This window comes from Indicator indicator, chromosome 20, assembly GCF_027791375.1.
Source record: "Indicator indicator isolate 239-I01 chromosome 20, UM_Iind_1.1, whole genome shotgun sequence".
NCBI classification, from domain to species: domain Eukaryota; kingdom Metazoa; phylum Chordata; class Aves; order Piciformes; family Indicatoridae; genus Indicator; species Indicator indicator.
The window spans coordinates 19,494,450-19,565,837 of record NC_072029.1 but is presented as its reverse complement, the minus strand read 5'-3'; the positions used below and the strand labels follow the sequence as shown (position 1 = coordinate 19,565,837).

At 46.9% G+C, this 71,388-nt stretch overlaps 1 protein-coding gene across 2 annotated transcripts; it reads right to left on the bottom strand.

Moving 5' to 3' along the window:
• Positions 1 to 32,502: 32,502 nt before the first annotated feature.
• Positions 32,503 to 70,818, bottom strand: ST8SIA6 (ST8 alpha-N-acetyl-neuraminide alpha-2,8-sialyltransferase 6). Of its 2 annotated transcripts, XM_054390133.1 has the most exons (8): positions 70,724 to 70,818; positions 70,424 to 70,519; positions 63,626 to 63,724; positions 57,271 to 57,357; positions 43,059 to 43,203; positions 38,422 to 38,534; positions 36,192 to 36,284; positions 32,503 to 32,971 (listed from the first exon to the last, which is right to left on the bottom strand). In XM_054390133.1, exons 1-8 carry the CDS (start codon positions 70,816 to 70,818, stop codon positions 32,503 to 32,505), a joined length of 1,197 nt encoding a protein of 398 aa, XP_054246108.1. The 2 variants fall into 2 exon arrangements, with proteins under 2 accessions (XP_054246108.1, XP_054246109.1); XM_054390134.1 differs by lacking the exons at positions 63,626 to 63,724; positions 70,424 to 70,519; positions 70,724 to 70,818 and adding an exon at positions 59,192 to 59,232.
• Between the last annotated feature and the right edge of the window lie 570 nt (positions 70,819 to 71,388).

The following is a 71,388-nucleotide window of genomic DNA, read 5'->3' as shown; positions in this document are numbered from 1 at the left end:
GCCCCTGGGAACAACATGTAGCTAATGCATTTCTGCTGCCAGCCACTTTGACTGCTTTATTCTACAGCAAATATTCACCTCACCCTTCCCTTCCCTTCCCTTCCCTTCCCTTCCCTTCCCTTCCCTTCCCTTCCCTTCCCTTCCCTTCCCTTCCCTTCCCTTCCCTTCCCTTCCCTTCCCTTCCCTTCCCTTCCCTTCCCTTCCCTTCCCTTCCCTTCCCTTCCCTTCCCTTCCCTTCCCTTCCCTTCCCAAACCTTCCCTTCCCAAACCTTCCCTTCCCTTCCCAAACCTTCCCGTCCCAAACCTTCCCTTCCCAAACCTTCCCTTCCCAAACCTTCCCAAACCTTCCCAAACCTTCCCAAACCTTCCCAAACCTTCCCAAACCTTCCCTTCCCAAACCTTCCCCTCCCTTTCTTTCCTCTCCCCTCCCCGCCTTTTCCTCCCTCTCTCTAACATCTCTGCACACTGCTTTCCCTCACAGAGTGCTCATGTCTCCAGCCCAGCCCTTGCCTTCTCTCTTTCCTCTCCCTGAGGGCTCCTTTCAGCTCCCACAGCTGCAAGTGACCCTGCTGCTGTCACTGCTGTTGCTGATGCCATTCTGTGCTTGGTGAACACTGGCATTTTTTTTAAAATGCACAGGGGAAACAGCTGCAAGACTGCTCTGAGGTGCTGGAAGCTTGGTCTCCATGTGAGATCAAAAGAACATAGGATGAGGCCTGACAGAGTGGAAGGCCACCCAGGAGCAGTGGTGGGAATGTAGTGGCATCGTTGTCCTGCAGACTGCAGGGTGCCACCTCGCGGCACCGAGCTGTGCCACAGACTGGTGTCTGGGCACCTCATGCAAAGCCAAGAAAGCACCCAAGCAACCGAGACGTTCAGAAAACTGCTTACAAGAAACTGCCCATCCTAGTCTGGTGTAAAACCTCCCAACCCGGGTCTGAAACCTCCCAGAAGGGGTCACATTCTAACCTGGGGTCACATCCTAGCCTGGCGTGAAGCCTCCCAAGCAGGGTCTGGACCTATCTCATCAGGCCAGGCAGGTGCCCAGTGCTGCCTGTGCTTGGAGCACTCACAGGGCTCATGCTCCAAGTCCTATTTGCAGGTAAATGTGTTACAAGACACTCCAGGACCAGTCTGTCCTCCTATTATTCAGTCAAAGCATAACCTGTAGACTCTCAACCACCTTTAGCATCCATAGTGTGTGAAGAAACATGGGGCTGCTGCCCCTACCATAGGGCCATTGGTGGCAGCCATCAAAGCCCCATGTTACGTGAAGACTGCATCCTGCTAGGACACACCTGGTGCTGAGGGGCTCCTGCTCCTGACCAGGGATTGCTTATGCCAGATGGTGGAAGAGGAGGTACCTAGGGGTTATAAATTGCCACATTTGGAGAGAGTGATCAGCAGAGTGGCTGGGTAAAGAACCTCACCGTCATGGCAGGTAACTATCAGAGATTTCAATTGCAAATTGAATCCCACAGCGGGAGGGAAAACAGGATACTACTGAAAACTGCCAAGACATTTCCATACAATAAACTGCTCAAAGAGAGATTTGGGTGAGTGCAGTCACACCTACAGAATTAGGAAGTGTCAAAAATAAAATTGCATCTTCAGTCTTCATTTGGTCCCTTTGTGCTCATGCATAATGCTTCAGATCTCAGGGGCAAGTTCATTGCCCTTGTCTCACTCAGCGCTCATATCCAGCAGCATCTCAGCAATCAGCACCACCTCCTGCTAAAGCATTCTCAACCCTCCTGTGTCTGTTATCCCTCTGATTATTTATCTGCTCTGAATTTTCAGCTTCCTCTGGGGTACCCACGGCTGTTCTCCAGGGTTTTTGCAAGGCCCGTATCAGCTGTGTGTCACCAGCCCTGCTCCACGCAGGCAGCACAGCAGAGGCTCGGGAGGGGAGGCCAACCCCAGGGGTCCGGTGTGGGGCTGGTTAGCAGCGTGCTCCTGTACAGCACTTAGCGCGGCTTCAGGCCAGAGCTCAGCTCCAGGTCTCCCACAACGAAGCTCCTCCAGGGGTGTCGATGCAGTTAAATTCCGAGCGTCGGCCAGGAAAGCTCCAGCAGAAGCAGGAAGACAACCTGGTTCTCCAGCACGGTGCACACACAGGACTGCTCTCTCCAGCACCTTGCACTCCACAGGTCCCTCCCTCGGTAGCAGTGCTTTGGCTAACAGGCCACTCATCGCCGGGCCGAGGACATTTCTCAGCCCACGAAGTGGCCAAGGTCTGGCTGCTCAACGGGCTTGGGTTTGCTGAGCGCTTGGGCCAAGGGAAGCGCCCCCCGCAGCCGAGGCGGTGGCAGCCGCCCACACCCCGCAGCTCGCTGCGGGCCGCGGCTCTCAGCCGTGTGCCGCAGCTGTCTCCCTGCGGCGGGCCCCGCGAACTGCAAGGGCAGCACAGCTGCGGCGCTGCGCTCCGCGGGACCCCTGCGCTCCGCGGGACCCCTGCGCACAGCATGGCCGCAAAGCCGTGGAGGGCCGCAGCTCTCCAGGATTGCTTCGCAGTTACCTTCTGCTGCCGGCTGGCATCCGGAAGCCAAGGAAGATGCCTTAGAGCTGGCAGACAGCAAACAGGACCACACTTGGGGTGGAGAAGGGCGGTGGAGTGAGCTCAGCCAGCAGCCAAGCACCCACACAGCCACTTGCTGACTTCTGCCACCCCCACCGGGCAGGGGAGAGAACACAAAAAACAGAAGTGAGAAAAGTTGTGTGTGGAAATAAAGGCAGTTTACTAGGGCAGGAAACGAGGAGGCTGAGGAGAGACCTCATCACTCTCTTCAAGTCCCCTAGGTTGTGGAGAGGTTGGTGCTGGTCTCTTCTCACAGGTAATTAGTGACAGAACAAGAGGGAATGGCCTCAAGCTGCAGCAGGGCAGGGTTAGACTGGACAGTAGGAAACATTTGTTCTCAGCAAGAGTGGGCAGACGTTGGCACAGGGGCTGCTGCCAGCACAGGAACCAGCTGAGGGTCAGCTGGCTGCATGTCTGTGAGCTGGGTGGAGGCTGTCCACGGGGCCTGAGAAGGACTCACATTTTGAAGTCCATCTTTTTCAGATTGAAGCAGGGTTTTAAGCCCAACTCTCCCAACATAGAATCATTCTGGTTGAAAAAGGCCTTTAAGATCATCCAGCCCAACCATTCTCTAACTCTGCCAAGGCTGGGACTAACCCATGTCCCTCAGCACCACATCTCTGCCTCTGTGAAACACCTCCAGGGATGGGGATTCAGCCACCTCCCCCGGGAGCCTGTTCCAGCACTTGGGATCCCTTTAACATAAGACACTCTATATAGATTTTATGGATGTCCGAGAGATGTACCTGCTAGGAAAACTGCCCTTTTACATCACCATCTTTTGATACACGGCAAAGTGAGCAATGCTAGGTGGCTTTGCTGGCTGGAGCACTCCAGATACAGACCAAGTTTCCATCCCCATCCCCATCTAATGTTTAAATGCTGCAAAAATGCCTTGGCTCCCACCTACTGTAAACTAATGCAATCACATTTCTAAAGCTGGTCTTGCAACTTGGGAATGGTAACTGCAGACATACTTCGGCTCCAGCAGGCCTTCTTTAATGGTGCTTGCGGGAGTGCATGGCAGTTTTGCTTCCCCAGCTGGCTGGCTGTGAAAGGGTGTGCCTGCACCAAACACATCACAAAACACTTTCTCAGACTTTATGCTAAAAATCCTGGACTGTGGTCTAGGAGGGGTCTGAAGTGGTGAATTTCTGTCTTTGTAGCATCTTTTTCTATCTGGCCAAATCCTGTTCCAGTGTTCAGTTACTCTCAAAAAGAAGTTGTTTAATATATTAAAGCAGAGTTTCTTTTATTTCAGTTGATGCCCACTGCCTCTAGAGCTGTTACTGGATACCACTGAGGAGAGCCTGCCTCTCTCTTCTATGCTCCCCCCATCAGGTGTTTCTACACAGTGACAGAATTCCCTGAACCTTCTCTTCCCCAGGCTGAAGAGTCCCATCTCCCTTGGCCTCCGCAGGAGGTGTTCACTCTCTTCATGGCCCCTGGGTTGGCTTGTCCAGTACATCCATTTCTCTCGTGTACTGGGGAGTTCAGAGCTAGACACAGCACTGCAGAGGAGGTCTCCTCAAAGCTGAGCAGAGGGGAAGGATCACTTCCTCCAGGAAACTTAGCTTCATTGTATTGAAGTACACTAACTGGTCATGGAAAGGATCCCTAGAAAGTGGTGACCTGGCAGATGGGAGGGTAAGTAATGGCCACATCCCCACAGCATATGAATGGCCATCAGACCAGTGACCCACCTGTCTCCAGCAGTGCTTGCTGAAGGAAAAAGCATAAGAACCAGGGCCCCAGTCCTTGCAGTAGCCTTGGTTTTCAGGCACACAGAAATCTGGGGGCTTTTTGAGCCAGTGGTGTTATCCAGATCATTGATGAAATCATTTGACCTGATTTGAATCCTTTTCTATTTTAGCTTCTGGCAGCCTGTATTTCATCATTTGACAGTGCACCAGGGAAAATGTTCTTTTAATTATTTTATCCTCACTGTGATCATTTTGTTGACTTTCCAGTAGTTCTTGTGTTATGAAACACAGTAAAATAGTCATTCTGCATTCACCCCTTCCATGCTGCCCCTCAACTGACAGCTTTCTCTAGCAGCTTACCTCCAGTATTTCTGCATGTTTCTAGCATTTATAGTGTCTTCTCATCAAGAAGCCACCCTGTAACCCCAATAGTCCTCATCACTCTCCTTCTTATTTTAGTCCCGCTTGAATCTATTTAAAACAAAGTGACTAAGACAAGAATCAGTCTTCAAGCCATGTAGATTGGAGCCACACTGAGTGACATAATGGGAACTCCTGTTTTGTGCTGTTACCTTCAAAGTAAATCAGAACATCCCATTTGTTTCTTTGATCTCTGCTCAGCACTGAGCCTGGTGTTTTCAGCAAGTTATCCAAAGTGACTCCAAGATCTATTTCCTAAGGACTAAGGGCTACAAGTTATTTTTCCCCTTGTTTTGTCATCATTGATATTAAATTTTCAACCCATTTGATCACCCACTCACCCAGGACTGTGATGTGCTACTGCAGCTTTGGGCTCCACACTAATGCTGATTGCCCTTCATGGTGTGTCCCATCTGAAAATGTCAGCCTACAAGTCACCCCTTGCTGGGCCACTGAGAAATGCACTGAGGGGTGAGCTCCAGTGTGTACACCCTCATGGGCTTCCAACAGCAGACAAGCCTCCAGGCTCCAAGTGTGACTGTTCCTGAGAGGAACAGCCTGCTTCTGGGTGCTCAGGCATCACATGCTGGGATGATCCTTTGACTCAGGAGACTACAGAGCAATCAGCCTTACCTCCATCCCTGCAGAGGTGATGGAGCAGCTCCTTCTAGAGGTCATCTCAAAGCACATGGAAGAATGATCGCCACAGGGCCCATCCAAACTCTAATGTTCTGTGATTCTGTGATTGTCTCATGATGTTCAACAGGACCAAGTGCATGGTCCTCAACCTGGGTGGGGACAACCCCAATATCAATCCAGGCTGGGGATGAAGGGCTGGAAAGCAGTCCTGTGGAGAAGGACTTGGAGCTACCAGTTGGTGCAAAGCTGGAGATGATCCAGCACCAAGCACTGCCAGGCCAGCCCCAGCCCTATCCTGGGCTGATCCCCAGTAGTGTGAGCAGGCAAGGAGGGAATTTTGCCCCTCTGCTGTGCTCTGCTGGGACCTCCTCTGCAGTGCTGGGGCAGCTCTGGAGTCCTCAGCACAGCACAGATAGGGACCTCCTATGAAGTTTTTCAACAAGGCAGTAGCAGTTCTCAATTTCCTGTAGTATCTCAAGAAGTCTTTTTGTGGCTTATCAGCATTTTCAATCTTTTAGATTCCACTTTTGTGGTAGTACTGAGGGGTTTTTGGCTTTGTGGGTTTGGGTTTTCTTAATGGCTGTCTGCATTTGGAAGAAAGTTCTCTTTTAAAGTTCAGCTTGATTGACATGGACTTCCAGGTCATTTTTCTTTCCTGGCTTGATTTTGAATTTTAGTACATCCACTCTTCTCTACTAACCTCTTCCCTTTCTACACAGGCTATAAATTATTCCTTAGCATTTCTCTCCCTTAACCCGTAATTATCTAGCTGCCTTCTCCTTTAGCTACTGGTGTTTCTATGGAGCTAGTTGAACTTGGAGCAATTACTTTGAACTTCATGGCATCTTTTCAGACATGGAGAGCAGCTTTCAAACAAAAGCTAAAGCATTTTCTCCCCAGCTTCATTACACAGGCTAATAAAACACAGGGCTCCTGTCCTCAAGTCTTGACTTATGCTGCCATCAGATGACAGCACACAGGCTGGCAGGGCAGGGCCTCATCATCCAGAGCACATCCCACCTGCCCCAGCCAGGGTAGGACAATGTGGGATGAGGCCTGGGGCAGACCCAGGGCATCAGGTCACCTCCATGGGGAAGGAGGTGCTTGATGTAAAGGTTGGTTGCTTTGAACAAGTAGAAGAGGCCTCTAACAGACAGCTAAAGGTAGCCTCATGTCCTCTGTCTCTGGTCCTTATGGTGGGCTTTAACCACACCAGTACCTGCTGGAGGGAGAACACAGCCTTGGAAGCTCCTGCAGAGCATCAAGGACAGCTTCCTAACTCAGGTGACAGAGGAGGCAGCAAGCAGAGGTGCTGTGTCAGATCCCACACATAAACAAGGAAAGCCTCAATGGGGATGTGCAAGTCAAAGGTCACTGCTCTGCTTGCAGTGACCAAGAGATGGTGGAGTTCAGGATTCTGAGAGGGGAGAGACTGGGAGAAACTAAGATCTCAAGCCTGGCCTTTAGGAAAGCAGGCTTTGGCCTCTTTCTGCTTGAAAGAGTCGCATGGGATAGGACCCTAACGGGAAGAGGGGTTCAAGAAAGCTGATAATCCATGATCCCAAAGAGCAGGAATTCAATCAGAAATGACAGGAGGTCTCTCTGGATTAGCAAGGAGTTTCTGGCAAATCTCAGACAGAAAAATGAACTGTACAGCAGGGGGAATCAGGGCAAGTAACCTGTGAGAAATAGAGAGGCACTGACTGAGCACACAGGCATGGTTAGGAAAGAACAAAAGCCACCATGAGCTGTGTCTGGCAAGTCCCGAGCAAAACAGTGAGCATCACAGGCTCCTCACAATGTGTCCTGTATCATCAGGGTCCAGCTGGAGCCAGCACTTTGGGGGATGTTGACACTGGGTAAGGAATTCTGTGGGTAACACCCTGCATGGACATTCTGCAGGGCTGGAGCTGTTAAGGGGCTGAGCCAGCAGCAGCCTAAGCAGAGGTAGCAGAAGCGCCACAGGCCCCAGAAAAGAGGTGTTGGTGTAGGCCTGGGAATAAAAAGGTTGGGAAACTCCTGTTTAATGCATGAGACAAAGCAAGAGGCTGGGCTGGCCTTCTGCCTTTGTTCAGCCTCCTTCCGGTGCACACAAGGCAATTTCTAACAGAGGATTTGCTTTTCATCTCTCCAATATTATTTGTGCTCATCCAGCAAGTCCTTCCCCAATGCACCACCTATCACCAGGGACCTGCTCCACACTCCAAATGTTTTTTTCATGTAATAAACACTTGACATTTAGAAAAATTGCTTCTAAATTTACCCAGTGCAGAGCTCACAGATTTAGAGCACCCTCAAGTGCCATACACATAAATAAGTATTCTCATTTCTTAGTTTTGCAAGTGTGTTTGGGCTTCTTGGAGATGGGTGGTTACCCCAGGAGGGAAAAAACAGCCCTGGTTTAAATTAAACAATAAGAAAGTGGAGGCTGATTAAAACTGTTCATTTCTCTCCTTGTTCTTTTGATTTGTTTCCTATCTTTGTTTTGTAAATTCTATCATGGTGCTACACAGCCAAACTGCCCAGTTGTGCTTTGTGTCATGACCAAGCTGTGAAATAGCAGCAAGTGGTGAACTGACTGCAGTTTCTAGGCAGAGGGAAAGCTGTTTTCTGCAGTTCAGGCACAGTCTCCATCATACAGAACACAGAAAAGAGCTCAGGATGAACTCTATTTCCCCCCATCACACACTACTGGGAGAGGACCAAGCACTGCTCTCCCCATTTTGAAGACTGGTAAATGCTTGGCCCTAGAGAAATCAAGGGACTGCTCTGTACTCTCACCACATGGAGAGTAAAAGATCTGTATGGAGGCAGCCTTCCCTCCCAACTGCAAAGTCTGGCCATCTCCAGGTGTGTGGCAATCAGCAAGATAAGATTCCTGATGATCACAACTTGGTCAGCAACTGTTCTGTCCCAAAAGACCTGTGGATGGTGCTTCTGCTGAGGCTGGAGTACTGCTGCAGTTATTGATGCCATGCAAGGATACAACCTTAACCACCCTGATGGCCTTTTCCTTTACTCCAACTGCCAAACCCCTAAATCTCTGTTCAAGCTGGCTCCCTGCAGTCATGACAGCACAGAATCACAGAATGTTGGGGATTGGAAGGGACCTCCAGAGATCATCAAGTCCAGCCCCGCTGCCAAAGCAGCATCACCCAGAGCAGGTCACACAGGAACACACCCAGACAGGTTTTCAAAGTCTTCAGAAGGGACTCCACAACCTCTCTGGGCAGCCTGCTCCAGGGCTCCAGCACCCTCACACCAATGAACTTTCTCCTCATGTTGACTGAAACCCCCTGAGTTCCAGCTTGTGTCCATTGTTCCTTGTCCTATCCCTGAGCACCACTGAGCAGAGCCTGGCACCTTCGTCCTGACACCTACCCCTCAGACATTAATAGACATTGATCAGATCCCCTCTCAGCCTTCTCTTTGGCAGACTAAACAGCCCCAGGACTCTCAGCCTTTTCATAGCAGAGGTGCTTCAGTCTCCTCATCATCCTGGTAGCTCTCTGTTGGACTCCAGCAGATCTCTGTCTCTCTTGAACTGGGGTACAGTAGTGGATGGGATAAAAGGCTCATTCCCAGTAGTCCACTGAGCACAGAGGAAGGCAGTATCAGCCCAGATGGCTAGCCTGGGCTATCTCTTCAGCCCAGGCTGAGCTTTAGTGGCCAAAAGCACAAAGGATCAGGGATCCTCAGAGATGTGCTCAGAGCCCTCAAGCCAAGGGCCTTCAGCTCAGGGACTGCCTGTGTTTTCCCATGAAGTCCATGAGTCAGCAGCAGTGATTACCATTATGATTTTTGTTTTGGACCAGATATGCCAGAACATTGCTTCTTGACCAAGTCAGCACTTCAGTGAAGCTAAAGTTTGTTGCTTTTTCTAAGGCTGCCCAGTCAGGCTTCATGACATCCTCACCTTCATGCTGTATTACCCTCAGCTGGCTGTTTCGTACCTCTGGGTTTTGTTTCTCTCAGAGGAGAAGCCCTCGGCTCCCAAAGCCCCTCAGGCCCACAGTCACTTTATGTCTTGCTAATGAATTTAGCCAGGTGAAGCAGTGACAGTCCCTAAGGGGAAGCAGTTTTCCTGGCACTGCTAGGCTGCTGAACTGAGCTAGAGCCAAAGTGCAGCAGGATTGAAGTGCTTTGACTGTGTCTACACAGGGTTGCACACCAGCTTGAGTACACAGACCCAATGCTGATTTCAACACTGAACACCTGCTAAAGAGCTTTTCCATCCTCAGCAGCTTCTTGTGACTGTGAAAATTGTTTTAGACATCAAAGAAATTAAATTCACTATGATACAGGTTCTTTCAGAGAACCCTCTCTGAATTGACAGGGATCTGCTGGAGAAGGTCCAGCAGAGGACTACGAGGATGATTAGGGGACTGGAGCACTGCCTGATGAGGAGAGGCTGAGGGACTTGGGGCTGTTTAGTCTGGAAAATAAAAGACTTAGAGGGGATTTAATAAATGTTTATAAATATCTGAGGGCTGGGGGGTCAGGAGGGAGGGGACAGGCTCTGCTCACATGCACCCTGGGACAGGAAAAGGGGCGATGGATGGAAACTCCAGCACAGCAGGTTCCACCTCAACATGAGGAGGAACTTCTTTACTGTAAGGGTTGCAGAGCACTGGAACAGGCTCCCCAGAGAGGTTGTGAAATCTCCTTCTCTGGAGCCTTTCAGTGCCTGTCTGGATGTATTCCTCTGTGACCTGAGCTAGATTGTATGGTCCTGCTCTGGAAGGGGGCTGGACTCGATGATCTTTTTGGGTCCCTTCCAACCCCTGACATCCTGTGATCTTCTCCAGCCTGCCCTCGTGGTGCTACCTGTTAGTGATGTTACACAGCTGGCTCCTTACCTATGACTGCCCTGCTCACCAAGCAGAAAGTCACAGGTGTGATGATTAGGCTGCAGACAAGACTTTGTGTGAATAAGGTAGATGGGAGCTCAGTCTGGGCTTGTACCTGCCCCTCAGCAGCACTCCAGTCCCTTGGGGTGGAGCATTGCCCAGCCAGTCACCCTGCACTCTCTTACCAGCTAGGGAATTTCACACCCAAGCCTAAATACCTGAACCAGCCAGGTGATTCATCCCCCACTTATCTCCACAGGCCATAAAGGAAACCTACAGTGAAGACTTTGAACTGCTGAGAGACAGCTGCACTCAGTTGCATGGAGACCACCTTTGGTGTTCAAGTGCATTTACTTCAACTCACTGCTAGACTACGCAGCACCAAACTCTGCACTGGGCCACATTCCCTCCTCTTCGTTTTCGTCTCCCCTGGTCTGAGGTCACTTTGCAGTGATCTTCCATCTCAGCTGATCTCTTGCTGTCTGACTCTTGAAATTAGTATCAGCAAATCATTCAACTCCTGCAGAGCACATAAAACTCAATCAGTATAATTACTCCATGTCATACTTCAGTTGTCACTTCACTGCAAGATGAACTTGAAAAGTGCTCCAAGTTAATGTTCTTGGAGTTTCTATTTTAGACTCTTCTGAAAGATGCTAAATATATTCAGGAAAAGAAATTTCATCCTAGAAATTACTATCTGTATTACAGCAGTGAATATAGCCAGGCAAGTCCAGAGATGTGTGATTAAGGCACTGCTCAAAAACTTTTCAGTGTAGCCAGAGAAAGGGTAGGACAGGAGTGACAGGACTGGAGTGTAGCTGTTTATGATGGAGAAACTTCCCTGACTGTGAAGTGGCATCCTGTGCTCATGGACCATGGGGCTTAGCCTACAAGTCACCCTACCTTGAACAGGACATTGTGGTTGGCAAGATGAATCTCAGGCTGTTTCCTTCTGCCGCCTCACTCAGCTTCATGGCAAGGTGAGATGCCCAAGGGCATCATCAGGCCTGTGCGACAGCTTCTAGGTCTGCCTCCCACTCTGCTCCATCCAGTGCCTCAACGTTGTAAAAGGAAGTTGGTTTACATGGCTCTGTGAAAGGAAGCTGTTTTACACCAACCTTTGACTGGTGCTATGTATCCAGTGTTGGGGTACTGTAAACTCCCATTTTTAGTTTGCTCTCTCTGCCACTTTATAATCTCACCCTCTCCTCATTCCTTCACAGCATTTCTCCATACATGAGCATCTCCAGGGTATACTGCATTTTGTGTCTTCTACTCCAGTGCCTTGGAGAACATCCTTGTCTTCTGTGGATCCAGCTTGGAAAGCATTCCTGAGAGCTAACAACTCTGTATTTGGGTAGAGCCAGTTCACTTAAAATCCAGCTAGGGTTTCAGTCCTTTTGCTCCTCTCTTATCTCTTCATCCAAGGAGCATGCCACCCAGATCCACTCCTTCCTCTCCCATGGGTGATCCAGACACATTTGTCCCTTCTGGCAGAGTCCTAAGCACCCACCTGCTGACAGGTCTGGCTGGGGGTCAGAAGCAGCCCTCAGGCAGGAGCCATGCCCCTGCTCTGCCAGAAATCAGGGGGCTGTAGCCCACTCCTGGGGTCCTGCCCTGACCCACGGCAGAGCTGCACAGTGCACATTGCTCCAGGCCAGGTATCAGCTCTAGAGCAACTTAAAGGCAGGGCCCCTTGCTGACTGTATTGCAGCTCCACACACAACACAAGAGGCATTTTCACATCTACAGAAGAGGTGAAAAGCTGGCCCAGAGTAGCTTAGGCCCCTGCAGGTCTGGAGCTACACAAGTAGCCCTGTGCTTAGAATTCTGTCAGATTATTTTGCTCTGAAAGTCACCCAAAATAACTAATAAAGTAATTTCAGAGATGGAAGTAATTCCATAGCTAATCATTCTATCTTTTTTCCCCAGGACACCCAGCATTTCTTCCTCTAATGACAGTGTCAGGCTGTGAGCTTCTGGACTAATTCACTTCCCTGTGCTGCAGAAGACAGAAGCCTCAATCTACTCCTTGCTGGGCTCTCTCTTTTTTCACTTACATGATAAAAGAGTTTCATCTGCATTTATAAACTTCAGAGCTAATGCTGTTATGATGGCATCTCCATTACCCAGATGTTCCCATTTATCAGGCTGCACAGGCTGGGAGACCTTAATACTCCTGTTCACTATTAATTGGCTATGGCTGCAGAAAGAGGATGGCACAGACACTCGATACAGCATGGAAGAGGCAAGATAAGACTCTGATGGAACATTCAGATACCAGAACAGAGCACCCTGGGATCCTTGAGCAGGCAATCTCCCTTCTTTTTATCGAATGCTGATGCTTCTCCTCAGCCCGTATGTCTCTCTTTTTCCAGTAGCTGGCTGTGATGTGGCCATGACTGCTCTTTCCAGCCTGATGCCATGGCTTTCAGCCATGAATGGCTTTGGCCTTTCTTTACTCCAGGACTAACTCTGGGCCCTTATGCTGTAAAGGCCTCAGATGACTCTTTTTGCCTATCAGTGTTTTGAGGCAGGAGGAAAACCTAACCCAGTCCTGGACAATTATTCTGCTTATGTGAAAATTCTTTCTTAAGCCCTTCTAACACCAATGATCCTGTGTTTGCCACAGCAGGATGCCATCTTCATGGGAGATGCTGTGTCTCTAGCATGTGCTTGGTGTGACCTGGAGGTGCCATAGCTCTGACAGGCACAGCCTCAACTCATGGCTGCTTTCCTGCTGCTCCCCTCTGGCCCGGCCAGCTTTGCTCAGGCTGCTAAGGAAGGGACAAGGCAAAGGCAATGCTCAGTCTGGGGCAGCACTCAACTGCTGTGCCTGGACCCAGCAGCTCCTTCAGCGCTCAGCTGGGCAGCTGCTGACTACCCGAGGTGGCTGTGCTCATTCTAAGGCACTTCAGTTCCACAGCGGACATCACGCTTCTGCTTTAGAAGCTGCTCCACTTAGGAGTCTACATTTGCATCTGCATCACTCAGCTGTGCAATTCCAGATGTCACCCTTTGGTTTGGGTCATCTGTGTGGGAAGAAGGGAGGCCACAAATCTTAATCTTTAGTCAGAAGCCACTTGGTGCTCCAATGAAGGCAAATGAAACCTTTAATTTCTATCCCTCTGCTCTTGCTGCAGGAACATCGGGCACTTGCTCAGTCCCTAGAGGGCCCTGAAGGTCCACATCACTAAGCAGCTGCAGGGACCTCTGGGACCTGATCTGCCCAGCTTCCCTTTGGAGGAGTCACAGTAAGCAGCACAGATGTTAAACAGCCTTCTTTTGACCCAAAGTAAAGCTTTTGAGGGAAAATGCTTTCCTGAAAACCCATATGTCTGAGATTTGTTCACCCCAAGTATGAGTGTATGTGACCAAACCCTGCATTGAGGGGCAAAACCACATGAGCCACGGGAATGGTGGAGGTCTGCTAGGCACACAGCTACCAGACACGTACTCAGCATTGGTATTTTGCATGGGAACTTCCCACAGAGTGGTTTTAATGTGTTCAGTTCATCACCGCTTTCAGTGTCCTCTTGTTTTTAGAGACAGTTTCAAATTTAACAGCTAAATTTAGAGGAAAATTATAAAAATCTTCTCTTCTTGTTTGGTACCTTTGCCTTGTTTTATTTTTCTTCAATAAATAATTAAAAATATATTTGAAGTCATTAGAATTCACAGAAGGAGATGGTTAACTGTGCTGCCATACAAGGACAGGAAAGACAGAGATTACATCAAGGCACTGTTGAAGCACCATCCCCATATTTGCAGATACAGCCGTGCCTCAGCTGCCCAGAGAGTCATGGAGTAGGTTGGGCTGGAAATGACCTTAAAGCTCATCCAGTTCCAACTCCCTGCCATGGACAGGGAGACCTCCCACCAGCCCAGGTTGCTCAAGGTCTTGAACACCTCCAGGGAGGGAGTATCCATAGCCTCCCTGGGCAACCTGTTCCAGTGTCTCCTCACCCTCACTGGAAAGAATTTATTCCTCCTCTCCAGTCTCAATCTCCCCTCCTCTAGCTTCAATCCATTGTCCCTTGTCCTGTCACACCCAGCCCTTGTCCTGTCACGCCCAGCCCTTGTCCAAAGTCCCTCCCCATCTCTCTTGTAGCCCTTCAGGTACTGGGAGACTACTGTAAGGTCTCCCTGGAGCCTTCTTCAGGCTGAACAGCCCTGACTCTCCAAGCCTGTCCCCATAGGGGAGGTTCTCCAGTCTTTTGATCATCTTCATGGCCTCATCCAGACCCTCTCCAGCAGCTCCAGGCCCTCCTTGTGCTGGAGGCCCCAGAACTGGAGGCAGTGCTGCAGGTGGGGTCTGAGCACAGCAGAGCAGAGCAGAGGGGCAGAATCCTCTCCCTGTGCTGCTGCTCTCCCTGCTCTGGATGCAGCTCAGCATATAGCTGCCTGCTGCGCTACCAGCAACTATTGCTGGCTCCTGAGGAGTTTGTCACCAAATGACACCCCCAAGGCCTTCTCCTTCAGGCTGCTCTGGAGCCACTCCTCACCCAGCCTGGATCTGTGCTGAAACTGTGGCTGTTTTCAGGCAGAGCTTGCTTTTGCCTGGCAAAACTTGAAGGAGTTGGCCACATTTCTACTGTCAGTTGCTAAAGCTGCTGCAGAGGACTCGGGCTAGAGCATTTTCCACACTGCTGTGTCTCAGAAGAAATATTTTTGTGTGTTAAGTCTCAGGAATTAAAAAAAAAAAGGGAAAGGAAAAAAAGGAAAGCTACATAATTATGTCTAGTAAGTCTTTATTTCTAAACAGAAACTGCAAAAATATTCTATTACAGAACAAGTAACAAGTGCAGAAGTCTAAGTACACCTTGTAACAGTTGAAACCATTGCCTCCTTGACAAGAAATCATTAGGCACTTAAAACATGGAAATGAAGTACAAGTTAAATCAGCCAGAACAGATGACTCAACAATGTGACCCACAAATTCATCTTGGTTTTCTGCAATAAAAGCACAGACACAGCTGAGAGGCTTCTCCTGCCTCCTCCTAGATCCTGCAGACACCTCTATGTTAGGCTGCACACATTCTGCGCAGACAGAAAGTTCACATGTGCAATCAGAAGGAAGTTCAGCATTGAGAGAGTGCAAGAGCAGCAGCAGAGCCTACCCTAGCAGCTTCACATGGAACTTGGTGCACACAACTGTACCAGCTCCAAGGGGCATCAGCTCTGCTTGGACAGTGGCAGTGGAAAGAACAGGCCCAAACAAACAGCAGCAATCCAGGTTTTAAGGGACAATGAAACCTCTGGGCCAAAGCTAGCATGGAAGCTTCATGGAATTATGACTTGGCACACAGGGCAGTATCTGAAGAGAGACCCCACACATGTCCACCCCTTAGGGGCAACTCTGTGCAGAACACCTCCTTTCACCTAGATTCTCATCTGGAGATCTTGTACTCTATGAAAAGCAGAGGTGGCCTCTTAGACCCCCTGCAGAAAGGTAAATCTCAGAAGTGAGCATCCAAATGACTGACAGAAATACCCTTCAGAAATCAGTCGGACACCCAGAGGGTATTTGGGGTTGTACTACTGGTGTTTAGGGGCACACTGTGTCACTTCCCCTCAGCATAATGAGTTTTGAAAAGAATTTCAATTAGATATGCAAAGCAAAGAATAGTAAGCACATTAACATAAGGAATACACGGGGAGCTATGATATAAAATGTGCCTATAAAGCAGGAGAGAGGCCAGTGACTGTACTTCAGTTCACAGACGTAAGCACGGGTCTGTACCGTGAGCACTGACAATAAACACAGCAAGCAGGAGGTGTTTCCAGGGAATCCCCTCCCAACTCAGCCATGAGCTGAGCAGCCTAGTAGGTGGCTGAACTACACATCTGCTGTGGGGAATCTCCTCTTGGCAGGGGCTAGAGTGAATAGTGAGGAATCCAAACCCAGCCATTCTGTCTTAGACTGACTAGACTGTCACAACCATCAGCATGATTCATTCTGGTGACCTCCTGCCACAATACCATGAATTCATGGTGGGATCATTACAAACTTCCAACATGCTGAGTTTTCTCCCTGGCTGGAGAAAAGAGGGATGAAAAAAAGCTAAGAGACAGCAGTGCTAGGTTCAGCAACAAACACTGAGATATTGCTGAAGCTACCTCAGGCTTTAGCAGAAGACAGACCAGACTGTTGATCTGATGGCAACATGAGGATGCCACACTTCTGGAACTGAACAGCCAAACTGTTTCCATCCTAAACCAATACCTGCCCACTGCAGAGCAGCTTTAGCTTAGACACAGAGGGATGTGAGCTGGGTCAGCTTTCACTCCTCACAGTCCTATGTTTCTTCCTTGGTCTATGGCAAACCCACGCTAATGCACTCCTGTTGTCTCCAGCTCTTGTCATATTATCACAGAATCACAGAATGGTAGGGGTTGGAAGGGGCCTCCAGAGATCATCCAGTCCAACCCCCCTGCCAGAACAGCATCACCCAGGGCAGGTCACACAGAAACACATCCAGATGGGTCTTGAAAGGCTCCAGAGAAAGAGACTCCACAACCTCTCTGGGCAGCCTGCTCCAGGGCTCCAGCATCCTCACAGTAAAGAAATTTCTCCTCGTGTTCACGTAGAACTTCCTGGGCTCCAGCTTATACATGATGTTCCTTGTGCTGCTCTTGAGCACCACTGAAATACTGCTTGAGTTTGGTGGACACTGTGCTGGCAGGCTGCTGCCTTGGCTGGAGCACTGTAGGGTGCCCAGTGACCTGAGCTCACTCCCTGCTCAGCGTTCCCTGGCCAGGAAGGTATCCTGAAACACAACTGCGTGGAAGGAGACCACTGAAGAACAGCAGCAGTTCCTTTGTTTAGTGGCATGCCTCGGATTGTTTCACGCTCTACTTGACCATTATGATAATTGAGAGCCAATTAAGAAATACTTTATGAAAATCTGGAACAAAGCTTAACAAGTTTCAATCTGCCCACTTGTGCAGCTGAAAGGCACATGTGATTTCCCCAGCGAGCCCTGGCAGACCAGCAGCCTCTGAACCTTGTGTGCCCAGAAGCTCAGAGAAGGGTGACACTCCTGCCTAAAATGACTGAAACCCAAACCACAGGGCCAGGCTTGCTGTGGTACACACACATCCCTTTGTCACCCTTCTTGTCTGCTAGACCTAAAGATGGAAGAGTTCAGCTCCTGAGGTACCTCAAGATGAAGGATGACTTGGCTGTGAATATTTCACACTAAGATGTATTTAACTGACAAGCTCAGCTGTAAGAAGTCTGCTGCTTCAGAGCATGCAACAAGTGGCTATGAACTGCTGGAAATAAAGCCGCCTCAAAGTATAGCACTCCACAGAGCAGCCCTTGGCATTGAGCTCACACAGACTCCTCTACGCAAGTGGAAGTGTTCCTTGCGGATAAGAGAGTCCCTGGAGGAGCCTCTGCACAGGTGGTCAGGACCTCTTTGCAGGTTTGTCACATGAGAGCAAGTGACAGGACAGAGAAAGATCTTCAGGTCAAATCCTGAACTGCCACACTAAGCTGTAGCTCCACCACAGACTGTACAGGCTCAAGGTTTGAGTGGTCAATTAACCCAGAGCAGTGAACCAATCCAGATACCTGCATGAGATCAAATCAAACAGTTCAGGACAAGAGGAACATTGTGCTGGTAATGTGGGGAGCCCCCAGCAGGTGCTGTCACCTTGATAATTTTCTTTCTTTTGCTCACACAGGACAGAGGGTTTCATCTTGACTCAAGCAGGGCATTATGTCAGGCATAGGTTATCTCTGAAGTCCCTTCTCACCTGAGCCATTCTATGATTCTATGACATCTCACTGCCTCACTGCCAAAGGAAGGAGAATAAAAGAGAGATTAACTGGACTGAGAATTACCAGCCCCTGTGCAGCTCTGCTCTCTGCAGATGCTTTTGCAGATGCTGGTACTAGCAGAGGTGTGCTGAACTAGCTGCAAGTCAGTGAACTGAGAAGAAGTATTGACTGTGAAAGGTATTTTTAAAATTGTCTTTAATGAACCTGATGACGGTGAGCAGCTTGTTACAGTGACTGTGATGGGACAGAGAGAAGGGGAGCAATGATCAACCAGAGGAGGTACTTAAAGTTCTTAGGTACCTAGAAACCTTAGTGCCTTCTCTCGAGGAGTGGATTCCTGCCCACCAGAGCAGCCACCATGCTGCTGGCTTACAGGAGCCCAGCTCTCCCCTCTGACCTCCAAAAATGTGATCTTCCTGTTTTGAGTCAGGTTTCAGAGGACTGCTGGGCTCGTCCAGCAGCCACCAGAGAATGAACAGCCCCCACTGTATCCCTCTGGTCCCACCTGCATGCTCTCACCCCTCTCTCCACCAGCTTTGCTGGCATGAACCAGCTTTCTTTTTCTGTTGCTATGCAAGGTTCTTGCCAGCTCAGTGTGCCCAAGCAGCTCAGTGCCGGATCAGAGGCAGAAATGGCACAAAGAAAGGGGTGCAGTGCAGGAGCAAGGACTGGACTGTGCAGCCACCCATTGTAGCTGGAGTCTCTGCAGAACTACAGCCTAAACTCCAGCTAGGCAATCCCACTGTGGTGCCTTCCTTGAGATGTAGAACAAGCCATCTGAAGTATGCTTGACTATGCTGCAAGCTTCACAGTGTTTGATTCACATCCTACAAACTCCCTAATAGACACCAACAAAGCCCACCCAGTGCTCCACAGGGGGCAGAGAGTGTTTCTGTCTTTAGAAAACCATTTACTCTCAATATTCGTTCCACAGCATGTGACAGCACTGGAGGACCACAAACCTTAAAAATGATTATTCCTCATGTGAAGCAGAGGGAACTGTAAGGCCCTTCCTAACCTTTGCTCAAGAATCCTTAATCAAACTGCACTTGGCTCAGTCTTGCTGTGATGACACTTGCCAAGTGTCATAAACATCCCCAGCCAGGCACAAACCCCATTTATTCATCATTAGCCTGGCACGGATGCAAAATAAGTGAAAAATAATTTCTTCAGCCACCCAAGCAAATGTCCTTTCCCACAGTGAGTGTACTTCAGCAAACCTGGATCACACAAGCTGTGCCCTGTCACACAGAAACACTGCCAGCAGCCTGCCCAGCCTGTGGACAAATGAGCATGACCCAGTCACCAAGCACACAGCAGCAGCAGCTGTAATAAAGCTCTGCACTCCTGTGAAGTGGAGGCAGCTGTCACCTCAGAATCATGTCTCAAGCAAGGCCAGAGAATGCTACATTAAAAATAGGTTCTTCATCTAAAGTCTAATGGACCCTATTTTTGTTCTCTGAGGAGTTCAGAGTGCCTGTAGGAAAGGTTAACAATTCCTCCATGCACTTCTTGTCATTCCCGTGCTCCACACAAATCACTGAGAGCCTTGAGAACACAGAGGATTAGGTCTTCAGGTCAGTGGCAAGCTGCTGAAATATTGCTAAAAAGTCTCAGTGCCTGCCCCTCGTACAGACCTTTCCTTCTGCTCTCACTGAGAGCTAAGGGAGCTGGAGAAGAGGAGGCTGAGGGGAGACCTTCTGGTTCTCTACAACTCCCTGAAAGGAGCTTGGAGCCAGGTGGGAGTTGGTCTCTTCTCCCTAGTAACACGTGATAGGGTGAGAGGAAATGGCCTCAAGTTGCACTGGCGAGGTTTAGGTTGGATATAAGAAGAAACTTCTTCACTGCAAGGATTCTCAACCACTGGAACAGGCTGCCTAGGAGGTGGTTGAATCCCCATCCCTGGAGGTGTTACAAAGAGGCAGAGATGTGGTGCTGAGGCACATGGTTTAGCACCAGCCTTGGCAGAGTTGGAGAATGGCTGGACTGGAAGAGCTGATTTGTGAGTGCCTTCAGTGGAGACATTTTTTGGTTTTGGGTTTTTCGTTCTTTTGTTTGTTTGTTTTGTTTGTTTGTTTTTTTTTGTTTGTTTGGTTGGTTCTTTTTGGCTAAATCTTCCTTAAAATGTATTCCAATAACTTCTCCAGTTGCCAATAGACATACGTCAGAGCTACCAGAGCTGCACAGAAATAGCCCAGACAACACAGTACCTTCAGCTCTTTCTGGGCATAGTGAATAAACTGAAATAATGCTAACAACCACTTTTGAAAAAGCTGTCTCTCCACTGCAAATAAATGTCACTTGCTCCTCTCCTCATGTCCTACTTACACACAACCAGGTTCTGCCACTTTACTTAAGATGAGCAATGAATGAAACCCTTTGCATCACCTCTGTGTATGCACAAAGCACTTGCAAGACTATCTCCATCTCTAAGAGGTGGAAGAACTTTTCCAGGTCAAATCATGAAGCTGCCACACTGCCAAGATCATGAAGCTGCACTGCTCCAGACTGGAGTAAGATCCATTTCTTGCCTGAACACAGGTGTGTCTTTGTCTCTCTGGATGAAATATGATATAGTTCTCCTCAGCCTGGGCTGCTGGTCTCAGCCAAAGGACAGCTACATCACTCTGCACAGCTCCCAGCTCCAAGCACTCAGGGAACTGTCATATGAGTGATTTGTGGCACAGGGGAAGCTCTTTTGGGAGCAATTTTGTCTCTGATCTATAACTAGGGTCTTGCAGTAGGCAGGCATCCACAGCACTTGTAACATGGCTGCAGGACCTCTCTGATCACCAGCAGCTGTGGCAGCACAGCCAAAGCTCTCCCCACTCCGGAAGGCCAGGATGGGGGAAGAGGAGAAGCTGGCATAGAGGGAGCCAGGGGGAGACACTTCCCCCTACCCAGGGCTGTGGGTCTGTAGACTCAGACGAGCCCTTCTCCCAAGCCACATGCCCTGCCAGGCATGGTAAGACACTGCCCCCATGCTGGGGCATGTGTGGGCAGAGGACAGATTTTAGCTGTTCCTGGTCCCACTTCTATTGTCTGACCTTTAGAAATGCTCTCCTGGTGATGTGGGACAAAACTAGAATTGGTTTTGCATTAAACCAGATCAGTTGTGGAGCGAGCAAACTCTTTCTCTTGGATCTTCCCCCACCATACACCTGGATTAAGAAGCTGGAGCAGTTCAGAAGGATTCTCTGATAAAAAGGGACAAAAAGAGGAATTCCCACAACAGCAAACAATGTTGTGAGTATGTGATACATTCGTAAGTCCCCAGGAAGCTCCTTCCTTTTCTCAGTGGGGTACTACTGCCACATTTGGCTCTCACTTTTCCAGATGCTATTCTCAAACCCTCCATAACCATTCCTATTGCAACGATAACCCCCAACCAAATGACAAACAGCCTTTGTATCAGGTTACATGGGAGGTGAAGCCACATTGTTAAATAAATACATAAACAAATAAATAAATATCAATTCCTCACCTTATTCCCCCTTATGGGTAACAGCAGCAGATGCCTGTGGTCGGAAACTGCCACAAATGTCACTGCTGGTGAGAAAATGTGGGTGTGTGGTGGTGGAAGCACAACAGATCACAATAAATCAAACCCCTGTGCACCCTTCTGCTTGCCTCTTGCAGTCACCAACTGGTAGGGCAGCTGTACCCAGTGCTGATGTCCTTGCTTCTGCTGAAGCCCTGCCGGTATTCAGAAGGGGGCACTTATGGTGCCATGCCCAGAGCACCAGCTCCTTTTTGAAAGCCTTATCCTCAAAACCTGATTTTATTGTTGAGATGTGCAGCCAGGATTTATGGATGTCTCTGCTTGGGGAGGAGTGGCATTGGATTCCAGTATTGTTGTCTTGGAAATGGAGCAAGATGCTGAATGTGCCTCAACCAGCAGGCCTGCAACCATAGTGACTGATTCTAATACTTTCAAGATTATTTACATGGTTACAAAACCGATGCAAGGTGAGCTTTCAAACACTACACCAATGTAGAAATGCTCTTATTAAGGATGATGTAAAAAGTTTCTTTTTTAAAAGATTCAATTCTTTTAAGTAAGATTTGGTTGTAGAGATAATCTGCAGTGAATGGAATATTGAATGGCCTTTATGAGGCCAATAGCAGCCTGGGCTGCATCCAAAGCAGCATGGCCAGAGATGGAGAGAGGGCATCCTGCCTCTCTGCTCTGCTCTAGGAAGACCTCACCTGCAGGGCTGTGTCCAGCTCTGGAGCCCTCAACACAGGAAAGACAAGGACCTGAAGGAGAGGGTACAGAGGAGGACACAAAAATGATTAGGGGGTTGGAGCAGTTCTGCTACGAGGACAGGCTGAGAGAGCTTACAGAAGCACAGAATCAACCAGGTTGGAAGAGACCTCCAAGATCAACAAGACCAACTGATCACCCAACCCTATTTAATCAACTAAACCATGGAACTAAGTGCCTCATCCAGGCTTTTCATCTAGGGGTGTTCAGCCTGGAGAAGAGAAGGCTCCAGGGACACCTAATAGCAACCTTCTGGTACCTGAAGGGACTACAGGAAGGGACAACAAGATTTTCCAGAGAGACTGCAAAGGCCTGCAGTGACAGGACCAAGGGCAATGGCTTCAAACTAGAGCAGAGCAGATTTACATTACAGGATCACACGATGTTAGATGTTGGAAGGGACCTTTGAAGACCATCCAGTCCAATTCCCCTGACAGAGTAGGACCACAGAATCCAGCACAGGTTGCACAGGAACACATCCAGATTGGGTCTTGAAAGGCTCCAGAGAAGGAGACTCCACAACCTCTCTGGGCAGCCTGTTCCAGTGCTCTGGGAACGTCAGTGAAGATGTTCCTCCTCATGTGGCAGTTCCTCTGTGCTTATCCTTGTTGAACCTCACTGGATTCCTCTCTGCCCAGCTCTCAGTCTGTCCAGGTCTCTGAATGGCCTCACAGCCTTCAGGTGTCTCAGCCAAGCCTCCCAGTTTGGTGTCATCAGCAAACTTGCTGAGCAGACTCTGTCTCTCTGTCCGTCTGTCCCCTCATCAATATCATTGATGAAGATGTTGAACAGGACTAGACCCAGAACTGATCCTGGGCGACTCCACGGGTCACAGCTCTCCAGCTGGACTTGGCACCATTGGCCACCACTCTTTGGACTCTATTGTGTAACAGTTCCTAATCCATCTCACTCTCTGCTCTTCCTTCCCACACTTCCTGAGCCTGCTCACAAGGATGTTATGGGAGACAGTGTCAAAAGCCTTGCTCAGGTCAAGGCAGACTACATCCACTGCTTGCCTGCATCTACCCATTCAGTTACATCACAGAATGCTATCAGATTAGCCAAGCCTGATTTCCCCTTGGTGAATCCACGCTGAGTGCTCCTGATCATCTTCTTCTCTTCCAAATGCCAAGAGATGACCTCCCGAATGAGCTGTTCTGTCATTTTCCCAGGGATGGAGGTGAGGCTCACTGCTCTGTAGTTTTCTGGAACCTCCTCAATGTTAGGAACAAGTTCTGCACCGTGAGGGTGGTGGAACACTGCAACAGGTTGCCCAGGGAGGTGGTTGAGGCCCCATCCCTGGAGATATTCAAGGTGAGGCTGGAGAGGGCTCTGGGCAACCTGATCTAGTTGAGGATGTCCCTGCTGACTGAAGAGATTAGACTGGATGAGCTTTGGAGGTCTCTTCCAACCCAGACCATTTGGTGATTCTGTGATTCTATGATCAGCTGATTAGAGATTCAATGATATAGTGGCACAAGGAGTTTTAGTGAACAAAACACCTGATAGCATCTGACCATAAAACAAGGAGCAGGACACTATCAGGACACTATGCCATAGACTCAAAAAAAAAAAAGCCACTGAAATTCTGCTTTTAACAGTATAAATTTGTTGTTGGTTTTGTTGTTTTTTGTTGGTTTGTTTGTTTTTTCCTGCAGTAAAACAAGAAGCAGCCATTGCCAGGGCAACACCTGCTTGTCACAGCCCTTCTGCTTCTCTTGTTGCAGGATGTTGCTCTACAGGCATTCCTGGATCATATGGGACCTTAGAGTACAAGAACTTCATGGGTTTTAAATTAAGTGACTGCAGAGTTTTTGTCTTTTGTCCTGGCATAGGAACAGAGCTTGGTGTTGATTTCAAGAAGAGTGTTCTTCTCATAATGCCTGGTGCAGTTCCTTACTGCAGTCGCAGTGATGGGAGCTCTACTAGGTGGAGAGAAAATAACAGCTTTGGTGCCTATCAGCTTTCTTAGGAATGGCCCATCTGTGTCAGCCAAGATACCGAGCTGGGATTGCAGGAATGTGAGCAAAGTCATACCTGACCAGGACTCAGGGGATTGCAGCATGGAACCTACTTTATTCTCCTCATTTGGAGCTGAACTAGAGCTTTGACAGGAGTATAAGCAAGAAAAGGGGGGTTAGAAACAATTACACAGCTCTGGTCCTTCAAACACTTGTCCACAAAATCAACATCATTCACATGAACCATCCCATTAAATCTACTGCATTGTCTGCTGCCCACAAAATGAGAGCCCATAAACCACTTAGCTATCTCCAACCTGAGGGAGACCCTGGGACAGACTAAGAATGCCACAGGTCTGAATTAATTACTTCTCCATTGCTCTTCTCATCACCTTTCTCATGCAGACAAATCTAGTGCTTAGAGGATCAAGTTCTCAGCTGAAAATGTCCATTGCCACTGATGCTCCTACCACACAGAGACCTTGCCTCCTTACATGACACCAGAGACCTTACTTCAAAACATTTTAATGACCCTTTAAGAAGATGAATGTCACATATTGCCACCATCCTGACATTGTGCTTTACTACAATTAAGCCATTTATCAGGAGTTCCAGAATTTCCCAAACAAAGGTTACTTTAGATTTTGAGAAGTGGTTGCTCCAAACTCAGTAATGCAGCAATCTCTCTGGAAAAAAGCCAACCAGTTCCTTTTCTCCCCAAGTGTAAAAGATTTCTCTGCTGTACCAATGCAGTTTCATGCTCACAGAACCACATCAGCTCACATCTAACACTGCACTGCTAAGACACACACAGGTTGTCTCCTTAGGATCATCACCCTGGAATTAAAACAACAGAACAAGTTATTGATGGTTCTTGTATAGTAGGCAAACCGCTTCTTACATTCCAAACAAGCCAATAGCTTTGCTTTCTGTTGTGTGCATTTCACCAGCTGCTTTTCCATCCTGTTTCAGCATGGCAGTTTGTGACATTTGTTATACAGCAGCAGCACAAGCTCACAGAATTCCCCTGGGGCAGCTAGACTGCTGATGCCTGATCCAGCTCAGGCATCTGCTCTGGCTCCAGAAGGACTCTGTCATTTGAATACCCCCAGAACTGCTCACACCTACCCCACCTGTACCACCCTCCTCAGTCTTCCTTAGCTAATCAACATTGGCTGTAACCAGTAGCTTCCTGGGACATTTTAACACTAAATGATATAATCTCAATCACACTTTGAAATGATTCTTTCTTCAACAGGCTAATTCTGCTGTGGGAAACTCAACCCCTTGTAGACCTATAAATCCTTTTTCATTTGATTTGAAATCTAACAAATTATGATTTCTTTTAATCTATATTTTTCTGTTCTGGTGGGTTTTAACCAAACCAGGATGAGTATATCTCCACTTGTTTTATTATTGCCACTGTTCTTAATGCTTGAACTGAGTTAGTGGCTGAACACAGGAGCAAAGTGGCTGCTTAAGACTATGCTGCTGCTTAAGGGCTGTGCTGCTGCTTAAGGGCTGTGCTGCTGCCTAAGAGCTGTCCTCCCACCTAAGAACTGTGCTGCTGCCTAAGGGCGGTGCTGCATGTGCACCACAGCAGAAGGTCCTTCCCTCCACGCCGTATGCACCTCACAATTTCATGTTGGCTAACATTTGCCCAAGTTACAGGCTGAAATGTGGCTGCCTGAAAGGAAGGCAGAGGTGTCCCTGTTTTTAAAACGTGGCACCATTTCTCTCAAGGTAATTGGAAGTGAATTTCTGGACAGTTCGTGTTTCTCTAGCTAAGCTGAAGCATCAGAAGCATAAAGAATTTCCAGTAGAACTGAAGCTTATATCAGTGTCCTACTGTTACAGAAGGGTTGTTTGTAATTAATATATTTATAACAAGGTCATTGATACCAGTATTTAGCACTTATAAGAACTGCAATGACCTGGAACTATTCCAGGTCAGGTTGTTTGGGGCTCTGAGCAACTGCTTTAGCTGCAGATGTCCCTGCTGACTGCAGGGGCGTTGGATTAGATGACTTTTAAAGGTCTGTTCCAACCCAAACCATTCAATGACTCCAAAACTTTCAAGATTAAAAGAAAAAGATCACATGCTGACAGGGCTTGAAGACAAAATGATCTCCTTTAAGATGAAGCGCAGAGGGAGGGAGCAGGTAGCCCTCTGCTTTCCAGCTCCCTGCCTTCCAGCTCCAGGGCTGCCCTGCTCCTCTCTGTGTCAGAACTAGATGGCTTTTACCCAGCTGGCTGGAATTCCAAAGCCCAGCCCCAGTTTTTCCTTTCCAGGTGAGATACACTCATAGTCAGTTGCAGGTTCAACACTCCTCACCCCCTGACCACCAAAACCTCTTTCCATGCTCTCCTCCTCCAGCCCTCCTGCTCAGACCACTGAGCACTGCTGTCCTCCCCAGGCTCAGGGACTCTCCCTTTCATTAGTTCTGTGTTTGTTTCCTGCCAGCTGACTCCTCTGAGCAGCTGCTCAATGTGCTGTGCCACACATCTAAGCAACACGTTCCTGTCTTGCCTGCTGCCTCTTTCTAGCCAACACAAACCCTGACGCATTCTTGGTCAAGAATCAAGAATCAAGAATCAAGAAGGTTGGAAGAGACCTCAAGGATCATCGAGTCCAACCTGTCACCCTACACCTCATGCCTATCTAAACCATGGCACCAAGTGCCACGTCCAATCCCCTCTTGAACACCTCCAGGGATGGTGACTCCACCATCTCCCTGGGCAGCACATTCCAATGGCCAACCACTCTCTCTGTGAAGAACTTTCTCCTCACCTCCAGCCTAAACCTCCCCTGGCGCAGCTTGAGACTGTGTCCTCTTGTTCTGGTGCTGGTTGCCTGGGAGAAGAGACCAAACCCCTCCTGGCTACAACCTCCCTTCAGGTAGTTGTAGACAGCAATGAGGTCTCCCCTGAGCCTTCTCTTCTCCAGGCTAAACAGTCCCAGCTCCCTCAGCCTCTCCTCATAGGACTTGTGCTCAAGGCCTCTCCCCAGCCTCGTTGCCCTTCTCTGGACATGCTCCAGCAATTCAACATCTTTCCTAAACTGAGGGGCCCAGAACTGGACACAGTACTCAAGGTGTGGCCTAACCAGTGCTGTGTACAGGGGTACAATGACCTCCCTGCTCCTGCTGGCCAAACTATGCCTGATGCAGGCCAGGATGCCATTGGCTCTCTTGGCCACCTGGGCACACTGCTGGCTCATGTTCAGGCACCTGTCAACCAGTACCCCCAGGTCCCTTTCCACCTGGCTGCTCTCCAGCCACTCTGACCCCAGCCTGTAGCTCTGCATGGGGTTGTTGTGGCCAAAGTGCAGCACCTGGCACTTGGATTTGTTGAATGCCATCATGTTGGACTCTGCCCATCTGTCCAGCCTGTCAAGGTCCCTCTGCAGAGCCCTTCTACCTTCTAACAGATCAACACCTGCTCCCAGCTTGGTGTCATCTGCAAATTTACTGATGATGGACTCAATCCCCTCATCCAGATCATCAATAAAGATATTGAACAGGATGGGGCCCAGCACTGATCCCTGGGGGACACCACTAGTGACAGGCTGCCAGCTGGATGTGGCACCATTCACCACCACTCTCTGGGCTCGGCCCTCCAGCCAGTTCCTAACCCAGCGCAGAGTGCTGCTGTCCAAGCCATGGGCTGACAGCTTGGCCAGGAGTTTGCTGTGGGGGACAGTGTCAAAGGCCTTGCTGAAGTCCAGGTAGACTACATCCACAGCCTTTCCCACGTCCACCAGGCGGGTCACCTGATCATAGAAGGAGATCAGGTTGGTGAGGCAGGACCTGCCCTTCCTAAATCCATGTTGGCTGGGCCTGATTCCTTGGCTATCCTTCAGGTATGCAGTGATTGCCCCCAAGACAATCTGCTCCATGATTTTCCCTGGCACTGAGGTCAGGCTGACAGGCCTGTAGTTCCCAGGTTCTTCTGTTCGTCCCTTCTTGTGGATGGCTGTCACATTGGCCAGTTTCCAGTCTTCTGGGACCTCTCCAGTGAGCCAGGACTGGTGGAAAATGATGGACAGAGGCTTGGCCAGCTCATCTGCCAGCTCTTTCAGCACCCTAGGATGAATCCCATCAGGTCCCATGGACTTGTGAATATCCAAGTGACTCAACAAGTCTCGAACTAATTCCACATGGATTTCAGGAGTACAACACTGCTCCCTGACCCCATCGACCAGTTCAGGAGGCCAGTTATCCTGAAGTCCTCCTGCCTTACTGTTGAAAATGGAGGCAAAGAAGGTATTTAGAATCTCAGCCTTCTCCTCATCCTTAGTCACAATGTTACCCTCCACGTCCAGTAAAGAGTGGAGGCTCCTCTTGCCCCTCTTTTTAGCATTAATATATTTATAAAAATGCTTTTTGTTGTCTTTCACAGAAGCGGCCAGTTTAATTTCTAACTGTGCTTTTGCCTCTCTAATTTTTCTTCTACATGATCTAACAACATCCTTAAACATATCACTAGTTGCCTCCCCCCTTTCCAAAGGCAATAAACCCTCTTTTTTTCCCTTAAATCCTTCAGGAGCTCCTTGCTCATCCAGGCCGGTCGTCTTCCCCGCCGGCTCGTCTTACGGCATGTGGGAACTGCCAGTTCCTGTGCCTTTAGGAGCTCCTGTTTGAAGTAGGTCCAACCATCCTGGACCCCTTTGTTCTTAAGGGCTGTTACCCAGGGAACTTTCTGAATAAGTTGCCTGAACAACCTGAAGTTTGCCCTCCGAAAGTCCAAAGTGAGGGTTCTGTTACTGCTCCTCCCTATTTCCCTGCATATTGAAAACTCCACTATCTCATGGTCGCTGCACCCTAGACAGCCTCCAACCATCACATCTCCCACCAGCCCTTCTCTATTTGAGAACAGCAGATCAAGCAGAGCCTTGCCCCTGGTAGGTTCACCCAAGAGCTGCATCAGGAAGTTGTCATCCATGCACTCTAGGAACCTTCTGGACTGTCTCCTCTCTGCTGAATTAAGTTCCCAGCACATGTCTGGTAGGTTAAAGTCCCCCACAAGGACAAGGTCTGATGATCTTGAGACAGCTTCCAGCTGCTTATAGAATATCTCATCGGCCTCCTCGTCCTGGTTGGGTGGTCTATAACAGACTCCAATGAGGATGTCAGTTTTGTGTGGCCTCCCTCTGATTTTAACCCATAAGCATTCAATCCTTTCATCTGCAACCTCGAGTTCTGAGGTATCAAAAGATTCCCTAATATACAGGGCCACCCCTCCTCCTCTTCTCCCTTGCCTGTCTCTCCTAAAGAGCTTATAACCCCCCAGTGCAGTACTCCAATTGTGAGAATTGTCCCACCACGTTTCTGTAATGGCAACTACATCATAGTCTTCCTGGTGAACCAAGAGTTCCAGTTCCTCTTTTTTGTTGCCCATACTGCGTGCATTGGTGTACATGCACTTCAGCTGGGCTGCTGATTTCACCAGTTTGTGTGGTCCTCCCTCCTTTCCAGGGAGATTGGTTTCCACACCCACCCCCTTCAGACCTAGTTTAAAGCCCTCCCAATGAGTCCTGCCAACCCCAGTGCCAGCACCCTCTTACCCTTTCTAGATAAATTCAACCCATCTTGGTCCAGCAGGTCAGACACAGTTTGTATTTGAACCAGGCTTCTGGGCAATCAGACTGTTGACTGTCTGATTCATTTATCTTCGTGCAACTTTTGTAATGAGATTTTTCTGTCGATTTTCAAATACGAATCTGGACATTTCCCCTCCTTGAACCTATGTTTACTCTAAGCCCTTCAGGCTTATTAGATTAAACCAATGAACAAACAAGACTCCCTTCAGCTGCAGGGCCATGGTAAAAATATTCAATAATTGAATACAAACCAATAAAGATCATTCTTTTAATTACATTTCAAGATTCTGCTGATGTCTCATTTTCCATTTTATCATCTGTGATAGGTATGCATCTACTTTAGCAAAGACACATGCATGTCTGCTGAGCATAACCACAAAGGTGCAGAAGCAGATATTAAGGCAGACGGAGTTCAGCACCAGTTCTGAGGGCTCTCCTGTCCAACGCAGAAAGTTCACCTTTATGATGGCAAGGATGGGGCTTAGGAGCAATGTATCCCAAAGGATTCACTGGGACACAGTTATGCTCTCCATAGACTGTTCCAGAACTTGCTACCTGCAGGGTAGCTTCCTTCACTTCTCACTGACTGCAGCAAACTTTTTTGTCCCAGGACTGTGTGAGGGAAATTTTGCCTGAGACTTCTAAGGCGTAAGGAACCTCCAGCTAACCACTAAGCAGGAAGAGTGGAGAGAAGAGTGCAGAGAACATAAAAGGGAAATTGAAAAGAGAAAGGAGATTGCTTAGTTTTGAGGAAAGGCCATCTTCAGTGAAATACACGCAGTAGAGAATTCCAGAGAGCTCTGCCGGTTGATGCCACTACCAGGATGGTAGCTCGTGCTGAAAGCATTTAATTGTCTTGGTTTGAAAGGGCTAACTTCTCTCTCTGCAAACAGCAGTGTGAATTAGGGCACTACAACTCATCCTTCTGCTTTTTTTTTACTCTACAGCTTATTTTGCAGATTTTTCTGCAGAAGTGATTTCAGTATGTGGGGCATGGACAGCATTTAATTAACCCCTACAGCTGCTTAAACATTGTTGTAGCTTCTGTCTGCTTCTCTCTAGATTAAATATTCATAAAGAGCTGCCTTGCATTTTCTTAACTGCTGCACTTACCACTATTAAAATGACACGGGATGTCTCCAACCATTTACCTTATAGGAGAAATAAATCCAGTGGAAACTGCAGGGTATAAACACCTTAGCCACTAAAATAAATCTATTGCATATTTCTTAACCCTTCCAATATGCTGGAGCTTTTCACAAGCAAAAAGGCAGATGCTGCCCATGTGAAGCTGTATACAGGTACACCTCAGCCTAGGCAATCTCCTGCCATGGACTAGGAGAGCAGATTCACAAGATGGATTCTAGGTCCCTTCTCATATGTTTGATATTATTCTATTAATATCTACGAGAACAGTTTCTTCTTTTTCTTCAAACAAACTGAAGCTGAACAAACCTTTGCCTTCTTGGTACTAGCAATCTGCTAGCTTAAGACTCAGCAGGCTCTGATGACAACCCAAGTGTGAATGTTTCTTTGATAGCATGTTTGCTAAATAACCATCAAAAGCTGTCTTTTGAATCCATTTCAGAACACAGCCAGAAGAAAAGCCCTTAGCTTTCTACACTTCAAATTTCTGGCTTGAACAAGAGGATGCTATTTTAGTTTATTTAACTTGAGTAATACAGTCATGAGACTCCATCAGCCCAGTTACAACATGTTGTACACAATGGTAGCTCTACTGTACACTTCACTTACGGTTAGATTAACTTAAACCCCCTGGAAAAATAAGAGTTCTGTAGAAAGCAAATCTGACAACAACACTGTGACAGGGGAATTTTGGAGTCAGCTTAAAAGATAAAGATGCATTTATACAAATTGGTCCTATTTTGCCAACATGGCAAACCAAGGTTGGAAGCATGCAGACAAATCTTTCCAAAGTCAGTTGCAATCTGTCAAGGGTAAAACAGCCCAAGGCCAGAGGCCAGACTCTGTGCTGCAGATCTCTGAGACAGTGAACAGAAGGTGGAGGTCCAACTGTGATGGGACAGTTAGCAAGGACAGCGCAAGGGCATGACACTTCATCCTACATTTGTAACTTCCAGATTATGAGCTGCCTCAAGGTAAAATGCTCAGCAAGATCTGCTGCACTGTGCAGCAGCTTCTTCACTGCTGTGCACGGGCTGCTGGGCAGCCTGGAGCTGTGGGAGCACACTGCCCTAAACCTATCTTTGCTATTAAGAGGGAATGAGGCTGCAGGGCATGCTACCCCTTCACCTTCATCCTTCCTTTGGCCTCTGTGTACAGCTGGAAAGGTTCTGCCAGTATTAGATGTCTTCTCATTTTGACAAAGTAATTCACAAAGGAGGATGAGTCATGGGATACAAACCAAAGGTGAGCTGGTAGAGACACATCTCTGAGACAAGGAGACTGCCTGGGAATTAAGGTGCCAGTGTGTCTTTAGCTATGCTTCCCAGCTACAGATCATGATTAAAACACCTTTCTCACCTCTGTGGCACAGGACACACAGTCAGCAAACTCCACCTTCTCATATTTATGAGCACAGCTTTCACTGAGTGTAAGATAGAAATGTCACTCTGAAGAACAGGCCCACGCTGTTTGCAAAGCAAATTTTCCTTCCACACGTCACTGAAATAAGGACGTTTGATGTGGCAAGAATGTGACCTACCTGTTTAGTCTGATTCACATTTACCAATCTGCAGATTCAAGATGCCTTTGCCATGAAGCTGAAGGATCTGGTTGTATTCTTTGGGCATTGCATGGAAACCTGGTTTAGGCAGCTGGTTGTCGTAGTAGTGGTGGCTGATGGGCATCTTCTCTGTGGATTTGGAGAAAGGCCAGAAGCCATAGAGCTTCACATCCTCACACAGCTCAAGGGCAGCACTGGTGATCATGAACCCAGATGACAACCGGTATGCTTTCACACCCTTAGTTCTCCAGAACTGGGCAAGACTTTTCAGATAGGTGGGGTGAAAAAATATTGCCCTTTGTGCTGCTTTGAACTCTTGCAGAGTGTGATACACTTTAAAAGAAGTGGCTGTGTTGCTTCTGAAGGAAAACGCTGGCAGCAAGAGGAAAGCATCTCCATAGACTGCAATATTCTCCAGAAATTCTGTCTTCTTATCATTGAGTTTGTTGTATCTGCAAAGTGCAACATTTTAGGAGAAGAATGGAATGTATTGACAGAACTATTGCACAGCTGCACATGCACAGATGAGTTAGGAGCTCTGCTGCACCACACTGCAGACTGACACCAGCCTGTTGTATATTGGCATTATGCACTCACAAAAATGGGGCTTTTTTTTTTTACAATAAGAACGCACTTCAGAGGATTGAACTGACAACATGGGAGCTACTGAGGCAGATCAAATTCACTGCTAAGGAGAGCTGGACATGACATAGAACTGAGTGATTCAAGACATTTCAAAAGAGAATGCAAACTAATCATCATCATCATCATCCTATCTAAACATGCACTGTGATACTGAGTGTGTGCAATGTGGTTTGTGTATCAATAGGTTACACAGCAACTCCCCTCTAAAACCTGTGTGGAAACACCAGTGTGCATGTGATCAGTCTTGGTGTGTTAGATCAGTGTGTGCTCAGATTTTGCAGGGTTCTAGCTGCTTCCCACATGTTTTTAAACCAGCTGAAAATGCAGGCATCTCTGTTTAATCTCCTTTGACTGCACATGGGGATCTGTACAGACTTCAGAGAGCTAACATCATGAATTCAGAGCATTTATCCTCAGATGCTTTGGTTCCCCCACACCCAGCACAGAGACTTAGTTCTCACCACTGGATAAGTCTGTGCTCCCATACATTGAATAGTGAACTTCCAGAGTTATCCGAGAAGTGGTACAAGACACAAGGGGGTCACACAACTTGTTTCCTCCATAGATCCAAGTTGTCTGAACCAGCCAAACATACAGCACACACCCACTTTGGGACTGGCCCTCTTCTGTGGGTAGCTCTCTATCCAAGGAGTCTGTTTTAGCGGCTACCAGAGACCACTTTTCACAAATGGCTCCAGCAGAAACAGGGAAACTTAGCTTTGTTTCTCTCCACAACCTGAGAAGCATTAAACCCTCTTCTCATGCACCACATGAAGACAGAGGAGAGCAGCCACTGCCATTTCCATTCTAAGCCCTCAGGAAGGTGTTACCTGCTACCTCTTGCACAAATGAATCCATGCAAGGAGTTTAAACCTGCAGGGCTTAATCTTACAGCTTCTGCTCCCCAGAAAAGTGCCATTACCACCAGACTCTGAAACAAAATGAATGAGAGACTCTGACCGTCCTGTTGACCCTGGGTCCCTGTGCATGCAAGAGTCTCACAGCCATGACCAGTAAGAAATGCCTGAGCCTAAGTCTAGGAAGAGTGGCTGAAAGGTGAACTTTTCACCTCTACTCCAAGAGTATTCTCTGTTTCTAAGCAGTGTAAAGTACATAAAGAACCTTCAGGACAGAATTCAGATTTCTGTTCTTCCTCTGCTAGAAACCTGAACATCTCAGTCTCATCTTGTGCCCCTTTCCAGCTCTGCCACTCTCAGGTGCAGTGTAGCCCAGCTCCCCTGGTACTTCTTTTCTCCAAGACATTTCACCTACTTTGTACACTGGACAGATACAGTTCAAAAGCTGATTAAGCTTAGCAATAATAACATCAGTCTAGCCCAGTATCCAAACACAGATAGAGAAGTTTATGTGAATAAAGTCAGGATAGCTCTTTCGAGAGAGAAACAAAGTCAGTTCTGCTAAATGTTGCCAAGTTGCTTCAAAAACGTTTCAGTGCTCTCTGGATATTTAAACAACTAATTTTTCTCAATTCCAAAGTCCTCTTATAATCTCATTTCATCCCCACACAGGTTTAGCTCCTATTTCCTACAGTGTAACTCCTGTTAACCCTGGGGTGGCTTAACTGGGCTAACAAACAAGCACAGCTTTGGCAGAACACTTTGATCAAGCCCAGGCAAATCAGGTGTCAGGTCACCAAGGATGCTGAGTCACCGGACAAAGTTTTCCTTCCTCATATTCTTGTGCAGACTCACCAAGAGCTAAACCTATTTTTGTGGAAGTAATAATTCATCTTCATTTAAGTCAAAAAGGATGGGGCAAGCAGCAGGGTAGTTAGTACTCACTGCAAAAAATCAAATTCTACCCTTGAATCAATGACAAATGCCTGAGTCATTTCTATGCTCACTGCAATTTTTCATTCTTCCCCAAACACCCCAGAACTTTGTCTGATGTTGTGTCTTTGACAAATACAAACATGACAGACAACAAGAAACACTAAGATCAGTGTGCAGTAAACAAGGTACCACAGCAGCCCTTTTCCTAGCTAAGCCTCAGCTGATGCCTGCTGAAGATGTCAGATTAGCCAGCCTGCCTTTATTAGATTTTCTTTTCATCACGAAGGTGGAAAAAAAAAGCTTTGCTGAGAACAAAGCGTGAGCAGCTTCCATACTGTCCTATGGATTGCAGATGTGTGGCTTCTGTTCAAGAAACAACCTTCACCCAAATGGCCTCCAAGCAGGCTCCCTGAGAACACATCCTTAGAGTTCTGCTGACAGAGCTGCAGACACATTTCCTGAGCTATGGTCACAGCTCTCTTCTTATGCTAGGGGTCATGATGGTCATGGTGGGGAAAAGAAGGGGCCTGGGCTTGCAATCGTCATTTTTACTCTGTCATAAAGTGTGGATTGGTGTCAGCTGAGGCTTGTGCTAATCTGGGTATTGCCAACTCCTTTCTGCTACAAAAAAAGGCCAGATTGTGTAGAATCACAGAATGGCTCAGGTTGGAAGGGGCCTCGGAGATCATCTCCTCCAACCCCCCTGCCATGGGCAGGGACTCCTCTTAGCTAGCCTCAGTTGCTCAAGGTCTCATCCAGCCTGACCTTAAACACCTGCAGGCAGGAGGTATTCACAGCCTCCCTGGGCAGCCTGTGCCAGAGTCTCACCACCCTCCTGCTGAAGAACTTCTTCCTCAGCTCCAGTCTAATCCTGCTCTCCCTCAGCTTCAAACCATTCCCCTTTGTCCTGTCTCCAGACACCCTCATGAAAAGTTCCTCTGCAGCCTTCCTGGTGGATCCCTTCAGGTATTGGAAGGCAGCTAGAGGGTCCTCCCAGAGCATTCTCTTCTCCAGACTGAACACCCTCATCTCCCTCATCTTGTCCTCATAGCAGAGAAGCTCCAGCCCAGATTCCCATTTAGACTGGTACATTTAACAGAAGAGCTATGACTTAATGAAGTAATCTGCATGCACTGCTCTCTGTGCTGGTATCCCAATGGATTTCCAACAAAATCTAAATGATGTCAAACAATTCTACACTCCTGCACAGCAACAGATTTGCAGGTGCACTTACTTCTGAGCTATGATACTTGGATTAACAGTCACAAGGTTTGTTTTATTGCCAACATCCTTGCTGATGCTTCCTGTGGTTGGAGGGAGGTTACACCTGCAATCAAGAAACATTTAGTTAAGCAGCTGTGCAGCAGAAATGCTTTCTGGTTATTTGCAAATTCCTCTCTTGTGCAATGACACTTTTACATCAGCTCCCAGAGATCCCTAACCACTTTGCAAACATTAAATAAGGCTTACAGCACTTCTGGTAAAAAATCTGTAATCTACTGTGCAGATGGTTAAAATAGGGTGCAGAGAGCTAATTTGCATACATCAGCTGACAAAGCAGAAGTAAGGAGCCAGTCTCTGAATGCCCTATGTGAGCTGCTAGGAACCCCTGCCCCTCTTTCCCAAGCACTGCCTTTCTGCTGAAAGTCTTAGCTCTTACAGTGGCACAACTTGCCCAGTGTTTCCTCTAACAGGCAAAGAAAGCGTTTGTTAAAGTCAGTCACTTACTAAGTTTAGCATCTTAGTGTGCAGATTCCCAATTTGTTATCTAACTGGAAACAACAAAAAGAACTAAACCCAGTATTAGTCAGAAGTGGGAAAGCAAACAAAATCCAGTGATCAGACATCACAGAGAGCAGAACCTTCACTCAGTTACTCTGTTCCCTTTCAGGAGCCACAAAGTGTGGGTCATGTACTGAAAAGTCCAAATGACACTCTGAGCACACCTGGTTTTCTCAACCATCTATAGAGGGAGCTGAAAAAACAACTTCAATGAGATGTCTGATTGTCTGGATGTCTAACAGAGGTGAGGCAAATATCGTGGCGGTTAAAAAACCGCATTAGTGAATCACTCTAAGGCTGCAGAAACTCTGTGTTAAGCCAGAGATAAAGGTAAAAATGTGACATTTAACCACAGTGTTTCTTATTTCAGTTTCAGGGGTTTTCTTTATTCTCTTCTCTTGATTAAAAAACACACAAACAATCAAACAAAACCCACAAAAACAAACAAACATCCTAAAGGATGTTAAGGGAACAGAAATGTCAGGGTCTTGAACAATCATGTTTTCACATCACTGACAAATAATCTTTGTGCCTTGGGTTCAGCCAGGATAGGGTTGATTTATTTTTAATAATTTTACATTTTTTTTCTTTAATATTTTTTCTTTTTGTTTGGTAAGACCTCACCTGCAGTGCTGTGTCCATCTATGGGACCTCCAAGACAAGAGAGACATGGACCTACTGGAGAGGATCCAGAGGAGGCCACAAAGATGATCAGAGGGCTGGAGAATCTCTGCTGTGGGGACAGGCTGAGAGAGTTGGTGCTGTTCAGCCTGGAGATGAGAAGACTCCAGGGAGACCTTAGAGCAGCTTTCCAATACCTGAAGGGGACCTACAGAGAGCTTGGGGATGGGCTGTTCAGAAGGGCCTGTGAGGACAGGACCAGGGACAATGGTTTGAAACTGGAGCAGGGCAGAGTTAGGTTGGACATGAGGAGGAAGTTCTGCACAATGAGGGTGGTGAGACTCTGGAACAGGCTGCCCAGGGAGGTGGTTGAGGCTCCATCCCTGGAGACATTCAAGATCAGACTTGGTATGGCCCTGGGGAGCCTGCTCTAGCTGGAGGTGTCCCTGCTGATTGCAGCGGGATTGGACAAGATGATCTTTGAGGATTCCTTCCAACCTGATGCAATCTGGGACTCTGAATTTTCTTCACAGGAAGCTTGGAGCAGCCCCAGACAGGACAGCCAGTTGGGCCGGCCCATGGGGAGTTCCATACCCACTGCATAGGGTGTGGGGCTGGCTCAGTTCCTGGTGCGGGGGGGATGCCTTGTGTTTTTCACTGCTCGTTCTGTGCATCACTGCCTTACTGTTGTTCTACTTCTTGTTTCTTCCTTCTTGATATCGCTCTATTAAACTCTCCCTATCTCAATCTATGGGGTTTTGCTTTTTGCTTCCAGTTTCTCTTTCCCATCCCACCAGGGAAGGAGGTGTGGTCCAACCCAGGACACTCTGCAGTCACAGATCAGACAGGGAACTGCATTGTCCTCTCTTTAATTAGGAAGCAGCATTCTGAAATCCAGAAATCCTGAAATCCAGCAGCAGTATCTTTGAGAGGCAGAAATAAGGAATTGTCAAGATCCTGCCTTGTTGCTACCACCAGGCCCTGCACACTTCCAACGCTTCCAAGCCTGCCAGGTTTTCAGGAGCACTGCACACGCTTCAGGAAGAGGAAGCAGCTCTCACCTGAACACAAAGTCAGAGCGATCGATTTCCACTCCACAGCTGGAATTTTTCAGAATGCCTCCATTTCCAACCACAGCACAGGTCTTGAAGGGATGCACTGAAAGAGGAGAGGACTGCAAACAGACAGAGAGACACAGCTAGTGCCTTAGAAGTGTTTTGATTGTTTCATTGTGTCATCTGGCCTTGCAGGTTTAACCCAGTAAATCCCAACAAAAACACTCACCACGTAGCAGGCAGGGTTGCCAGGCCTAGACAACTAAGAGCCGAAATCAGGCACTGGCAGACTAAGAACTGGTCCTTCTGTCATTAGGACTTTAAGAGAACACTACTGGATTGTTAAAGCTGGATGAGTAACTTTTAAATACACAAAAATTATCTAGTAGTGGACTGAGCCCTTGACAAGCTGAGGAGCTGCCTGGTACTGAAGTCGGTTTCCATGCACACATGTTCCTTTGCACTGCAGCAGACCAGGGGATGTCATTGACTTGTGAGCTAAGAGAAGGTAACTCCTAGAACACTCCTTGCCTAGTACCACTAGCGTACAGGAACGAATTCCGCTCCTTCGCTCTGCTCTGCTGAGACCCCACCTCCAATCCTGTCTCCAGTTCTGGTGTCCCCAGCATATGAAGGACACAGAGCTATTGTCCAGAGGAGGCCACCTGAAGGGATCCACCAGGAAGGCTGCAGAGGAACTTTTCATGAGGGTGTCTGGAGACAGGCCAAGGGGGAATGGTTTGAAGCTGAGGGAGAGCAGGGTTAGACTGGAGCTGAGGAAGAAGTTCTTCAGCAGGAGGGTGGTGAGACTCTGGCACAGGCTGCCCAGGGAGGTTGTGAATATCTCCTGCCTGCAGGTGTTTAAGGTCAGGCTGGATGAGGCCTTGAGCAACTGAGTCTAGTTGAGAGGTGTCCCTGCCCATGGTAGGAAGGTTGGAGAAGATGATCTCCGAGGCCCCTTCCAACCTGAGCCATTCTGTGATTCTATGAATTCAGGGGAACCTGAGCACGCCAGAAAGGATAATCATGTGCCCTGGCATCACTGCTGGTGAGTGCAGTGCCAGACTAAAGAGGTTACTGTTGCTGGCTGCTCACCTCTCCACTCCTCCTCTTGACAGAGACTTGTCCTGCAGTGGGATGTTGAGTGGAGCAGCATGTGACCCAGCATGGATCCCCACCTACCATCACAACATAAACTGGTGGCTCTTTCAGTTGACATTAACATAGTTGGCTGCTGTCCCAGGGGCTTAGAAATGTCTTTTGTACCTTGTTCAGCCTCTCCTGCTCTGCCTCAACAGAGAGGCAACAGCTGGGCTTCTTTAACTGCAGAAACTGAACCCACTTGTAAAAACCTCTGCTGCAGTGAAAGTTTTAGTGATTCACAGCAGCATGAGAAACACCGAGGCTCATGGTAACTGGGATCTCATAAATCAAGAATGCCAGACACATGTAAGAGGGCTTCTAGGTGCCAGTACTTTTGAGAAATTGAGGGCATTTCTGTGCCCCTTTCTGTCTCTCCCCAGAGATTGGATGTCTGTTCTAAGCCCTGAGTTACAAAGGCTGATTCCTTTGCACAATCTGTGTTTCTGGCTGTCCAGTGGTCAACAAAGCTGCTGCCTTGGGAGGAATAATAGAAACACAGGATCACAGAACCATCTGGGTTGGAAGGGACCTTCAAGATCGTCAAGTGCAACCCCCCTGCCATGGCCAGGGACATCTCCCACTAGACCATGTTGCTCAAGGCCCCATCCAACCTGATTTTGCACACCTCCAGGGAGGGGGCATCCATAACTTCCTATGATGAATGATGAGGAGCAATGAGGAATGTCCTTATGAGAATAAGTAATTTGGGTTTGAGACTAGGAGGCTGAAGGGTGAATTTATAGCTCTCTAAAGCTTTTAGATGAGGGGAAAAGGAGGAGGTCTCTGATTTCCAGTAATAAGATGTATGGGAATGGCTCATAACTGCGCCAGGGGAGGTTTAGAGTAAATAAATTAGTAAGCATGATCCTACAGAAGAGGGTGGCTGAACACTGGAACAGGATTCTAAGAGAGGTGGTCGATGCCCCAAGCGTTTAAGAGGCATTTGGGCAATGCCCTTAACATGCTTTAGCTTTTGGTCAGCTCTGAACTGATCAGGCAGTTGGACTAGGTGATCATTGTAGGTCCTTTCCAACTGGAATAATAGAATCATAGAATGCTAGGGGCAGGAAAAGACCTGCAGAGATCATAGAGTCCAACCCCCCTGCTGTCATGGTAGGGCCATGACATGGCACAGCACAAACCCAGACAGACCTTGGGATGTCTAGACAGGCTCCATTTCTCTCCCCTCCTTCTGCAGAAAGACAGGGCAATGTGGGAAAAGGAACAAAGGGGACAGGACTCTGCCTGTCTGGTAAACAAGTTGTTTACCTGGGTGAGAGCACATAAGCTGACCACTGCTCCCCCAGATACAAGGTCTTTGTTTCTGCCTTTTATGGCTATAGCCTGGCAGAAGGCCTTCCCATTGGGCAGCTACAGGTTAGCTTCAGTGCCCCGTTGGACCAACTGACCTCTGGCCAGATGTATATAGAGGTTGATTGGGTAGTCACCTTTGCCTTGCTTCAGGCCTTGCTCAAACCTTGCTCAAGCCTTGCTTCGTCTTGCTTTAACCTTGCTTTGCCTTGCTTTAAGCCTTGCTTTAAGCTTTGCTTTGCCCTGCTTTAAGCCTTGCTTTGCCCTGCTTTAAGCCTTGCTTTGCCTTGCTTTAAGCCTTGCTTTGCCTTGCTTTAAGCCTTGCTTTGCCCTGCTTTAGGCCTTGCTTTGCCTTGCTTTAGGCCTTGCTTTGCCTTGCTTTAAGCCTTGCTTTGCCCTGCTTTAAGCCTTGCTTTCAAGCCTACTTGGACCTGTCTTGTAGAAGCTGCCTCGAGTTGCCCTGCCCTGCCTCGAGTGCCTGGTCCTGAGCCTGGGATAATGCCATGAGCCATACCCAGCAAGCCGGAGAAGCCAGGAGCCTAGAAGCCAGATCCCCCTGGCCTGCTTCCCCTTGCCACCAGCCTGGTGCCGTGCCTCAGTTTCCCCAGGAGCCAAGCCAGCGCCCGTCGTGCAGAGCGTCGTTCCCTGCCCGCTGTCCCCTGCAGCCAGCCCAGCCTGGGCCCAGGCAGTGACCTCTCCTTGCCGTCAATCTGCCGTGCCAGTGCCCTACGAGAGCACCCCAGAGCTAACACAGCAGCAGCAGCAGCATCCCCCATGGGGGTGAAACCAGCTATGAGTAATCAATTCATTGTCTTTTGGGTTTAAAGGTTCTTATCGAGCCTCCCCCTGCTGTAACTGAGGGCTCTCTGCTCTCGGGGACCATCTCTTTCCAAGTTATTGCCTCCTGGTTTGCATAGAACAGTTTGTATTTGCCCTAAGACTGCATATTCCCATTGGAAATAGACACCCCAACCATACACCCATCCTATTTCATTAATAAAGGGGTACTAATATTTTCATTAATACCCATTTGCCATATTGTTTATTATTGTTGTGAGGGTAATTAATAATTGCCCCTTCAAGACACCTGCCAAAGCAGGATCACCCAGGGTAGGTCACACAGGAACACATTCAGGCAGATTTTGAAGATCTCTGAAGAAGGAGACTCCACAGCTTCTCTGGGCGGCCTGCTGCAGGGCTCCAGCACCCTCACTAAAAAAGTTCTTTCTCATGCTGAGATGGAATTTCCTGTGATTGAGTTTATGTCCATCGCCCCTTGTCCTGTCACTGGGTATCACTGGAAAGAGCCTGGCTCCATCCTCCTGACAGCCACCCTTCCAGATAGTTGTAGACATTGGTAAGGTCCCCTCTCAGCCTTCTCACAGTCCCACATCTCTTGCAAGAGAGATGTTGCTGTCCCTTCATCATCCTCATAGTTTCCATTGAACTCTCTCCAGTAGTTCCCTGTCCCTCCTGAACTGTGGAGTCTAGAACTGGACACAATATTCCAGTCTAACCAGGGCTGGGTAGCGGGGGAGAAGAACCTCCCCAGACCTGCTGGCCACATTATTCTTAATGCACCCAAGTATCCCATTGGCCTTTTTTTGCCATCCAGGGACACTACTGTCCCATGGAGAACTTCTTATCAACCAGTCTACTCCTATTCCTATTCCTATTCCTATTCCTATTCCTATTCCTATTCCTATTCCTATTCCTATTCCTATTCCTATTCCTATTCCTCTTGTTTTATATTCTATTGCTACTCTATTCAGGTTTCCCACCAAGAAGCTTTCATAAGTTACATGCCCAAGCCTGCAGTGGAAATGGCAGGGGAATATGAGGAATATGAACTGCTGTTCCAGACTGAAATACATTTGAAAATGGGGATAAAAAAAGCAAAGCAAACATGTTCAGAGGCCTGAGTCACTAATGCAGCTGATTGGCAGGCCAGGCTACAACTTGTACTGTGTTTTGTAGCAGCTCTACCCAACAGTCTGATCTATGATACCCTGGATGCAGATGTTCCACCACCACAGAAAGGCCAGAAGGGAAGGAAGTTAATAGAAAGGTCTTACAGGGGGAATGAAGAAGTGCATCCAGGGCCTTTCTTCCAGAGGAATCAAAGAGAGCATCTCCCAAAACATGTATGATACTGCAATTAGAGTAATAGGTAAAGATAAAATTCTTACCACAGGCAGCATCTTAAAAATGTCCTTGGTAATGAGAATGGTCTTTTTACTGTCCACTTCATAACTCATGTTACTTCCCAGTGGGGTGTTGTTTTGAGAAGCAATAAAATTGTGAACTGCATCACAGCATGAAGCTAATTCTGACCTGCAAAAAACCCAAACAAAACCTGCTCAAAGACTGGCAAATAAGTAGGGGAGCAGTGGTAGAGAAGGAGTTGAATGAAAACCAGTGCTAATTAACTAAGCAACAAATGGCTATATGAACCCTCTATAAATGTCATTTCCCTCCACTTGCTTTGCAGAGCAAGTCCATTTTCACAGCAAATGTTCATAAACTAATCAGACCAAGAACTCCTTTCCATATCCTGTTTTTCTCTTTTGGTCTACCTCTCTCATCCAGAGAAAGTTGTAACCATTATTGATTGCTAAGCTTATTATAGAAACCCTGACAGACTTCAGTCCCCAAATAATTATTTCAACGAGTGATTGTAAAACAGTAGAAGGCAGGATAAAGAAAAATGCAAGGAGATTAAAGAAATGATGATAGGAAGTACTGGCTTAGTGAACAGCTAGATGGTTGCAAGCCAGTTCATTAATAATAAATTTTGCAACTGTCCAGCACAGCCTTTCCTGTGCACACTATCAAAGATGTCAAATAAATTACATCACAACTTGCAAATAAAGAAGATGGATTTCTTTGTGGTAGGCACAGACAGCCTAGCTTCTCCTTAGAACATCTAGCAGGAGTCCTTACATAGATAGGAGTGCAAGGGATTCAAACTTCTTGTAGGAGTGCAGGCTATCACCCAGCTCACAATGCCTGTTAGCCCCAAACTTATACAAAAAATGTGTGTAAATAAAAATAGGATGTGTGTAAATGCCCTATATTACTAAGAGTGAAATGAAAACTCCTCCAGACCCAAAAAGCTCCAACTCATTTTGCTTTAGGGAACAATGTTCTGTCTCTTGTCACTGGGTCTGATTTTCAGACTGTAAGGCTGAAATATTCGTGGCCAGCCATTATTTCTCAATTGGTAAGACAGGACTGTCTCATTAGGTGACATACTAAGAGAACTCACCTCTCTGAGCATAAAAAGCATTGCTAACAGAACTGTTTGGGATTTTGAAGACAAGACAGCAGGGAAATTATAGCAATTCCTGGCCTAACACTGAAGGTTAACTGTGAGGGAAATAAAAACAAAAATTTACAGTTATAGCAAGAGGAATAGGAAAATTTTACTCCATGGGATTACAGAATTATAGAATTATTTAGGCTGAAAAACTCCAACCACTAACCCAGCACTGCCAAGTCCACCACTAAACCATGTCCCATTTCATACTTCAGTACACATGGTAAACCAAGCCATTGGAGCTGGTTAAATAGTACAGGCCAACTTGTGGCTGGAAGTAAGCTGACTCTCATTAGGTAAGGCACAGGTAAGAGGACTTGCTTCAACAATGTACAGAGAGTAAATGTCCTAATAATTATATAAAATTATTTCTGATGAAGCTGAAGCATAATCTAACACATGGAAAAAGCCAAGGGCCATGGTTCCTGGAAGACAGGGAAGAGAATGAACAAATCTGGGATAACTCACACTCTTACTTCTCTTCAAATAATGGTCAAAATGGAGGAGAAAATGTTTTGGAAGGTTGTTTCAGTTTTGGGTTTTTTTTCCATAATATACTTATTTTTATTTTATATTAATTTTATTTCATAAAATACCAGAGGAAAAAGTACCAGTTAAGTTGTCAGAGGGCATAGTGGTATGGGATTCACCCCTTTAGAATACTGAGCTCTGGAACTCTTAAAGACATTTCCAGATGTGTGAGGAATGCTGGGAATGGCTGAGCACTAGGATGGCACAGATGTGAACCAATCATAGCACAGGGGTCTCCAGGGAATGCTAGCAGGCAGTACGACTGCTGAGGAGAAACAGTAGGGTTGGGATTCCCACAAGCCACATCCAGCTCCGCTCCTGAACACAGTGATCTGCACTGCCTTCCTCAAAGCCTTTGGGGGCATGAGGATCTGTGCTCAATGACAACCCCCAGATGTAAAGGTGGGGACGGAACTGTGTGTCGGTGTGAGCTGAAATTCCACCCCCCCCACTGACAATAACCAGGCTAGCCCAGTCTGGAAGCAAATGAAAAGCTGTATTTACAAGCAGAGCCTAAAATCTACAATGAAATGCAATGAATATGTACAAATATACAAAATTCACAACATTTACAAATATATACAATCAACAGAAAAGCACAACCAAGCTCCCTTCGCTTCCCCCCAAGGGGACCCTCCCAAAGGGGCCTCTCTCTCTCCCAGGAGCTTCCCCCCAGGGCCCCCTGGACAGAGAAGCAGAGTTAGTTAAGCAGAAAGTTGTTAACTTAGCTGCCAAGGTCAGTACGTGTTATCTTCGGCCAGAAGAGAAGAAGAAACAGCAGCCAGACAGCCCAGCAACTGCCCCCACTGCCGAACGCAGAATGTGCAGAATGCCTACTTTGTTTTGGGTAATAGTTCTTAAACATTTCTATCTATCCAATGGAAGTGTTTAGAACAATCAGTATTTTGATTTCTTACACCCAATAGTGACTTATTTACAGTCTTTCACTTTCTCTGTTCTGAACTTTGCAAGGAAAAATTAAAAAAACAGTTTCAAACCATCACAAACTGAGACTCTTGTGAGTAGGAGGTGCACATGCGGTGAACACAACTTCTCTGGCCATAGAGTGTCCTATGTTAAACATACAGAAGACCACAAAGGGAGCAGTAAGGTAGCACAGCGCAGTGATGAAGTTTGGGAACACTGGATGACTTTGAGCCACTCTTGACTAGAGTCCATTTGCTTTTCTTTCTTGTTTTGGTGGATGGGAGAGATAATTTGGTTACTGTAATTAAGTCAATCTTCATTCCCCCAAACCGCCAGCGCTCAGTACCCAGCGTGTTGTTGACCAGACAGATAATTACAGTGACAGCATTCACAAACCCACCAGTTACAGTTCCACTAAAACTGCCACAGTGCCTTGTCCAGGTGAACACAGGACTTTCAGAGCCCTTGACACAAAGCCCAGCCTGGAAAGGCAGGCAGGGAGGAGAACCCCAGCTCCGTGCCTGCTCCCCTGGTGTTCTCCTTGCTCTGCAGCTACAACCTTCTGTAACCAGCTCTTTCAACCTTACTATACTGCAGGAATGAGAGGATTCAGGTATCAGAAAGGCTCTGAGAGCACCACCAAGCCACAGTACCCCTTGTGCAGCCCCCTCTGGGACCACCCACACCCTGCCCATGGCCCAAGATCCCACGGGATGAGCTGGGATCCCACTCCCTGTCCCTGAGGGAGCAGCCATCCCTTACTGCTCCCTGCCAATTACATGACAATGTGGAGGAGTCACAAAACCAACCATTTTGATTTCTTTGCATTTTTTCCTTAAAGCTAAATGAAGCAGACCTAAAATTTTTCTGTGTCAACCGCAAGGGCATTCAGAGGAGAAGGACTAATGGCAGAATATCCTTGCCTGGCTTTAGTAAAACAGCTGGTTAGTGTGTGATGGCTGCCAGAGCCTGAAAAAGCAAACTGATGATAGATAGCATTCATTAATAGCCATAATGTGATTTGCCTTTTCATTACTCATCCCACAAGAGTGAGTGCTTCAATAAAAACAGAATCAGCCTGGGAGAAAAACAGGTATCACAATCAGAGTTAATAACAAAGTAATAGTTTAAGTTAATATTATGGACCCACTAAGGAAGTCAAACAGAGCCAAGCTAGCTCAGAAACTCTGTGGGAACAAGAGAACCACTTGGACAAAACAATTCATGATTCATAGAATGGTTTGGGTTAGAAGGGACCTCAAAGCTCATCCAGTTCCAGTCCCCTGCCATGGTCAGGGATACCTCCCACCAGCCCAGGTTGCTCAAGGCCTCATCCAGCCTGGCCCTGAACACTTCCAGTTAACCAGGATCCCCAGGGGGCTTCAGCACTCGCAGGGGAACAGGAACCTGTAGAACCTGACAAAACTGAGAGAACCTAAGAGCATTTCTTTTGTGTAAACTGCCCTTCAGTGTGACACCAGTGCCTGTAGGCCTGGGGCCACAGGGCACTTCATGCCAGCATTTTAGTGCCATTACACATTGGACTGAATTGGATAGCAAACTGGCTGGCCAGCCAGGCCCAGAGAGTGGTGGGGAATGGAGCTAGATGTGGCTGGTACCCTGTGGTAGTTTTAGGCTGTACCTTTAAAATTTTTTCACAGATCTTGAACAGAAAGTGGTAAAGTGTAAAGAAATCACCAGTGGATGTTAAAAGGAAAATAATGATAAGGTAGAATCATAGAATCAGTCAGGGTTGGAAGGGACCACAAAGATCATCTAGTTCCAACCCCCCTACCATGGGCAGGGACACCTCACACTAGATCAGGCTGGCCAGAGCCTCACCCAGCCTGGCCTTAAACACCTCCAGTGGAGAGGTAACAGACTTACACTAGTTGTACAAAACAATCTGTCTCTCTTTTCACTTCTTTGCTGAAGCTGACTGATAATTCTCCTGGCTTTACTGACCTTGACTGCACTGCTTTGCTGTGACTGGTATTAACAACAACTTCTCTGCTCTGTCTCTTGTCCCTTTTGTATACAGGGGGTTAAGGAGGGGAGCAGGGGAGTGAGAAGCTATTAGCTCCCCTGGTTTTGGCCAGGGGGTTCCTGTGCTGTTTATCATTTGTAAATACCTGTAAATATTGTAAATATTGTATATTTGTACATATTCATTGCATTCCATTGTAGATTGTAGTTTTGCTTGTAAACACAGCTTCATTAGCTTCCAACTGAGCTGGTCTGGCAAAATTTAATATTGGGGGGAAATTCCAACCCACCACATCCCCAGTCACCAGTGGTGTCCCCCAGGGCTCAGCACTGGGGCCTGTCCTCTTTAATGTCTTTATCAATGATCTGGGTGAGGGCATTGAGGCACCCTCAGTAAGTTGGCAGATGGCACCAAGCTGGGTGGATGTGTCCATCTGCTAGAGGGTAGGGAAGCTTTAGAGGGGGATCTGGACAGGTGAGACCCATGGGCCAGGGCTCATTGGATGAAGTTCAACAAGTGCCAGGTCCTGCACCTGGGTCACAGAAACCCCATGGTGACCTACAGACTTGGGACTGTGTGGTTGGAAAGCTGCAGCTTGGAGAGGGACCTGGGGGTGTTGGTTGGCAGTCACTGACCATGAGCCAGCAGTGCCCAGGGGACCAAGAAAGCCAAAGGCATCCTGGCTTGGGTCAGAAGCAGGGTGGGCCTCAGGGCCAGGGAGGAGATCATCCTCCTGTGCTCAGCACTGGGGAGGCCACAGCTGGAGTGCTGTGTTCAGCTCTGGGCCCTCACTGCAGGAAGGACATTGAGGGGCTGGAGCCTGTGCAGAGCAGGGCAGTGAGGCTGGAGAAGGGCCTGGAGCCCCTGGGCTAGAGGAGGGGCTGAGTGAGCTGGGGGTGTTGAGGCTGGAAAAGAGGAGGCTGAAAGAGATCTCATTGCTCTCTACAGCTCCCTGAAGGGAGGTTGCAGTGAGCAGGGGGCAGCCTTTGCTCCTTGGTGGCAAGAGACAGAAGCAGAGGAAATGGTTCCAAGCTGCACCAAGGAAGGTTCAGACTGGATGTTAGGAAATATTTCTTCCCTGGAAGGGTTCTCAGCCACTGGAATGTTCTGCCCAGGGCAGTGTCCACCATCCCTGGAGGTGTTTCAGCAGTGTGTGGAGCTGGTGCTTAGGGACATTATTTTCTTGGTTTTTGGTGTGAATCTATACTTGAGGCTACTTAGAATTGGAATGTGCTGCCCAGGGAGGTGGTGGAGTCACCATCCCTGGAGGTGTTCAAGAGGGGATTGGACGTGGCACTTGGTGCCATGGTTTAGTAGTCATGAGGTCTTGGGTGACAGGTTGGACTTTATGATCCCTGAGGTCTTTTCCAACCTTATTGATTCTGTGATTCTGTGACATGGTTTAGTGTTGAGCCTTCAGTGTAGGGTTCTACTGGATGAGCTTGGAGGTCTCTTTCAACCAGATATATTCTGTGAGTCTGTGTTTGTGTGAATTGAGGTAGGAGGAAGTGAAATGTGGATGGGGTTGGGCACTGTAGATTTGTCAAAATATGCAAACCAACACTCTAATTAGTAGACGGTCAACTGTCCTCTAAGGCCGCGGTGGGGAGAATGAAGAAAATCGTCTTAATTTGCACTACAAAAAGCCTGAGTTCAGCATTAGGAAGCAGATTGAAACAGGCTGCTGATGCAAGGTGCAGCATTTCAGTGACTGGATAGTTTAACAGATATTGTCCAAACTTCTTCCAGCAATGGTCTGAGGCCACCTGATTCTGTCACCTTTTATGAACACCTGTAAAAGTGAATGCCTGTAAAAAAATGAGTCCTGTTGTAAAGCACTTTCCCATTATCCACGCCGGCACTGCCTCCACAGACAAAGCTTTGTGGATCTTCAGTTATGCAACACAGAAACATCCCATAAAAGGGATAACCAAACCTTAAGTCAGACTAGCAAATATTTGAAGCCAACACTCCTGTAAGCCTGCTCTGCATGCTTCCCAGCACAGTTTCTAGTATCATTTGACTAAAGGGCAAAGCACTCCAAGCAACACTCCTTTCAGGGAGCTGTGGAGAGCCAGAAGGTTTCTCCTCAGTCTCCCTTTCTGCAGACTAAACACTTCCAGTTCCCTCAATCACTCCTCACCAGACTTGCTCTCCAGACCTTTCACAGCTTTGCTCCCCTCCTCTGGACATGCTCTACTGCTTAAGTGTCTTTCTTGGAGAGAGGGTCCTGAAACTGCACCCAGTACTCAAGCTGTGGCCTCACCAGGGCTGAGTACTAAGATCACTTTCCTGGTCCTGCTGGTCACACTATTCCTGACCCAGGCCAGGATGCTGCTGGCTTTCTTGGCCTCCTGGGCAAACTCTCAGCTGATGTTCAGCTGGCCATTGAATCGCTGGTGCATGTGAGCTGTTGTACTGTACACTGGAAAACAACAAAGCTTAGCTTCATATTGCAGAAACTGCCAAGACAGTACAAGAAGCCACAAAAAAATCCATTCTATAACAGAAAAATGTCTAGGGTCCAGCCACAAACGCTGAGATTACCTTTGACCTATGTCCACTGTTAGAATATTTTTAATGACCAAGCAATTATCTGATTGTACTGCCTGGAAGCTCTAGACAATGATAGGGGTTTCTCCAGGTTCTTATCAACACAAGCCAATGGCATCCAAGTGCACTGAGGTATATTTCACCAGTTCAGAAAGGACTGGTTACCTCTGCTCCCTGAAACAGAATGTCTTGAAGGGGGACACCACACTGACAACCCCTGAGCTGTCTGTAAATGAAGTAACATCAGAAATAGCTAAGATAATGAAAGCCAACAGGGTTGAATCTGAAATTAAAGCTGAATACATAAAAAGTGTAATAAAATTTTCAGACCAAAGACTATTTAAAGAGCCTGCCGTGAAGACATTAATGAAAGCAAAATGAGGTTCCTCCAGCCTTTATGAAGGTGCAGTCTGCAGAGCAATTAACAGATCCAATCATTTCTCCAAACTGACACCAATTACTATCTCTCCACCCAGGCTTTTTCTCTTTTGAAACAGAAATATGTCTTTGAATATACACTCCGTGTTTTACACAGGATCTGTGAAACCTACACAGCAAATGCACTCTTCCATCACACTGCAATCTCAGAGCTCTGCATATTTGTTTTGATACTGGAAGGAAAGGTTTCAGAGTACAGTGGAATTATCGATCTGTTTAGTGTTAGGAAAGCTAAGTACTGGGAGCTTATGTAAGCATAAATTGATCATGCAGGGTATTTTATTTGTGTTTCAACTGTGGCTCACTGCAGCACACATTGTTAAGCAATGCTCTTATATATGTTAGAGTTTGGCACACCACGAATTAACCTCTTCAAGAAGCAGGAGGGCAAGGAAGATGTGAAGGGCCTGGAGAATAAATCTTGTGAGGAGTGACTGAAGGAGCTGGGGATGGGTAGTTTGGAGAAGAGGAGGCTGAGGGGAGGCCTCGTTTCTCTCTACAGCTACCTGAAAGGAGGTTGTGGAGAGGTTGGTGCTGGTCTCTTCTCACAGGTAATTAGTGAGAGAACAAGAGGGAATGGCCTCAAGCTGCAGCAGGTCAGGGTTAGACTGGACAGAAGGAAACATTTGTTCCCAGCAAGAGTAGTCAGACATTGGCACAGGCTGCCCAGGGAGGTGGTGGAGTCACCAACCCTGGAGGTGTTTAAAAGTCGTTCAGATGTGGTGCTTGGGGATACAGTTTAGGGGTGACCCTTGTAGAGTAGGATCAGTGGTTGGACGTGATGATCCCAAGGCCCTTTTCCAACCTGAACAATTCTGTGATTCTAAGGAGTGGGATTTTATAATCTGTAGGAATGTTTAATATACACTTTTCAAAAGAGAGATTGAAGTGAGAAAAGGGTAATAGAGGTCAAATGGAATAAAAAGCAGGAGAGGAAATTATAGGACTGGGAAAACAGGTTGGTCTTTAACTGCTCTTTTCAAGAGCCAGAGTTCTTTTTTAAGGTACTGATGTTTTAAAAGAAAGTTAAGAGCAGTTTGGAGCAGTGGGCCTGCTAAACTGCAGAGGGTTTTCAATTGTTTCACACTTAGGAATTTCCTTCTCCCTTCATTGTCAGATGCAAGTACCATTGGTCAGGAATTATATTTCCATGGAGGAGAGGCCCAGTATCCACAGGTCACACAGGGCTGATGTCACTCCTGAAGACCCACTGCAGGCTTTGCCTGGCTTCAAACTCAGTGAGAGAGCCCAGAAACACACTGCCCAGAGGTTCCTCTGATAAACCCAGCATCTGCTCAGCCTTTCTCTGGATCCTCTTTCCCTACCAGTGATTTCAAGGGCTGCATTAGCTATTTGTTAGCCTCCAGCAAAATCAGGAGTTGCAACAATTCAGAAAATCTGCTGATTATTTGCCACGATGAATGAGAATAAATCAAGCTTAAAAGTCTGTAAAGCAAAGAGGTGAGGATGTGTGAAAAACAATTACAGCATGCATCCAATTGAGCTCTGTAATTTGTTGCACTAATGAAATATTTCTTTTAAGTGGAAAACCTTTGAAGAATAGTAATACAATAATTAATATTCAGGTTACCTAGGGAACCTGACACTCTACTGACTGTAGCTAGAAAAGCTTCTACAGAGTAAGCTACCCAGCATGGCTCTTTTATGGAGCTTGAAGAATGATGTTTCCAGGTAGCTGTGAGATTAGTTCCTCTCCCGTTCCAAGTTTCTACTGATCCTCTCTTACAACCAAGAAATCTGAGGACGCGCTTTGTCTAAAACAGGTAGAGCTGATGTAAATCTGAAAAGGGAGGAAGAATTCAGGTTCTTTAGAAACGAAGGGATAATGTGGAGATGCTCAATGGCAGTAAAGCCATAAAGAAATAAAAAACAAGAGAAGCAGAGCTGAATTTCAGAACAGAAAGGTCTGAATAAAAAATACTTCAGTAGTTCTCTATATGTCAGGAGCGGTAAATGTTGCAGAAGACTTTCCCTAAATCACTGTTAGTGGGCTGCTACTTACACCACTTCTGGCTTCTGTTGGGAAGTTAGATTAAACCTCTTTAGCAGTGGCTGACAAACGCTACAGTGGGGCACAATAAATCTTCGCTAGGTTGTAAGAGCAATGAACCAATTGCTTGCATTTTCTCTGAGGGCAGCCTAAATCCAGCAATGTTGATGTCAGCATCAGAGATACTGAAATAAGTGAATGGTTGGGAGACTGGTTACCCAACAGAGGCTGCACAAAAAACAACCAGAGAAGAGTCACTGTGGATATGGGAGGTGTTAAAGAGAACATCATTGCTTGTATTTGCCTCATGTTTCTTCATGCGTTTGAGAGAGGCATGGGTAAGCACCATGTAGCTGTTAAGAACCACTGGCCACTGCCAGACAGCAATCAAGCCAAGTGTGTGAAACTGCATAACAGAGCAGCTTCAGAGGAAGCCACTTGGAAAGGACAAGGGCAGCTCTCTGACAACAAATGGACACATTTTTCACAGCTGTATGGCAAAGCTGGAATCCTGCACTCTGTGTACAACAAGCTGGCGAAACCACTGTGCCTTGTGCCATGCATGGCTGTCAGCTGCAACTCTTCTGCCCAGTACAAAGTATTCCTTTCCTGCATCCCACTCCTAATTCATATTCTTTTATTTGGCCTGGATCTGCTGGCGATGTGGCTGACAAAGACAGACACAGTGCTGTCTTCTAGGAACACAAGCATTACATCACATATTCCTTCACTCCAGTACCAGCACAATGGCAGCCAACAGCAAAAGCGGCAAAGGGAAACACAAGGAAACCTTTCTGAGAAATTCACTACCCCATCAGAAGTTGCTTTTCAACCTTATTAATTAGAGGTTAGTTTATGCCCTGAAGTAAGAGGCATTAAATCCCTCATGAATATGTATGTCTGCTCTTCAAAACTCCAGGACGATACCAACACCAGGCTGGAGAAGCGTGGATGTGTTTGTTCCACTTCACAGATGGGCAAACAAGGAGAGAAATCAGGGAGCTTCTCTGTAGTGGGGTCAGCAGACAGACTTCTAGTGGCACAGGCAGGTGAGAAATACAACACAGGCAGCCTCAAGCTCTCCTTCTGAAGGTGGCTAGCTGCGTTACCCAGCCCCTGCTCCCAGCCCTTGCTCCCAGCCCCTCTGAGACTCATTCCCTCTCCTGAAAAGTGAGTGTGTTTATCTACCTGACAGAGGAGGTTTTTAGAATGGGGTAATATTTGTCTCACAATTATTTATGCATTGCTGACTCTAGGCAAAGCTAGGAAAAGGAAGAGGTGCACTGCCAGAGGATTATTTGTTCATTTATTTCACCACATTTCTAGAAGCTTTGCTACCACAGAGCTCTGCCAGTGCATCATTTCTCACCTAATGTCCTTGTGTCCTTGCAAAACTAGTTCCCAGCTCTTTTGCTTAAGTCTGCTAAATAAAGTTGGAAGTGATGTGAGCACAGACTGTACACAGATTTAGTCAGTGAATTTTGTAATTAATTTGGTTTTCTTTTTTTTTTTTTTTAATTAGCTATTATTGTTATTTAAAGCCTCTATTGACCAACTGCTAAGAGCCTTGAAAGTCTCCAGCCTGGTCTGGGAGCAAGAACAACTGTAATATTTTAATATCCTATTTCCAGAAAACAGGGAGGAGCTTGAGAGAATGGAAACAGAAAGAAAAGGCTTATACAACAGCACACATCTTTTGCAAAATAATAACCTGAATGCCCTAAACCACAGCAGCATCCTTTGATCACATCGATGGAAATTCTGGGTGATATCAAAGTAGATTAAATTGCATAGACACAGAAGAATGCACAATGCTGTCATCAGAACTGCAGCATGGGCTGTGACCATGTGAACTATCTGTATTGCCAGTCTGGGTATTAAAATGCAGTCACAGCCTAACAGCACAGCTTTTGAATGTTAAGTAATTAGAATCATAGAACCATAGCATGGTATGGGTTGGAAGGGACCGCCAAAGCTCATCCTGTCCAAATCCCTTCAGTCAGCAAGGGACATTCTCCACTAGATCAGGTTGCCCAGAGCCCTGTCCAGCCTCACTTTGAATATCTCCAGGGATGGGGCCTCAACCACCTCCCTGGGCAACCTGTTGCAGTGTTCCACCACCCTCATGGTGCAGAAATTGTTCCTCACATCCAATCTCAATCTGCTCTGCCCCCATTTCTTTCTCATCCTGTCCCTGCAGGCCTTTGCAAACAGTCTCTCTGCAGCCTTCTTGTAGCCCCCTTCAGGTACTCAGAGGTTGCTATTAGGTCTCCCTGGAGTCTTCTCTTCTCCAGGCTGAACACCCCCAGCTCCTTCAGCCTGTCCTCGTAGCAGAGCTGCTCAAACCCCTTGATCATTTTCGTGGCCCTCCTCTAGACCTGCTCCATCAGGTCCACGTCTCTCTTGTGTTGAGTAGCCCATAGCAGGACACAGCACTGCAGGTGAGGTCTCCCCAGAGCAGAGCAGAGGGTCAGGATCCTCTCTCTCCATCTCTGGCCATGCTGCTTTGGATGCAGCCCAGGCCATTAGCCTTCTGTGCTGCAAGCTCACACTGCCTGCTCCTATCCAGCTTCTTACCTACCAGCACCCCTATGTCCTATTCCTCAGAGCTGCTCTCAATCTCATCATCCCCCAGGCTGTATTGATAGTGAGGGTTGTTCTGGCCCAGGTGCATAACCCTGCACTTGCAAGAGTCTGCCAGCCTGTGCTGAACCACGGGTTTCAGATTTTTTTCCCCTTGGTATTGGAGCTAAGCTAAAGCCGCAAGCTCACCTCAGTGTACACGCAGCCCCCAGTTCCTCGCTGGCTTCCTGCACCCCCTAGTTTTCACTTTTGAACACTTCACTGGTCTGCTGACCCATCTTGACTACTTACAACCCCCATTCCTTGCTGGAAGGCAGACTCAAGAGGAACTGTAAGCATCTCGTAGCTGAAGTCCAGCAGTTTAGATAGAAGCTATCACGTTTGATTGCCATAGGCCTAGAAGATGCAGGAAAAGTTGGCTTAATGGAAAGGAGACTGTAGAAGCAATAAATGAAGAATTCCATCTGGAATGAGGAGTGGTTGCTCTGCCACTGACTCATACACCCAGCACAGCAGCAGAAGTGGCAGACTGCGGTTAAGTTGCAGCTGGGCCATTCGGAAGGATGAGAAAAGAGTTTGGCAAACAAAAAGACTAAATGCAGCTGGGTGAAGAACAAGAGAGAGCATCTTTACCTCTTGTCAGTTCTGTAGAAGACACCTCCTTGTTCTGAAACAGAACAGGCTGCTTCTACAGCTCCTTGCCATGCTCTGGCACTTCTGTGCACAGCTAAAACCTGCCTGAGTTAAACCTGAGTTTGTGAAACCCTAACTCTGTGTATCTCCTGCCTAAGCTTGGCAAGGTACCATCATTTAGTGATGATACACAGCAAACACATGCACCTGTGTGGCACACAAAGCTTCACAGCCTCCTCCCAAATTGCTTCTCCCAAGGGTATCATGCTGAGCATGCCAATAGTAAGTTTACTGTGCTAGGTAACTCCAAAGAGTGGAGGGCAACTCAGTTTACTTATTTCTAATGACCATGACAGAGCCTTTAGTTCTGATCCATGTAATAATGTAATTCAGGAGAGTTTTGCCCTTGGAGAAGAGAAGGTTGGCAGAGTGAAGCTGTTCTCTAAAATCAGAACCATGCATTTCCAGGTGAGAGTGGAAACTTTTCAGGGATCCCTGTCCCTCCTGAGCATGTACTTGGGTGCCAGCCCTGGCAAGGACAGACCTGATCCCGTGATGATGTGCTCAGGGATCATGATGCACAGTGTCACACCTAACGAGCACCTGGGGAACTTCTGCCACAGAAGCAATCATCTTGGGCTAACAAATGTGCTGCTTCATTGCACAGTCCTTTACCAGAGTGCCCCTTAGGATGGACAGCATCAGGATTCCTTTCTACTACGCTTAGTTAGCTTTTCATTACAGTGCAGATAGGTGTAATAACTTCATTTCTGGGGCTCTTTCATCCCACTCAGTTTGTGTAGTTCAATTCAAATTCTGCATTGAAGTGGGTCTGGAGAGGGCATTGAAGCTGGTGATGAGTCTGGAGAACAAGTCTGCTGAGAAGTGGCTGAGGAAAATGGGGTTGTTTAGTCTAGGGAAGAGGAGGCTGAAGGGAGACCTCATTGTTCTCTACAACTCCCTGAAAATAGGCTGGAGCCAGTTGGGGATTGGTCTCCCTATTAACAAGTGATAGGACAAAGAAATGTCCCCAGGTTGCACCAGGGAAGCTTTAGGGAGGAGATTAGAAGAAATTTTTTCCCTCAAACAGTTCTCAACCACTGGCACAGGCTGCCCAGGGAGGTGGTTGAATCCTCATCCCTGGAGATGTTTCAAAGAGGCAGAGATGTGGTGTTGAGGGCCATGGGTTAGTACCAGACGTGGCAAAGGTGGAGAATGGTTGGACTCAATCATTGGACTCCAACCTAAATGATTCTATGATTCTATTAATAAACAAGAAGAGCCCAAGCAGCAAAAGATAAACAGAAATGCAGAGCTGCAAATGCCATCTAAAAGCAAGGCACAGAGAAGACTCAAATTTATGGCCTGTTAGACACATCTAGGGTCAATAGGTTTTCTAAATGAGACAACAAAAATTACCTGAACTTTGTAGATTCTTCTGGTCTTCTCATCCAAGTGCAGTTCTGCAGTTTTGTGACTATGTGAAGATAGTAATCTTCTGAATACCTAAAAAAGGCACAACATCAAACAGGATTTGTATGTGTGTATATTTAGAAACAAACTCTAAAACATTCACACCATGCGTGTATTAATAATAATGTGCATGCTGCATATGTAAGTGGCTGGTTTCAGAACTTTACCACCTATTTTATTTTTGTCGTTTGTAACAGTACTATCCTTATTTAATTAGCATAACCTATTAAACACCTCTTCTTAACAGTGATGCCCTAATGAACTGCTCAGAAACTTTCCAAAGAACACTGGTTTCAAACTTCCAATATTTGACCATAAATATCTTGAAGTTATCAGAAATCATCTTCAGTTCAAAAGTCCAAAATAGCACAAAAAGCTCTTTCTTACACTTGAATGTACTTGAAAATGTCTTAACATATGGTTCTTGCAAGCCAAGGTGAAACATCACACTTTTGTTTTTCATTTATGTTATAGAGTCCTCAAAGCTCAATTCAATCATCCAAGACCACAAATCAGTATTTACAGATGTTAAGTGTCTCTTCAAATTCTCTCTGAAATAAAACAATCTGTTGTTTTACATCAACCACCACCTTGGTTCCTTTGGTACACCGAACTAAAGAGTTTTTGGATCCTTTTCAATTCTTTCAAGAGATTTTAAACCTTTTCAAGAGATTTAAATTCATGAGACCCCACCTAGAGTCCTGTGTCCAGCTCTGGAGCCCCCAGCACAAGAAGGACATGAAACTGTTGGAGCATCTGCAGAGGAAGCCACAAAGATGATCAGAGGGCTGGAGAACCTCCCCTGTGGGGACAGGCTGAGAAAGTTGGGGCTGTTCAGCCTGGAGAAGAGAAGGCTCCAGGAAGACCTTTGAGCTGCCTGCCAGTACCTGAAGGGGGGTACAGGATAGCTGGGGAATGACTTTTGACAAGGGCTGGGAGTGACCTGGCAAGGGGCAATGGCTTTGAGCCAGAAGAAGCTGGATTTAGATTAGACAGCAGCAAATTCTTCATGAGGGTGGTGAGGCACTGGAACGGGTTGCCCAGAGAAGCTGTGAAGGCTCCAGCCCCTGAAGTGGTGAAAGCCAGGCTGTCTGGGGCCTGGTCTAGTTAGAGGTGTCCCTACCCATTGCAGGCAGTTGGAACTATAAGATCTCCAAACCAAACCATTCTTTGATTCTATGAAATCTGTCTGTATGTGAAATACTTCAGCACATGTTAAGTCAAAAAAAAAAAAAAAAAGAAGAGACATTTCTTCCTTTAGATGTTCAATGTTAATACTTCTGCCATTGGTGCTTGGATCCTCGTACAGGTTCGTTTAAAATGGCAGCTGCCTCGTAAGGGCATCTGGGAGAATAGGAAGAGAGGATACACAGATGAAGGGAGTGGAGGACCTGTCTGATGAGCAAAGACTGAGAGCTCTGGGGCTGTTTAGTCTGGAGAGGAGAAGGCTGAGAGGGGACCTGATCAATGTCTACAACCATCTGAAGGGTGGGTGTCGGGAGGATGGAGCCAGGCTCTTTCAGTGGTGTCATGTGATAGGACACAGGGCAATGGATGTAAACTCACGTACAAGAGGTTCCACTTCAACATGAGAAGAAACTTCTTTGGCATGAGGCTGCTGGAGCCCTGGAGCAACTGCCCAGAGAGGCTGTGGAGTCTGCTTCTTTAGAGACTTTCAAGACACATCTGGGTATGTTCCTGTGTGACCTGACTTAGGTGACCCTGCTTTGGCAGGGGGCTTGGACTTGATGATCTATGGAAGTCCCTTCCAACCCTCACCATTCTGTGAAAACAAAAAAACAAAAAAAAAAAAAAAAAAAAAAACAAAAAAAAAAAAAACAGAGGGAAAAAAACCCCACAGAGATACATTTCCTTCAGTGTTTTAAAGCAGATGAGGAGAGATTCCATCAAACACCACAGCTGGTATAAGCAAGGAACGATGGGAGCAGAGAGACTGGGGACAGGATCTTCCTATTTTGGCAGCTGGTTGATGGTGAGTTGTATTAGCAGGCTGGGAACTGCAGCCAGAGCAAATTGACCTGCTTTCTTGCTGAGGCTGCTACCTTAATTGGCTCACCATGAGGTCAGGCAAGTGTCAGCACCAGCAAGGGCAGGGCAAGGAGCACGTGTGGGGAGGCTGGGGTACAAGCACAGGACTGAAATAGCCTATGCTGATGCTGAATCACTCAGATAGGGGATTTTTTTTTTTCCTAAGGTTAAGCAATAAATAACTCTTAAGATGCTGGGACTTAATGTAAAAAATATTTTTAAAAATTAATAGGATAACAGGGCATGAACAGTTCCTCAGGCTATCATTATCCAGGAGAAAAAAAATACAGTAAACAGCAAATTCTGGCCTAAAGACATTGATAAGATCAAAATTATCATCAGATCAGAAAGAAATTGCACAAACTGAAAAGTTATTAGTAAGCTAGTGACAAGTCATTAGTAAGTTCCTGGGAAATATTTGGTTAGGAGAAAAAACCCCATGATGCTAATTCTGAGGTCTCATGAGAAACACAGGCACTCACTATCAGAAACTTCTTGCAGCTACAGAAGAGAAGCTGCACCCTGGGGAAAACACCCATTACAGGGCAGGACTACTGCTGCCTTGCCACTCTTGTCTGCTGGATGGAATCATTCCTGCTTGGTTGTCACCCCATAAGCACCACTTGCAGGTCTTCTCAAGGCAGAACACCACCTCTGCCCACCCTGTGCAGCCAGTTCCACTCTTCCTGTGACTTCCCAAGGCACAGAACCCATTTCAAGGCTGTCACAATTCATCTCTGCCAGGCCAGGCCAGTGCCACAGGCAGCAGAGCCAACCCAGCAGCAGAGTCACAGACTGCATTGGGTTGGAAAGGACTCTCAAAGATCATCTTGTCCAACGCCCCTGCAAACAGCAAGGACACCTCCAACTAAAGCAGGGTGCCCAGGGCCATACCAAGTCTGATCTTGAATGTCTCCAGGAATGGGGTCTCAACCACATCCCTGAACAACCTGTTCCAGTGTCTCAGCAATCTCACTGTGCAGAACTTCCTCCTCATGTCCAGCCTAAATCTCCCCTGCTCCAGTTTCAAACCCTTCAGATATTGAAATGCAACTGTAACGGCTACCTAGAGCCTTTCTTCTCCAGGCTGAACAGCCCCAACTCTACCAGCATGTCCCTACAGCAGAGGTTCTCCAGCCCTCTGATCATCTTTGTGGCCTCCTCTGGATCCTCTCCTGTAGGTCCATGTCTCTCTTGTGTTGGAGGTCCCATAGATGGACACAGCACTGCAGGTGAGGTCTTACCAAACAAAAAGAAAAAATATTAAAGAAAAAAAAGTAAAATTATTAAAAATAAATCAACCCTATCCTGGCTGAACCCAAGGCACAAAGATTATTTGTCAGTGATGTGAAAACATGATTTTTTGCGGCCCACCTCTGGACCAGCTTCAGCAGGTCCCATGTCTTGTGCTGGAGGGCCCCAGATCCTAGGGAACAGCAGCTCCCAGCAGCAGCTTGGCACAAGGTGGCCACCACATCTGCTCACATCCATACAAGGCTTCCAGGAAACGAACTTCACTTCCATACAGGCAATATTCCCAGAGATTAATGTTTTTAAAGACTCAGAGTGAAGTTCTGGGATTTGCTGCAGCTGGGTTTACAGCTGAGAAAGCTTTGTTTGTGCCCTCTTGGCCACAAGGACACATTGCTGGCCCATGGACAATTGTCTTCTGCACTGTTCCATGTCAATGAATTAGGCCAATACCTATATTCCCACTGGCAGCCAGGAGCTTGCAGCAGATATTCATTGATCTTAAAAGGGTTTTATTATTAAAGTAAAGAAGTCCAGGTAAGCAGAACTATAAAACTACAGGGACAATAAGCAGAGTACTAAGGACAGTGAGTCAAGTTTTGTCCTGGCTTTGCCTGCCTCTTGCACTAAAACCATCACAACAGCTTGCTGTTATAGAAACCTTTACACTGTATGTGCCCTGCTGACAAAGAACACCTGGAAGGTTTGGATTTTTAGCCAGAGTGCTTGTCAGGTATGCAGTGACCTCCTACACTCACTGCAGTGGCCAAGGTGGAATTACTATGCACTGTCAAGGCACTGACAAAGTAGAAGTGTCTTCTCATTTTTGACGGATAGGTAAAGGACAATAGCAAGGACAGAAGTGTTGAGATAGTAGGGAGACAACAAGCAAAGTATCAGAGCAAAGGGACACTGGTGACTTGCTAAAACTAAACACCTACTTGAAAAAAACTACTTGAATTAGGAGGAAAATTGAGCAGCAGGACTGAAAAAATGAGATATTCCTCCTTGGTGGCTTATGCTGAAGAAAGAAACAAATAAAAAGAAAAACAACAAGAAATGCATGAGCAAAGGAGGATCCCTTTTGCCTCTGGACACTTCAATACTACCAGAACAGCTGCCACTTTTCAAAGCCCTCAGGAGAGTGCGCACAGGGCTTGCTCTGGAATAAAAATGGAAAACGGGCAGCAAAACTCAGATATGTACTGGTGGTGGTAAAGAGCTGCTTTCCACTAACACAGCATTTTTTACCATCAAATCATTTGACAAACTTTAAAGCAGTACTTTTTGCCCTTTCTGCCAGCTGAAAAGGCAAGAGTGTCCAGAATGTCCCTGCAAGTTTAGAATTGCAATATAAAGCATTTATATAGCATGCTTGTATGTGGGTCACATCTTGGAAAAGCAACAGGCTATGAGTTTCAATATTCAGGACTCAAAGCAAGTCCTTTCTCCGTTGTTCCAAGCACCAGTTTCTACCTGCCCAGTTCATTTTCTGCTTTGGTAATTGGTGCTTCTCCCTTCACTTTAGCTACGGACTAAAGGTCTTGCACTTTGTAAGATTTCTCCTACAGTCTCAGCTCCAGAACATTCTATATACAAAGAACAGACTTGCTGTGGCCCTGGGCAGCCTGCTCTACTTCGAGGTGTCCCTGCTGACTGCAGGGGGGTTGGACAAGACGACCTTTCAGGGTCCCTTCCAACCTGATGCAATCTGTGAGTCTGAACATGTCTGCATTGCTGCAGTGTGTACAAGTTTGTCACACACAGGATCAATACCAGTATTTACACTGCTGGAACTGGATTTGGAAGCAATGTAGTGACTGGGTGTCCTCTGGCTGTTAATCACTCCCTTTTTGAGTTAACTAACTGTATTCTTTGACCTCTGTTTGCCAGTCTGTTCCAGTTCTCACTGGCAGGGCACCAGTTACAGTTTGAAAAAAGTCAAAATGACAATGCTAGTGTGGCTGAGGAGGTGGAATATTGGTTAGAGGTTATAGAGGAAAATAAAAAGAATTAAGAGTAAAGAGAGAATGCTGGGTACAGGGAAACTTAAAAACAGGTGAAATGTCTTAAAATGCAATGAGAAAGTGAGGAGGGGGCAGAAACATCAGGAGCATTTTTAAGATCATGATTTATTGTTGTTCCTTCATTGAGGAAAAGGAATGATTTCTCCAGTCCTTCAAGTGGGAAAGGCACACAATCATTTTTAGCAGAGCTTTTGCTTCTTATTACATTTATCTTCACAAATGGAGGAGAGACAAAATTTTAAAAAAAGCTTCTAACTTTAAAGACACCACAGCACATAATTAATTTTAAACTGGAACTTGGTCCTAGTGGGAAGCCTTTCTGTGCTTTATTTATTGGTGCATCCACATACAGAAAAAATGTTTGGTGTCAAAGGGAAGGGGCTGCTTCTCCCATTTTCTACAGAAAGTGGCAAGGAATGTGAGCAGGGCTGATATGAAAGATTTTCTTTGCATGTCAGGAAAAGCTGGACCCCCAAATGAATTTTGGGTGTTTTTTCCAATATAGCTAAAATGGAATGGTTATTATAATAGCCAGGCCACAGGAAACTGAGCGCAATTAGCAAGTTTTTGTGCTGCTGTATTTCCATATTTAATCTAGTGAACACACTGAGAAGAATCCATCAGCTGTAGCTGCTCATAGCAGAAGCGTTCACCAATCAGGAAAAAGACACTCGAGAATGAAATCAGACCTGACAGATTCTCTGCAACCTTTCTGGTACTGCCTTGTAATGAAATGTTGCTAACTGGCAAGGAGAAACCTTGTTGACTCTTGTTGTGGGAAAAAAAAAAAATCAATACAATGAAACCATTAATAAATCTAATTCCTGTGAAAGAAGAAATGCAGGCAAACATTGAGCAATTTCAGTTTCCTTTTGTATAGCTCTGCATCCACATCACTGAGAATTATTTAAGAGGCCAATCCTTTAACCTTCTGTTTAAAAGAAACCAAAGCAGAAAGCACAGCAGACACCTACCTTTTCTTCTTGATGGATGATGACAAAATGTTGTCCTGAATTGCCTTACATTTTGCAGCCTGCTCAAACTGGTAAATTCCATTTTTACTAACAGTTGTTCTGTTAAAGGGGAGCGGGGAGAGGAAAACAGCAAACTTTAAAAGAGAGAACATAGTCTGACAACGTTGCCACGTTTACTTTGCTATGACAGTAAGATTAATAACTGATTCAGCTGAAAACAAAGACATTTTATTGACTTCTGCTGTGTATAGCTTCCCCTTGTACATAAGGGGAGTTTTCTGCTCATGACTATGAAATATCTGATTCTTTAAAGTAACCCTACTTCAGTCTGAATTGGTTTCTGCTTTACACTGTAATTGGAAAATGTAATTAAAAACCAGAAAGGAAATGGGAAGGCCCTTGAACTTTATATTTTGAAGCTCTTTGAGTAATCTTCCCTATTACAATATTTAGCAGATGTGATTTACTAAAGTTGTTGATGAAATGCAATATTCAGAGCCAGTACAACACGGAGAGGAAACACCAGAGGTGAAGTAGATGTCTTCCATGTGGACCTTAACTTACTGACTTGAGCTTAATGCTTCCTCCCTTGTTTATTCTTTATTTACACAGTGAGAATAAATATTTGCAAAAGGAACCAAGGCAAGTGCCAGATGGTGATCTTTAATTCCTGTTGTCTTATTTTCACCCAGCTTCCCTGTGGTCCTCATGCTCTGGCAGTCCCAGGAGAAGACTGAACTGCAAATTAGTAAATGACTGAGAGGCTGAGGTCTTATTGCAGTCACCTCAGCTCACCCTCTCTCTAGGTTTGATCTCATATAATCACTCTCTTTTGTCACCACTCCGTTCATACTGTCATTTATCCGTAAGCATTTTTATTTTCCTTGCTCCTCACCATCTTCCCCTCTCACCCCAACCTTTTCCTTGTGGGCTCTTTACACTGATTTACTCCTTAGCTTGCCATGTCCTAGTGCTCTGTGTTTGTCCATGGCAAAAGGAGAAATATAGAAGACAAAGATGCTGTGTCCTTCACTTACACTGTGTTTGCACAGCAGTGAACAAAACTGCTGTTCTTAGAAACACAGAACAAGTGAGCCACCTCTACAGAGGCACTCACACACCAAGAGAAAGGCTCTTACTGTTTTGTACACAGTGCCTGCTGCTTCAAAACCAGCATTCCTTCCACTAACAAGGACCAAAACTCCATTGCCTTCACCTGATAAACACAGAGACCACTCATCAACAAGATTTCTGACAAGCTGACTTTGAAGCTCACTCTTGGAAAGACACTACTTCCAGTCACAGAATCGCAGAGTGGCTGAGGTTGGAAAGCACCATTGAAGGTCTTCTGGTCCAACCATCTGCCAGGGCCATTTGTCAACAAAAGTCCTTGAGATGGCTTTTGATTATCTCTAAGGGTGGAGAATCTACTACATCCCTCGGCAACCTGTGCCAGTGTGTAGTCCCCTTCACAATGAAAAAGTGTTTCCTGATGTTCAAAGTCAACTTGCAGTGTTTCTGTTTGTGCCCACTGCCTCTGGTCCTCTCACTGGGCATCACTAAGGAAAACCTGGCTCCATCCTCTTTGCACCTTCCCTTCAGGTATTGGTAAGGTCCCCCCTGAAACTTCTCTTAAACAGCTTAATTCAAATGAGAAGAGGACTGGCTGAAGGAGAGAGAGCAGAAAAAATGCTCATTTACTTTGCTACTGAACTGACTGGCATGTTGAGAGTCAGAGGAAAAGGAAAGGAAAAGGATTGCACCTAGCTTTAGAATAAGAAATAGAGGAATTATATGGAAAGTCCCTGGGCCCTTCTGCTGCACCTGCAGCCTTCAGTCCTGAGACTGCAGGGAGCCTTGGTTCAGTGAATTGCTAATGGCCAGGCACCTCAGGTCACACAGAGTTCTGGGGGAGCAGTGGTACAGGAAAGGAATGAAAAGGGAAGCCCTTTAAAAACAAAACCAAAGTCAACCTTAAACATCTAGCAGAGGGGGAAAGTAGACAGACATAAGGTGGATGACAAAAGGGTGAATGGAGGGGCTGGGCAGAGGAAAGCAGAAGGAAAAAAGGAGTGCTGTGAATTATAACAGGGGAGAAAGATAAGACCAGGACTGAAAGGCCAGCCCTTCAGAATCCCCACAAAAACACCTAAAAGCATCTGAAAGAAAACGGGGTGAGAACTTCAGAAGTGCTCAGCACTGTCTGGGAGCACAGAAAGCAACAGGAATTTCCCTCCTAATTTCATCCAGAAATAAGTCCATACATGGAAAGACCCACTCTGGCAGCAGAACCACCTGCACTTTTTCTATGGCTTCCCGCTCCTGTCTGAAGTGCCACAGAACCTTTGAGCCCTGCTCCAGCTGAGCATCTCAAGCCACAATAGCCAACTTCTGCATGCAAAACTGCACATTTCCATCTTCCTAACAAAGTGGCACTGCACAACACTATCCAGATTGTGAACACCTTCTGCCTTAATTCCTCCCTTGCAGAGGTTCTGTTTAAATCTCATGATCTGTTAGTTGAACACTATTAAACCCACTAATGTCACCCATTCCTCCCTAAGAAGGGTGCTCCCAAGTGCTGTCTTTGACACTGTTTCAAAGGAATCAGGAATACAATAATACTAAGGTTCACAACACCCTAATGAATAAGGCAATGCACAATTTAAATGCAAGCTGAAACGGACTACAAAAATTGCTTTATCAAACCACAGCAGGAAGAATTTGTCTTGTAACATTAATCACAGTAACTGTGAAAGAGAATGATCCCACTCTCCTTGTTCAAGTTCCCATGGAGGTTTTGCTTTTCTAAGGAATGCTAAATTAAGTCTTTAAGACAAGCTGCATTCTGAAATTATTTGGGCATTCACCAGAGGTTTGCACAACATCAGCCACTTTTTTATTTAGAAAACCCATAAAAACCTAGACAGGAAACACAACAAGCAACATTCAGAGTCTCATGGTGGGTAAAGTGAAAAGTGTAAGGCACTCATGCTAAAATGGTGCTACAATAGCACAGGTCAGACACAGTAACAGAGCAGTTTCACTTGGACCAAGTGAACAGCAAGAGGCTGGGAAACCTTCCATCGCTGTCAGGAGGTAAATCTGTCCTGGCAGCAGATTTTAGTTGAACACCTATTCATTTACACAGAAATAATGCATGAAGCATGTATTAGAAATGTGCTCCTAAAATATGAGTGCATGCATTACTTGGGAATGATGGAAGAAAATTTTAAGAGAGCAGCGAAATTAGTGAAGAGTGCTGCAGCAAATTATTTGTGCAATATATAAGCTGCTGTTGATAATAGTGGCAACAGCTTTCTCATCTTCCCCTCTTGTTGCCAGAATGCAATGTTTTGACAGGAGACAGAATGTACAGTCTCTGTAGCATAGTTAATTAATTAAGTATTGTTGTTTATTCCCTAGGCCTGCATAAAAACTTGCTGCTGAGGCAGGAATTGGTGAAACCAGCATTATGGAACACTGTATCAGTACTGCCTTGTTTACTGATAGTCACTTTCTCCCACTGCTCACCCCAACTGTCTCTACGCAGTGCTTACTTTGGACCTGCAAAGGCAGAGAGCAAGTTTGGGAAACAGCAAGTGAATGCCCTAGCATTTGTGATACACAGTAACAGAGCAGTGGTCCTTCTGCAGGGTACTGCTGCCTCGTTGTTGCTGGTATGCAAAGTATACATAAATAGTGCTTGGAAAAAACTGTTTTCACTTGCCCTGTATGAGCTGGTGTTCTTCATCTGCTCTGTATTCTTGGGCAGTACCAAAGGAGCCAGAATTTCTGTCCATGCTCTGCATAGCAGACTCTGGGCCTCCTAACAAAGAAAAGACTACTTGGATGCTCTTTCTATTGTCACCTTCTCTTGACAAGCACCAGCAGTACTGAGCTCTCCATTTTGCTATCAACAGTGTCACCACTCAAACAGAGCTGGGGAGGAAGGGAGGACTGAACACCTAAAGACAGACAAGGGCTGTTGGCTTAAGTAAGCTTAAGCTGTACTTACAGTCACAGTTTAAAAACTGAGGATAGTATGAGACATGGATTTTCCAGAAAACCATACTATTGCAGTGCAAATTACATTGGTTCCATGAATAAATTTTGGGACTAATAAAGAAATCTTGCTAACAGTGGCCTTTTTTTTCTTTCTAAGTCACAGTGTAGAGGCAATCACATCATCTGAGTTATCTAACACTTCACAAGAAAATGTGGTAATAAATATCCTTCAAGAGACAGCTGCATCTGCAAGGTTATTTACTGAGACACAGATCTCCAGACAACTTCAGGTGCCCGGCCACCACCTAATTAAACACTGCTGTACATGACAGTTACTTAAACATCTGTGACAGTCTGAACCAATCCCCTGCTTTTCATGCTTTCAGACTTCAGTTTCATCCCTTTTTAAAAAATAAAGAACAGATCAGCTTTCAATATTGCAAGGCAACAGAAAAACAGGGCCTTAGAGATCCTCCTGGAGACATCTGGTTATACACACACCTCCAACCTCAAAGATACGAAGAAAGATCAACTTGTGATTCTGAAGATTGTCTGGATTAACCTGTTCCTCGAGCTCAAGAAGATCATTCCTAGTTTTATGTTTCAACACACTAACAGAACCTCATCTGATAAATTCCCTAACCCCTGTACAACCTATTTCCACCAGGGACTCTTCTGTCTGTTTGCTATATTCATGGATACTATGGCAAAACCCCACTGCAAACAGGAATCTGATTCCTGTTGACCAGACCATCTATCTCCATCACTGAGAGATTGGTCTGAATGTCCTCGATGAGTCCAGATAGTCTCTGGATCAAATTTCTCCAACGTGGCCCTCAGCCAGGCCCAGTCCAGCTGCTGCCTGGATCAAACCCCTCCAGCATGGCTCCCTGCCCAGTCCAGCTGCTCTCTGGATTAAGTAACAGCTCCTGGTCAGTTCAGCAGCTCTCTCTCTTTCCTCACATGCCAACCATACACCACAATCTCCAGTCAAGCCAGCTTACTGAGCACTGTCACCCAGGTGAGAAAGAACATCCTCTCCTGGACTTCGCCAGCAAGCCATCCCTCCAAAGACACCACAGGTACAGGAGCCAGGGCATAATGAAAGTTTCTTTGATGAATAATTTACTTGTCACACTTCTGCAGACATGTAGTCACCAAGAAATACAATTTCAGGTTGATCAACACTAGCTCCAAAGTGGTGCCAAAATCCTCAAAGCAGATTAAGGGAAATCATGTATTTAATATCTCATACTCAGTTGCTTTCTTACAGAGATTAGAAACCACCCCACATCTGCCATGGATTTTCTTCAGTGTGTGCTGCTTCCACCTTCTTGGTTGCAGTTGAGAGTGCATGAACAGCAGATGGGCAGCAACTAGATTGCTCTCTGAAGGGCTCTCTGCCAGCATTTGTAGAGTTTGACTCTGTAGTTTAGCACACAGAGATGAGTGGAAGGAGACTGCAGCTTAAAAACTAGCACAGAAAAGGAAGACTATGAGAAGACAAGGCAGAAGGGAACCACAAATCTAACACAAAGCAGAGCAGAGAGAATGGTGCAACAGCTACAAAAGTCAGAACAGAGTGCATTCTGCAAACCCAGACTGTAAGGGATGAAAAAAGAGGAAAACAAGGCAAGGGGAAAAAAATGAGCACAGTAAAAAGAAGCAGATTAGAAGCACATAACAGCAGTTAGAATTCTGCAAATGTTCCTGTTCCTTTTGTTCCACTCTAATTTGAAACATGTTATAAACTTAGCATTTCTCAAAGTTATACATTTTGAAGCAGGAAGCACAAGAGTCTCTCACCAGGAACACCAAAGAAACCTGCTACTGGGACACACTGCAATGGTTATTGTGACTAATGGCACTCACCTTCTCTTATGGAAAGAATAAGTTGCTTCAGCCTCAAATCCAGCTAGCCTGGTTGAGAAGGTGGCCTCAGCAAGGTAAAGGCATTGCCACCACTGGCTTCAATATAACCAGGACATCCCTGTTCCCATTAAAGACCCAATTCCCAAATTCTTTCCAATTTTTATGATGTGGTTTTGATCATAACATACATTAGCATATAACAATCATTGGAACTGCAATGTTAATGAGGCCATATCAAGTCAAAGAGAACTGCAAAAACGTCTGCAAACTACTTTTTTACCTGGCAACCTCTGATGTGTGGATTAGACACCCTGCTTCTGCATTGCTGCTTTTCCTACAGGGTGTGAAAACTCAAGAGCACAACAACACAGTATTGAAACCTGCATGTGCAACATGACTTGTTCCACAGCTGATTTTACACACTGTTTTTAATATTAAACCTCACAGTATAAACTAACAGGCTGTGAAACAAAGATCTACACTGATCTAAAAGACACAGGATCAAGCCAAAGGCCTCCCACGAAGCAAGACGCCACAAAACACAAAAACGGCTTCGTATGTCTTGCCTACAGATGTTAAAGGAGAAATCTGTTATCTTGAATGAAATACACGTTACAAAATCGGTAACAATATTACCCAGCTCTTCCTTCCGGAAGAGAAGAATACTAGGCTCTTGGACAGGCCACGCAGCAGGCACTTTTTGATAGTGCGTTCACAAAGCTGCCGCAGGCACCGTGTCACTGGGCTCAGCTGATGACAGCCCGAGAGCAAAGCGTACTGAATTTTCCTTTTCTCAGCCTCATCAGCCTCAAACGCTCTCTCTGATCAAGCTGGCAGAACGAACCGAAGGCTGAATGAGAGAGGAGTTTCTGCCCCGGCAGCCCCACGCCCGGCGCCCGCAGGCAATCGGCCCCGTACCTGTTCTCATTGCGAGGCAGCGGCGTCGCGGGGGACCTGATGGACCGCACCGCTCTCGGCGTGACAACGGCTGCTCCTGCGTCCTCCTCCCAGCCCCTGGCGAGCGAGACGGGAAAACAAAGTTATCAGAACCAGTGATTAAAGAAGTGATTAAAGATCGCCAGGCCAGAGCCGAACCCAGCCTGCCGAGGCTCCGCCGCGCCGCTCTCCCGGACCGCGTCCCGCTCCATCCTGCCCGCCGGCTCCAGGCGCTCCCGCCCCGCAGCCCCCCGACGCGGGCGAGGCCCCCGGCCGCCCTACCTGGCACGGAGGGGCTGCTGGCCACCCAGGCGCAGGAGGCAGCCGCCAAGCAGCAGGCTGCCCAGCGCCGCGGCCAACGCCATGACAGCTCGCATGGTGCGCTCCACAACAGCACCCACCACAGCTACAGCCGCCCCATAGCATTTAAAGAGGCTGCGGGCAGGGGGAGGCGGCCCTTACAGCCACAGAGGTTCTCTGCTCCGCCCCTCGCCTGTAGCCCTGCGCCGCTGCCGCCGCTCTCAGCCCCCTTCCGCCGCCCGGGCCCTGCCGGGGCGGCCGTGCTGAAAGGCTGGGCGGAGCGAGGTGGGAGCAGGTCGGGCTCCCCTCCAGAATCCCCCCTCCAGAGACCTCGGACGAGCGGCGCTCCCTGGGCGGGTTCCCGGTGTGGGGCTGATGCCGCCGATTGCCCCCACGTCGCTGGGCTGCCAGGGCTCCGTGAGAGGCTGCCGCGCGGCTCGGCAGCGTGCCGGCAGGACCCGGGCGGCCTTTGGCCTCGGCTGGCGGCTGGTTGCGGCGTTTCCCGGCCGCAGAGGCGACGGGTCGGTGACCCCTCAGGGTGAGAGGTTAAAATCCTGTCCGAACTTGATCAGGGGTTGCGGCGGGACCGGAGGTTACCCGGCAGGGAGGCGCGGGTGAGGGCCCGGGTAGCCTGCTCTGCCCCGATG

What these genes read in the sequence shown, in the direction of transcription:
- ST8SIA6 (XM_054390133.1), bottom strand. Translation starts at nt 70,818, where the DNA reads ATGCGAGCTGTCATGGCGTTGGCCGCGGCGCTGGGCAGCCTGCTGCTT. An exon ending in TTTTTAAGATGCTGCCTGTG is followed by an intron (nt 38,535 to 43,058) that starts GTAAGAATTTTA and finishes GTCTGTTTGCAG; the next exon opens with TCCTCTCCTCTTTCAGTGCA. An exon ending in CGCTCTGACTTTGTGTTCAG is followed by an intron (nt 36,285 to 38,421) that starts GTGAGAGCTGCT and finishes TCTTGATTGCAG; the next exon opens with GTGTAACCTCCCTCCAACCA.